Source organism: Jatropha curcas, chromosome 2, assembly GCF_041381405.1.
Source record: "Jatropha curcas cultivar XTBG-Jc1 chromosome 2, XTBG_Jcur_1.0, whole genome shotgun sequence".
Taxonomy (NCBI): domain Eukaryota; kingdom Viridiplantae; phylum Streptophyta; class Magnoliopsida; order Malpighiales; family Euphorbiaceae; genus Jatropha; species Jatropha curcas.
In genome coordinates, this window is record NC_143152.1 from 23954988 (window position 1) to 24027076 (window position 72089).

General features: G+C 32.0%; 4 protein-coding genes and 1 pseudogene across 5 annotated transcripts; 2 read left to right on the plus strand and 3 right to left on the minus strand.

Moving 5' to 3' along the window:
* Positions 1-1344: 1344 nt before the first annotated feature.
* On the minus strand, positions 1345-2950 carry LOC110009743 (uncharacterized; annotated as a pseudogene). The gene is made up of 3 exons (XR_016319389.1): positions 2634-2950; positions 2376-2551; positions 1345-1503 (listed from the first exon to the last, which is right to left on the minus strand). The product of XR_016319389.1 is annotated as an uncharacterized LOC110009743 (transcript).
* A 10215-nt stretch (positions 2951-13165) lies between these two features.
* On the minus strand, positions 13166-17029 carry LOC105636234 (nudix hydrolase 2). The gene is made up of 10 exons (XM_037636955.2): positions 16720-17029; positions 16501-16577; positions 15369-15550; positions 15216-15281; positions 14972-15109; positions 14798-14875; positions 14681-14731; positions 14573-14607; positions 13667-13775; positions 13166-13556 (listed from the first exon to the last, which is right to left on the minus strand). Exons 3-10 carry the CDS (start codon positions 15525-15527, stop codon positions 13365-13367), a joined length of 828 nt encoding a protein of 275 aa, XP_037492883.1. The 5' UTR covers positions 15528-15550; positions 16501-16577; positions 16720-17029; the 3' UTR covers positions 13166-13364.
* Positions 17030-23299: 6270 nt separating this feature from the next.
* Positions 23300-25495, minus strand: LOC149498444 (uncharacterized). The gene is made up of 2 exons (XM_089717325.1): positions 25150-25495; positions 23300-23745 (listed from the first exon to the last, which is right to left on the minus strand). Exons 1-2 carry the CDS (start codon positions 25154-25156, stop codon positions 23300-23302), a joined length of 453 nt encoding a protein of 150 aa, XP_089573451.1. The 5' UTR covers positions 25157-25495.
* A 12560-nt stretch (positions 25496-38055) lies between these two features.
* Positions 38056-42252, plus strand: LOC105636361 (subtilisin-like protease SBT5.3). The gene is made up of 9 exons (XM_037636952.2): positions 38056-38184; positions 38272-38369; positions 38458-38622; positions 38748-39373; positions 39470-39567; positions 39667-39921; positions 40039-40150; positions 40262-40475; positions 41629-42252. The coding sequence occupies exons 1-9, from the start codon at positions 38177-38179 to the stop codon at positions 42195-42197; spliced, it is 2145 nt and encodes a 714-aa protein (XP_037492880.1). The 5' UTR covers positions 38056-38176; the 3' UTR covers positions 42198-42252.
* Positions 42253-61253: 19001 nt separating this feature from the next.
* On the plus strand, positions 61254-61869 carry LOC105636235 (uncharacterized). Its single transcript, XM_012219457.4, has one exon. The coding sequence runs from the start codon at positions 61409-61411 to the stop codon at positions 61826-61828; it is 420 nt and encodes a 139-aa protein (XP_012074847.1). The 5' UTR covers positions 61254-61408; the 3' UTR covers positions 61829-61869.
* The last annotated feature ends 10220 nt before the right edge of the window (positions 61870-72089 follow it).

Here is a 72089-nt window from a genome sequence, read left to right on the forward strand (position 1 = left end):
CCTAGTGATATGATAGTATGCTGATATAGGCTTAGAAAGCCCTATGTATATGCCTTATTTGAATAATCATTTTGACATTGGATATGACTCCCGTTTGCTCTACCTGTATGCGGATAGCCCCACATTAAAGCAGGATACACTCTAATATTATGTTATGAAATGGACCGGGCTTAATTTCATTTCCACCCACATCCAAACAATATGGGATAACAATGAATGATGTATTACGATAATAGAATTGTCATGATAATGAAATATACATTACGATGATGTTGTTGATTTATTTTTGTTTTAAAAACTGAAATATTTTTGTTCAATTTAGTTGAGTTGGATACAATAATTGTTCAATAAAATTTGATTTATTCAGTTAAAATGGTTGGGTCAAAAACTGAATGCATAATTATAATTTATTAGACCTAATTTAAGTGTAATTTGGTGTTTAATTTATTAGATGCAGAATAAATTGTAAGTTTGGTGACTGTTGAAGTCAAATTTGGCAGCTCAAGCTAGGTTGGAAGAAGCTTAATTACTTACCATTCATAGCCAAGCAGAAGCACACTGACTCCACTAAATGACAAACTTTAGAATGCATTTGTTCTTTTCAAAAGCTCATGTCTATTTTAGCTCCAAGAATTCAGAAACATAATGAGTGCCCACAAAAATCCAAGATTGGGAAATTATTTGAACATACCATTTTATTAAAGAAAGCTCTAACAACTTTTGGATTAATAATTTAATGATGGAATATATTTAATTTTATTAAAAAATTTTTTTAATTCATTAGAAACTTTTATATGCCGAAATAATACTGCGAGCTACACAACAAGGGGTAGTCTTTTCCTTATTTACCAAACTAGTAAAAACAACTATGGTTGAAAAGACTCGGAACTCAAGACCTCTTACTCCTCACATAAGTGAAAAGACCAAACAAACTACTACCTGATTGATTATTTTATTAAAAAAATTTACTCATTAAAAATCTTTGGCCAAATATATAAAATTTATCTCTTTATTTTATGTAGAATATATTGCTGACTTTAAAATTTAAAAACATCTATTATAGTTCTAAAATTATGAATTTTAAAGAGGTTTTGATTTTTATATGCTAAACTGCTAAAGTGTTGACTTAATGTATGGTTAATACAATTTTTTAGAGTAAGTGTAATTTCACTCGGGCCATAGAACGTAAAGGTTTTTTTGTTTTTCATTCGATGATCAAATTTGTGTTTTTGAGTTAAGGTCGCTTACTATCTCAATAAACACTTTATTAGTCATAAAATTGAGAATACTACTTAATTTTATTAAAAATTTTAAATATCAATTCACATATTTGGGCAAAAGAAATTAAAAGATAGAAAATATCTCTTGAGTCATAAATAAAGAACAAATGTCATGGGAAGATTAGTGCAGGATAACATATCTTTGTCACTGGCTTGTAGAGATTTACATTGAATATAAAAAAAGCAGGCCCACATCAAGCGTCCTGCATTATGAGGTTTCTTCCTAACCACAAAACAAGTCTCTTAGAAATTCTGCAACACTGTACAAATGTTGTATTTTTTCTCTTTTTTCACATTGAAATTGAAATTTATACCCACTTCATTAATCCATGGGAATAATTATATTCTGTCCTTATTTTTCCCATCTAACTTAAGATTTGAATTCAAATCTTCTTCATAAAAATCTCCAACTCTTAAATCATGGTTGTTGAGTTGTCCATTTGGGAAGCTGTACAAAAATTATTAAGTACCAAAAAAGCTTGATTTTCTAAAGATGCACATTTTCTTTTTTTTCTTTTCAATAATAAGAGAGCAAAACTCAAAGAAAACCATAAACAAAAATGATTATAAGCGACATCATGCACTTCGGAAAACATGTAGTTCACCCCTCAATTATTTAATCTATGGTTTTCATGGATCAATCATCACTAAAAAAATGCAATATTTGGGTCAATGCTAATTAGCAATGCAATAATGAATTTCAAATCTAAAGCCCTTTTTCTATGAAACCATTTGACATATATATGTGGTTATTATGTATATCTAAAAATCTACAAAAAATCTTTCTAATTTTATTTTTTAAATAATTAAATATAATTTATTATCCATATAAAATTAAACTTAAAAATAAATATCTATTAAAATCTTGAATATAAAATTTTTTTTTCTAACTAAACTTAACTTAGCATTGATATTTTATGGCCGACCCAAATAGTGTGGAAGTAAGATTTTAGTTGTTTTAAATTCCAAAAATATTAAAAAAAAAAAAAAAAAGAATTGTTGCAGAAATTGCACTCTATTCCCAATTACAGAAAGAATATAAGTATAAAAGCATTGAAGCATATAAATGTATATATGAAAGAAAAAAGAACTTACAAACGAAAATGGCGTTCGTGAACTTTCCCAAATAGATAAGAATTGCATGAATGGTGTTTCCATTTATCTGATAGAGAGAGGCCTGCATGACTCCCCTCATGCCAAGTAAGAAATCTGCCAATTTCTTTGACAAGCTTCTTATATGGCATTCAGGGAGCCAGGCAGATATATATGCACTATTTCAGATGCATAAAACGCCTGAACCTGCAAAGTTGATCAAAATATTTTCATTTTACTAATCAAAGATCATATGTTTGAGCTGCAGGAATTGCGAAAGAACTTACAGTAGAATTACAAGTAAGGGAAATGTTTCTCTTCTTTTCTCTGTCTTTCACTGGAAGGAAAGAAGGAAGGAAGGAAAGGATATAGCAGTAGAGGTATGGATTTGAAGATAAGTGGTTATAAAGGAAAAAGAGGAGAGATAAAACAGAAGAAAGTCCATGAAAGAGAGAGAGAGAGAGAGAGAGAGAGAGAAGGCGGCAAGAGAAGGCCTTGTTTCCAATAAGAAATAGTTCCATGGATACAGCCAAAGCTGCCTGGGTTTTACAGGTAACCTTGTTTGGATTTTCTTTCATTGGTAAAGGTGATCCAGCCCACTCTCTTCTCTTACTTCTTTTTCATTCTCTTTAATTTACATTTTTCTTTTTTCAAAAAAATAATAGCTTTCGATTTATGTGTAAATAATTAATAATTCTTGCTCTGTCGACCATAATTCCCAGAACTTTCCAACCAAATTATAAATGAGAAATTTTTCTTATTCACGAATATTTTTTACATGAATTGTTTATAATAAATGAAAAAACTATTTCATTTTTTATTTTTTTCAATATAATAAAAATTATTTGAGTGGATCTTTTGCTGTCTTTAAAATTAACAAATTGCCAATGAATGGTTTGATTAGTCTTCTCAATAGTTTGTTGCATGAAAAGTATCGAGTTTGAATATTCTCAATCACAAAAAATTTTGCCAATTTAATAGTTAAAATGAGTGATATATATCTTTATTGTGCAGCTCTAATATTATTTCGGTCCATTGAGCATCGTAATGAATAAAAAAAAATTAAATTGTGTAATTTAGGAAGGAGAGGTTTAAGTTAAAGAATAATTAATGGAATTCAAATGAGATAGTTGTTTTGATTAGTGGAAGATAAAACGGGTATTGATAGTCTGTAGACGAGGCCAAAACCAGTAGATAAGACAAAGCCAGTTTTGCAGTGTGCGTTATTAGTAGTTGAGAGTTTGGAGATTTTGCTTACACCAAATTCAAATTAATTAAAACCAATTAACCTCATGATTATAATTATTAGTGCCAGCTTCATTTTATGTGTTATTTTCTCTGTCAGTTTTGTCCTTATTTTTCCACTCTTGTTATTATTCCGGTTTTCAAGTGGCTATGTTTAAATTTAATTGTTAGATGCCCAAATTAACGTTTATTCAATAGACTAATGAAGTATGATTAATCTATAAAGTACAGTACACATTTGATAAATTTAAAATAATACTCTTTGTAAAAAATGTCCTTTGTTTCCCTTTTTTTTTTTTTTTTTTAAGTCTCATTAAGTTTACAAAAGTTTTGGTAATGAAAATATGTGAACATGAAATTTCTCATTTTTTTATACCCTTAAAAGAAATGAAAACAAGCCAAGTTCTACTTAGAAACCTAATCACAATTTAAACATATCTTAGTTTAGTTTTGTCTTTTTTTCTCTAGTTTTCTAATCCTAGTTTTAGTTTGGGGCTACCGCTGTTAATCTCCTATTTTTTACTATCTTTTCGCTTCAACTTCTTTTCCTTTAATAAACTCAGATCTGTTTTTCCCATAACAGATCTTTTATTATTATTATTATTGTTGTCTCCATATTTAGGATTTTTTTTTTCTCCCTTCTTTATGAGGGTGTATTACTAAATAAAATTATGATATTTGATTCTTTGTGAGGGTGTATTACTAAATAAAACTATGATATTTGATCTCCATAATTTAAGCAATTGATTGCACGACTTTATTTGGTTGATAAATTTGGAGGGAAGACACAATCGAAAAGGATCAATGTGTTGGAAGGAAAAATAGGAAGCCCTGCTCTTTGTACAAATACAAATATTCAGCCAAATATTAAATATGCCTTGAATTTTCAAAAAAAAGAAAAAAAAGGCTAACTATAAATTTATTATTTGAAGTTTTTAAAATTTTCTATTTTGGTATTTAAATAGAAAACTTTTGCAATGAATTGTTTAAATTAAAAATTTTCAATTAAGTATTTATTGTGACGTATCCGACTGAATTAGCAATTCGGATGACTAGAGCCCACAAACAGTTGTATCTTTGATTAGGGTCCAAATAAGTGAGCCATCAAAGCCTTATGTGCTAAGCACATGCCATGGGATGGGCACTAACATGACTAGATTGCCTGTCTTGTTCATCAACTTAATTCAACAAATTAATAGGAAAGAGATTAAAAAAAAAAAAAACCCAGATCATAGAAAACCCAAAGATAAAAAAAAGCAACCAAATAAATAATTACAATAAGAAAATTTGGGGAAAAACATAAACAAAGCTTAGGTGGAAGAGAACTCATAAAAAGCACAGGTCAAGCATTTAACTCATTGCAATAATCATTGTCTCAACCTACAACTCATCAACAAATCTATAATTCCTTAATCAAGAAAAAGAAATTCACAAACTAATCAAAATAAAAATCAAAGAACAGAAATACAAAAATTTGTGCAAAAATTAATTCAATTAACTTTTGACTTTAAAATTAAGTTCAATTTTCATCCGCTAAAAATGCAGTAATTATACCATCACTTCAAAATTTAGTAAAATAAATATAACTTATAAATTGTAAGTGGAAAAAGATGAAAAAATAAAAAAATTATTGCTCCCATTCAAATTGTTGAACCTATTTTGTGAATTTTAAAATTTTGGGCTTTGTATTTTGGGTTTGAGCTTCGATTCTTAATTAACTGAGATCCAATTAATATTGTTTAGTGTAATTAATTAACTAATTATTTTTATTGATTAATTAATTAAAAAGAAAGAGAAAGAAACGTGGGCCGCTGTTGAACAAAAAAAGCACTCATTTTCAAGTACAGGAAGGCGGGCCACCAAAGGAAGTAATGGGTGTGTCAGTGGACCCTTTTCGTAACCACCTATGAAGCAAAAAGGAGTAAGGGAGCCCAACACAAATACAACTAAAAATTCTCCGACGAATTTAACAAATCAAATCAAACTCTCCAACAAGTCAAGCAATTTAATTTTCTAAGCATTGTTTTTATTTTTTCCCATGCACTGTTTATTTACATTCTTTGTAATTACAAGCTTTCATTTCAATACAAGCAATCAAAATTCTATTTACATTTCAAGCAATCAAACTCTCTTCCTCTGCTCAAATTTACTTTAATCGCACAACTGGTGAAGCACATACCGTGGATCCAACCCTTCAGGCTAGAAGTTAGATCAAGCGCACTTTAATTTTCAGTTGGTGTACTTCACACACCTAGCACGCCCGCAATTCACAACCTAGTTATCAGCCAGCGGATTCGTTGCTCTTTTACGAAAAAAGAACCAACAATCTTTTGTGGCGCACTCAGTGGGACACTTTTGGGCATTCCATCTTTCACCTGAGTTTTGAGAGGACACCATAACTCAAAAAACTCGTTCTACTGTTGAAAAAAAAACTACTACTGAGTCTCTAGATTCAAATGGAGGACCTACGAGAGTAGCCCTTGGAAGCCCTGAAAGAGGAGCATCTCCTCATGAGGAAGGAGAAATCAACTCTCCTGCTCAAAATCCCCCAGAAGTTGCACTTGCCTTTGATGATCTCAATAAACGCTCAGGTAAAATACCTTCTGTTTCTGATGATGTTGTCATTAACTTTAGTTTTTCTGATGTGAAGGTGATGTTGGAAGCACAGAGGAATAATAGTTATATGACGCCCCAATTGCTGCCAACCATGAATATCTTCATGGAGAAGGTCACTAGAAAGAAAACTGATGTTGTGGACTCACCTGTCAATCAATCTCCTACTACAAGTCTTCTGCTAAGGAGGAGAATGAATCTCCATCCAAGTGTACCAAAGAACTTGGGGGGGCAATTGCCTCAAAGTCCCTCGAGGGCACTAATAGTGGTCGTGCTCTTATTGAAGAGAGATATCAACCACCACATCGGAGAGAAGAGCCGGTGCACCACCCATCAAAGACACCACTCCAGACAGGCCCCTTACTGGCAGACCTATAGTGACTCCTACTATTGTTTTTGGGACCACTAGTCCTATGACTCACTCAAGCGTCTATGAAGCTGAGGCTTTTCATACTCCTCGGTTGTTGACAGGCATAAGAGGAAGCCAAGGAACTAGGGGGCTTGGTTTGAATGCAGCTCACTAGAATACATACACCGGTGTCACTACAGTTCCTCAAGCGGCAAGTAACCATGTCCCTCAAATTCCCCAAGTCACAATGGATATTCTGAGGGATGTTGTGCAGAAGCTGTATGGGCTTAGCCTCAAGCAGGTTAGATGCCCAAAGTTCGTGAAGCCTTACTTAGAAACCATTGACATAAATAACCCTTATCCTAGGGTCTATATAATTCCAGACTTCACATTGTTCTTTGGAGAAGATGGACAATTGACCGTGGAGCACACAGTCAGATTCACTATCCAATGTGGTGAACTCACCAATTTGGAGAATTTTGCTAATTATAAGTTGCAATTATTTACTAACTCCTTGACGGGCACAACTTTTACATAGTATTCACCACTTTCGAGGAACTCAGTCAATTCATGGTATGAGATGGAGCGTCTCTTCCATACCCTGTTCTTTACAGTTGAGCTAGAGGTTTGTGTGGCCGAGTTATCCAGAATGACACAAAGAAATGGAGAGACAGTTGACTCATTTATTGTAAGGTTTAAGAAGCTGAGGAACAAGTGTCAGGCGTTCTCACCGGAACACAAGTTTGTCAAGATGGCTCAAAGAGGCTTGGACTTCAAGTTGAGGAAAAAATTCCAAAGGATGGAGTTTAGAGATTTCTATGAGTTGGTGGCTAAGGTAGTAAAATATGAAGAGCTGCTGAAAGAAGAATCAAAGATGAAAAGAAGCTCACTAGGAACTTATTATCAAGAGCTTCATCAGGAAATAATTGTGGCTGACTTGGTGAATTTAGGTTCCTTTGTGTGTCAAACCTTTGGAGCTCTATTAAAGACAGCTCCTTAGAAGAAGAAATCCAGCTCAGAGACTCAACTCACATTTGATGTTTCTAAGACAAAGGAGATATTTGATTTCTTGCTGAAGGAAAAGTTTATATCTCTTCCATCTGGTCATAAGCTGCCGACAAAAGAAGAGATAAAGGGCAAGCAATATTGTAACTACCATGATTCCTAGAACTATAATACTAATAACTGTTGGAGTTTATTGAATGTTCTACAGGATCGCATTAACAGAGGAGTGTTGAGGTTCCTTGACAAAGAGCAGATGTTGATTGATGAGGATCCTTTCCCTCCTGTGGCATATATCAAGATTGTTAAAATAGATATGAGGAGTATCATTGATCAATTGAAGAAGCTGCAGGTTCATTCGAAGTCCTTGAAGACACCTAAAGAGTCACAATAATATTGGCAGCAGAAACTTTCAGAGGGAGCTGGAGCCACAAAACAAGTAGAGTGTTTAATTAGTGAAGATTCAAAGGATCCTAACACATCTTCTGATAGCTCATCAAATGTAAAGATCTCTGGAGTTAGTTCAATGCCATCATTAGCTATCATTCCTTACAAAAGGCCGAGGTGGGAGACTAATATCTCAGAGCTCTATGACTATTAAGTCATGTACTAATAAGGAGATGGCAACAGCTGCAACTACTATCTCCATAATTTATTTGCAGTAACTATTTGACAAGTTAGCTACAGAGGAGTACCTAGAGGTTAATGGTGCTGAAGTGATCTTTGTGGAAGAATAATATTTCTTAAGCTAGACGATGTTCTTACTAAAGTCAAAGTTCTTTTAGAGGAAGTCAACCTCAGTACACCTAGGAATTCAAGAATTTCATATATTAGCAGTCTATTGAAACCTGAGCTGAAACAGAAGATCATACATTTTTATGGTCATAAAGGCTTAGAGGAAACGTTTATTGGCTAGCAAGTAGTATAAGAGAGCTGCGTAAGAGAAATGCCAGTAGTTATTACCTCAAGGAGTACTATCCCATTAGGTGGGAAATGAAGGATCATCGACAATGGCAGTGGGGATGATCCCACGACCCCATTAAGAAAGGTTACTGTAGCAAGCAATACAATAATTATAGGCAAGTGACATAACTAATCCCACGACAATCATGAATAAAGTAAACAGGTCTAGTAGCCGTTTCTTTAATAAATGTGTAAAGGCCGATTTACGGCTTTAAATATATTCATACAAATTCAAAAAAAAAAAAAAGGTCAGTCAAGGTTCATATATTTGACTGGTGCCAAGTCCACTGGTGCTATGTAATAGTAGAGGAGTGTGTCTCTTAACTTTCTATCTAAGCCTGCACTCAAGAAGAAGAAGGTAGATCACTCAAAATAACAGGAGTAAATTCAGGTAATGGATCATTAATCTCAATAATAACATTGGATAAAATTGGAAGAGGAGTTGTTTGTGAAGTATAAGCAGGTGGATCAAACAAAGATAAGCAGATGCGATAGAAAACATACCTGTGGATAAGAGATAGATGGAACATCTGAATCTTAATCAGTGAAAAGAAGAGACTGCCGATGTATGAGCCAGTAAAGTCGCCTCAACTTGGAAAATATATCTAGAAACAACGTTGATAGAGAGGATGAGGAACCAATCGCAAATGTCCCTTGAGAGAACCTATCAGAAAAGAGGGATGCAAAGTTTAACAGAGGAACTTACTTGAGGAGCTGGTGCATTAGCAAGGGCACCGCCCTGGGAGTTAGCAAATGGAACAGTGGACCAGTCACTGAAAAATTAAAGGTACATAATTTATATTCCATCTCAGAGGAACTAGTTCTTTCCCTTTGTTAGAGTAGAAAAATATTTTCACTGGTGCCAAAATCAAGAAAAATAATTACTAATGGAATTGGTATCGAAAATTTGATGCCTCTGGAATAATTTTTTTTATTGGTTCCATAGCTATAATTTTTAAAAAATTCATCGAAGGTTGATGGTTGTCGATTCCACCGAAAATTAATTACTGAATTTTAATTGCATAAGTGGTAAATTCAGGTCGAACCCTAGAGACTGAAATCTTAAATTTTGTGATATTTTGTAAAGAGAAAAAAGGGGGGTTGGCTTTTAAAAATTCACTTAGAGAAATCAAAATAAAACTGACTATTAACTTAAATTGAAACTCAATCTAATAAACATTCAATTCAAGGCAATTTATAATCCAATGTATAAATGATCACAGACAAATTTTGAATGAATTACTCTTTAAATACTTAACTGAAACTTACCAATAAGCATGATAAATTCCCTAACTTCCCTATTACAGTTAATTTGAGCCCAGCACCCTTATTAACTCTAATTATTAAATGAGCATGTATTAAGCAATCCTTTTCAATCTAATAAAAGCAGTAAGGACATGAAGCAGTTAAATTTGAACAATAATTTAAAAAGCATAAATTATTTAATTCAACCCTATTGTTTCTTTAGATTATTATCGAAAAATCGGAACATAATTAGTAAAACCTAATTGCTACTAACACTCAATCTTTCACAACAATTACGGATTATGAAGATGAAATAGCACTTAATCCTACCAAATAATTAACTAATAGGCCTTTTTAGCAAATCACCCAATAGAATTAACACCTTAATTATAAGAAACAACAGATATTCAAAGAACAATTATTTAAATAAAGAACAAGTCTCACAATTATATATATGGAAATTGAATGCCTTGAACTGAACTAAGAAATTAGTCACTCATATTCATGCCTTTCAATCACTAAAACAAAAGAAAACGAAACAAACTCTCAAATTAGATGGTGAACTATGTGGGAAGAAAAACGTGCCTCTGCTGCTTCAGAATCGCAACTATATATAGCCTCTCAAAAGACCCAAAGAATCTCTAGTTACTTGGAAACTTTAAAAAACAGTCAACAAAAATCTTTATTGTTCTGATTTCTCTCCCATTTTGCAGCAACTTCCTTTTCGAATCTGATTCTGACTTCTTCAACAAACTTGCAGATTTCCTTCTCACCTTTCTAACGAACTAAGGCTCGCCCAAAACGGACACTCACAGCAGAAGATACGACCTAAAAACCAGATCAGGTTGAAGCAAATATTTCTGCTCAAAACGTGATCTTTTATGGCGTTTTTGACAATCAAAACGACCTCACTTCATTTAGTTGTCTTCACAGCAACTGTAGGTCCATCTTCTAAGATTCAAATGGGCCTGGGCTAAGCTAATTTTGACTCTTGGAGCTCCAGATATGTCTTAAACAATAAAACCCCTTCATGCATGTTCATTCATGACATTTGTTCTAGATTCATAGCTCTTTTTGATGAATTTCAAGGCTGAATTGAATCTTGCCTCCTCTTAGAAATTTGTAGAGCTCCTTTCTATCTTTCCAACGACTCACAAATCAATCAATTTGAACATCTATACATTCAGTTATGCCTGAAGAAGCAAACAATGGTCAGAATATTAACAATGCTGAAAATTCCTCAATTAAATGATATTATTCAAAAAAATAACTTAGATCATGTCTAATTGATAAAAATTGTTCAACCAACTGATTTAAGTTTGAAAACAACTCAAAATACCAAAAATATTAAGAATAAAAGTGACAATTTATGCACATATCAAAGGTAAAACACAGGAAACAAACCATTAATTCTCATTTCACAGATTCACTGCTATCTAAAAGGACCCACTTTTTATTATATTTATAAAAAAATAATTTATATATTATTTCTATATATATATATATATATATTATTTTTAAAAAAAAGAAAAAAGAGAGCAAACGAAAAAGAAAAAGAAGAAGTAAAAGTGATGTGTGTGTAGGTGTAATGGTGGGCCAAAGATGGCCACCAAATAGTTCGTAAAATTTCCTTTAAAAAAAAAAGAAGAAAAGAAAGAAATTGACGAACGTGCAGTGTGTATATATATAAAAAGACGAAATCATGTGTGACGGCGGGGCCAAAATTGGCCAAGCAAACAATGTTAAAGATTTATTATCAAAAATTTGTTGCAGGAGGAAAAGAACCATGAAGGATGACAGCTCAAAAGAGAAAGTGAATATAGTGTTGGGGTATCTTGTTTATTTGTTGGATTGTATTTTAAATTTTTGAACTTTTAATTAAAAATGGGTTAGTATTTTCAAAATGGGCTAACATATTAAGTATGAACTATCAGGCATAACTTAATATGAGGGGGCAATTATTGAATCCATTTTGTGAATTTTTAAATTAGGCTTTGTATTTTGGGTTTGGGCTTCGATTTTTAATTAACTGAGATTCAATTAATATTGTTTTAATATAATTAATTAATTAATTATTTTTTATTAATTAATTATTTTTAAAAAAGGGAAAGAAACGTGAGCTATAATTGAACAAAAAGAGCCCTCCTTAAGCGGTTTTCACGTACAGGAAGGTGAGTTACCAAATAAACTAATGGAAACGTGTGTTAGTGGATTTATTTGGTAACCACTTGTGAAGCTTATAAAAGGAGCCAAAGGACAACAAAAATACAACCAAAAATTCCCCGATGATTTCAATAAATCAAATCAAACTCTCCAATGAGTCAAGCAATTTAATTTTCTCAGTATTGTCTTTATTTTTCCTAAGCACCGTTTATTTACATTCTTTGTAATTTCAAGCTTTCATTTCAATACAAGCAATCAAAATTCTATTTACATTTCAAACAATCAAACTCTTTTTATAATTTCCTCTGCTCAAATTTATTTTAATCACATAACTGGTAAAGCGTATACCGTGGATCCAACCCCATAGCCTAGAAGTCAGATCAAGCGCACTTTAATTTTCAGTTGGTGTACTTCACACACCTAGTACGCCCGCAATTGACAATCCAAGCTGTCAGTCAGTGGATTCGTTGCTCTTTTCCCAAAAAAGAACCAATACAAATGTTTTTAATTTAAATTCATTAAACTTTACAATATATATTTTAAAACTTTTTGTTTATTTTTTCGGTCTTTTTATTAAATTATTATTATTATTATTTATGCATGTTAAAAAACTAAAAAAAAAGTCAAAGAAAATTAAAAAAAGTTCCTAATTCAGGTTTCAACTTAGAATCAAACAATAACTGGATAGTTTTGGAATCATCTTTAAAACCGTCTAAGAGCAGTTTGGTTCCAATTTCACCATTCTTTGTAATCAAAGGGGCCATTTTAAAATTGAAACCGACGATTATAGAACTGTGGTCATGCATTCCCTTATGTTTGGAAATAATGAAGGGAAAAAAAAATTATTTTTCTCTATTTGGAAATGATAAAATTTTAGAGTAAAAAAATGTTATTTTTGGAAGACTATTATACCCTTACTTAAATAATGAAGTACTTAGAAAATGTTAAATTTTATTAATTAATTTAGATTATTTGGATAATTTAATAAATGTAAGTGAAATTTCTACTTTATTCCATTATTTTCTCTCTAGATTGGAGAAATTCAAAATATGTGGACTAGGTGAAAAATAGGCGAAAGGTTACTTATTTCAATATTTTCTTTCTCTTTCAAATAAAGGAAAAATACTTTTCTTTAGATATTTTTCATAGTTATTTCCTTCCTTCGGAAAAAAAAAAAAAAAAAAAAAAAAAAACACTCTTAGAACCAGCAAAGAGACTTTTATTTGACCGAACTTATACAATAGAATAATGAATCAAATAATGCACTAATAACAATATTTATTTTTCTTTCTAAGGAATGAATCTAAATACCAACATTAATTCATTGTTTTACGAAAACTCAAAAATTGCAAAACTACGATCTTTTCCATGGCAAATTTGCACGATCGAGCTGACAAAGTGACAAATAGACCTTACTGCCATTTCAGGTCTCGATTGTTGAAGTAGAAGTAACTCTTTTCATTTGAAAGATTTGATGCAATAGACACTGGAGAAAACCCAGAATAGCTCTTATCTATCTTTGTCAAGCATATATCAAAGCTGCACTTCCAAAGTTCATTTTTCTGGACAAATGGTTGTGAGAAATATTCATCCAATGGCATCCACTGCACCAAAAAGCAAGTAACAATTTATGGTAAAAATGTAGTATTAGAAATTTAAGTCCAATCAAACACAATTGTTTTGGAAAATATGCTTTTGATGAAAGCTTACGTACCTGGGCTGCCTCTATCTCTAATTCCTGCTTCTGAATGTCGAAGGAGACGGGTTGCAGTAGACATAAAAAGGAAATATCTGACTTTCCAAATAATGCTTTATGGCTTTGCCTACAATTCATATGAAAGGTTAGGTAACTGTAATTTCCAGAAATAAGAATTTCTCCCGTAATATTAAAAAATCTAGGTAGGTAAAAGAAAATACTTGCCTAGACAGGGTCCATTGACTCTCCGTATGAATCAAATCAATGAAAATAAGAGGTTTTTGAAAATTATTCATGTTTTATCCTTTTTTTTTCCGGCGGAAATACCCTCATTTTTGTTTATTGATTTGGTTCACGGATAGGCTATTGACCAAGTCTAGGCGTCTGTTCTAGGAGTTAATAGGTAATAAGAAGATTCTAAAGTTTTTGTACGGACAATGTGACAAAGAACTTGAATGGACATTTTAGAAGAATGTTTTTGACAATTATGGTATATGAACATAATGGACCTATAGTTCTATTACTTTCATTGATTTGAGCTATGGATGGGTTCATAAATAGAGTCTAGGCAAGTTTAATCTATGAAGATAAGGTCATATCATCACCCCCATTTAGCATGGACACGTACTAGCAAAAGTAAGGGCAATGGCTAGGAGCGGATCTGCAATGGAGCAATGGGGGGCACTTGCCTCCACTAGTGCTTTACAATTTAGTTTATGGTTTTTTACATTTTAGTGTATATAATTATATTAATTTATATTTACTCATTACATTTTTACTTTTTACACACGTGAATTATTACTTTCATACCTTGTCCTCACTAATTAGATTTTGTGGATCCACCACTCGCAATGGTAAATCAGAATAAGGACTAAGTTGAGTACAAAAGAAGATGACTATAAAATAGTCTAGTAGAAAGCATACCTGAATGCTAATATTTCTACAAATTCGGTATCAATCTGTTGGCAAAAAAAGAAAAAAAAATTAAATTTCCAGCTTAAGTTGAGTTGCAAGTTATATACAGTAACTTACATTCGTCTCTTCCTTAACTTCTCTTATTGCAGCTTCACAGATGTCTTCTCCCTGGAAATGAGGTAACCCTATAAATTGTTTGATGTTCCAAGATGCAAAATAAAAAGAATAACGTACCTCATCAACAACTCCAGTGGGAAACTTCCAGACACCCATCTTTTGAAATATTCCGTTCTTTTCTTGGACCACTAGTACCTTTAAATAGAAATTTTAAATGCGTATATAATTTACAGAAAGAACTCGAGCTACTAAGAAATCAACTTCAAAGCAGAAAGTTAGAATGATTTATACCTCTCTGTTTTGATTCATGACAAATGCACCTATACCCACACGGTGACTGGCATTTGCCGGAATAGTATGAGTGCTTTCTTGGATCCAGGACACGAGCATCAAGTATTTTGGCTCTGCATGATGATACCAGAATCCTTCCTGTGAATAAAATTACACAATCAAATATTAGCAGAAAAGAAAAGGCAAATCTTGAACAATCTACAGAAGTTAATTAATGATTTACATTGCTAATTCTGGAAATCACCTTAACAACTACTTCTATGAGATTGGCCATTTCAATGGGAACTTTGATCCAGATGCCTCTCTTACCCTGCATATGTTTTTCCAAATCCAATCATTATAGATAGATAATAACAGCAGACCAATCTAAAATGATATTTGTATATTGGAATGAAACCTGCTTTCTCCATTGAGCAATTGAAGCTTTAAGCATTAAGGCAAGGACTTCCTTGCTCATAGGCTCACTCAATTCCACAATAACACCTTCATGTTCATCATTGATTGCAGCAAGTAGCTTGATTTCTTGCACTCCATTTTCAGCTAGGACTTTCTCCATGTTGAGTAATGAACTTATGGAGGCTGAAAATGACCCGGAATTGAGAGAAACGATGTACGAGTAAGTGTCAGTTACGATGGGAAATAAAATCTCACATTTAATAATAACGAAATAACATATTGAGATTAACATAAATCAATTGACATTTGTCAATCAAATGTAGTCTGATTGGAAAATCTCAAGTTCTTATTATAGTGAGTTGGATTATTTGGGCCATCCAGCCTCCCAATTAATAAAAAAAAAATCAATTAACATTTTGCAAAATTAGTTCTAATAATACAACACTTATAAACACTTATAAGCTTGTGTTGGTCTATATAAAATCATTTAAAGTTGAAGTATTAATAGCTTCAATAGAGATTTTTCTTTATGTAAACCATCGGTGTGCGGATCCCATTACTAGAGATTGCTTAATTCGACTGGAGACTTAATCGCATTTAATTTTGATAACTTCATTTTTAACTATCAACTAATTTTTACTATTATAAGTTTTATCTTCTAAAAAAGGGAAAAAAAAAAACCATCCTACTTTGATATTAGAAAACAAAAAACAAAACAGAAAATTTAGACAAAATTTGTTATAATAACTAAAATTTCTGCATTCCAAAACAATGCGACATGCTATACTAGTCAAGTCAAAGAAAACCTTTTAAAATTTTGAAAAATGTCACGTTCATTGATGCACTTACAAATAAAGACAAAACATAAATATCAAAATAAAACGATGACCATTTACACGTACCTCCCACAGAGCGAACCAATAACTTTTTAAATAGAGTGATTTATCATTAAAAATTATCCAATATTATCCTCTTATCAAATAATCAAAGTAGTAAATTATTTTTTTTTAGACCTTGAAAAATTATAAGTATTTTAAAAAAATTTAAGTGCACAATGTCCTATTGCACCCGATTAAGACCTGTCATTTTAGCATCACTGTAAAATTAGAGATGTAAACGAACAAAACGCTTACTCTTTATTATCCTTGCTCTTTCCAATGCCCTCTTAGACCTGAACTGGTCCGTCCCTAAATATAGCCACGGCCTGTAACTAAAATTAGCAAGAAAATTTTATAAAAAGAGCAGATAACTATTTAATTACCATTCAAGAAAGGAAAATTTACAATACCAGAGTGCATAAAAGCATGTGAAAAAGCAAAGAATGATTAAAAAGAACATGGAAATATTTGTACCAGTTGAAGGTTGAAGAGTTGGTCTTTGAATCAAAGGCAAGAGAACTAGGAGACTTGGGCTATAACTGCAACTCGAGAGAGAGATTATGGTTCTTAATTTAAGCATTAAACACCTGAGACAAATCCAAACATATTTATAGCCAGCGCTTGAAGAATTGAATTGTTTCAAAAAAGGGAAATATTACCGTAATTAAGTAAAGAATGGTTCATTTTTTATTAGCATATATCGTAGGTTTTGGGGTCGAGACTTTGAATTTTTCTTTTTTTTTTTTTTTTTCCTTTTTCCCTTTTTCTAATGGTTATTCAAATCAACATTCCGCGTATTTTGCATGGAGATTTCGAGTAGCAAAACTAAATTGACGCGCACGCAGAATCCAATAACACATGTTAATTTATTATTTATTGAAAATGTTAAACACTAATAGCAGTCTCTCTTTCTCTTGGTGCTTTTGTAAATTGTATTTTTCAAGTAATCGGTGAGCATCTTCTTCAGTAGATAATATAAGGTGTATTCTTGATTATTTTTTGGTGCAGATTTTAAATCTTCGAAGTAGGAGCAAAAATATTTTATAATTGGAGCTCGATAATGTGACATGTTCCATTATTAATGTTTGCTGTTTTAAACTCATTTATAAATGTCAAGTATAGCCGTTGCTGAAGGGCAAAATTATAAACAGTTTCTTTATTATTTAACTAGGTGGTTTCTCGCGCTCTGCGTAGCTATATAGTAGCTTTATTTTTAAAATATAAAATGTGTATTGAATAAATTGCTAAAAATTTAAAGTGCATACAATGTATAGATAGTACAATTCAAATGTATCATGTGAAATTGAAAATATTTATTCTAACTAATGAGTAAGTTATTCATGAAATAAACTTGAAATAAAAAGGAATGCTAGTATAGTATTTAGACATCACCGATTGAAATAGAGAAAGTATTTTACTGTATAAACATAAAATACTGATGAAAAAATTAATTAGAACTTATATCCTCTCGGAGTAATTAATCGAAGCATTGAAATGCATATATAAAAAAATTTGAAAAAAATTATGAATGATAAGTAAGAAATTTAAGTACATAAATTTAGAAGAACAAAATTAGATAAGCAGTATAGAAGCTATTACTTTATTTATTGCAATTCATATCTTATAAATATTTTTTGATTTTACATTTTTTGTCCATCTTTATATTTATTTATTCTATAAAATAATATTTTAGGTCAATTTATGCACAAATCATCAATTAGGAGGGAAGACATTTTCTATTTTTAAGTTTAATGATAAAAGACATATTTAATTTTGTCATGACCCGTCATCGTGGCTAGACCGACACTAGGGCATAGGTTATATATATATATCTGACAAGTCCATCTCAAGAATAATCAATTATATATTATATTGAAGCCCAAATCGTAATCAACTTCATCATTCAATATTTTATACTATTTTGGGCCTGATCCATGATCATTTCATCAACATTCATAAAAATATTTATGGAACTTACCGATCAATATTCAACACAAGATCTTATTCACAACTTCTAAATCACTACATCAGAGTTCACACAATTCGAATAGTTTATCACATGCTATATTCCTATTCTAATTACGGATATATACAAATATACTAAAAATAATAGAAATGTATTTGAGGGCCTATTGTTCAATTAATCTTTATACTATCTAGCTTTGTGGAGAAAAGAAGATAGGGCTTTTGGCACATGTAGAAGCAATAATCTGGATTCCTGAAAAATATTAGATGAAGAGGGAATGAGTGCTTCAGCTCGATGAATAATATTAAATAATACATACCCATACAATCACATAATATGCTCCTAGGGATTCTAAAAGTGAACATTCATTTAAACACACATATGGCACATCAACAGCACCCACGAACAATATCATCTCGACATAATTAAACAAATGGAGATTGGTCTGTAGAGTCACCAAAACCCCCAGCGAGTCGCCCTCACACATAACCTGTTCTCTCATAAGGTATGCACTAGGGAGCCGATCCCAATACGTAGCCGACCGGTCTAATCCTCACTTAACCAACCCTCTCATTGTTTTTTCATTCTCTTTTTTCTTTTACATTACCATCAGGAGGCCACCATGTGGTTTTCCATATAATTTATATCATCAGATGCACATGGGGACACCAATCTCCCCATACATGGTCGATGGTATCATAGACGTGTTAGAATTAATCTCAAATAATTCCACAATAACCTAGATCGTGCAAATCACTAGATTCAACAAAATAGATTGAATAAGAAAAGGTTGCGTACCTGACATCGTTGTTCGTCGATCTTGATGTGTAGAATTAGGTTTGTAGCCTTCCAGAGAAATGAAGAATCGATTTTGCGGAAGCAGTACGAAAGGAACGTAAAACTGAATCGTATTCAACTCCTCTGGGGACCACGACCTTTATATACCTGTAGGGTTAGTACAATTCCTATTTCGGTCCTTTAACGAAATAGGAATTATATAATGGTCTCTACACTTAATATCTATAATTAGTTGATACCTCAATAGTCAATTATTCACAATCAAGACCACATTTGAAATTGACTTTACAATTGGACTGCTGTACATATTTAATTTTACATATTAAGCCCACAATAGAAAATTAAATCCAACAATCTCCCACTTGGGCGAACATATGTTAAATAAAATACATACACCAAAATGAGCTCAACAAACGCAGTCATACAAGGTATCCAAAAACAATCTCGTCCATTAGTTATATTAATAAAGAGCTGAAGAAACATTCGTCATAGATCTCATGACTAAGTTCATCATCAACTACATTACCAATACCCCTAAATGACATAGATTCATTATAGAAGTGTAGCATGAAAACTACATGTAATGTGATCATAATGTCTGTTTCCAACTGGTCACCAACAAAAGTGAGATCAAGCAAAACAATAATAATAATACAGAGTGTAACCATCAACCAAAATGAGTACTCAACAAAATTTCATAATAAAACATATCCAAAACAAAATAGAGCATTCAAAAACATAATGTATACATAAAGAGCAAACTCCCACTAAAACTAGACAGTCTCAAACAAAACGATACCCATATGAGCGGTGTGCTCATGGAAAACTTTCGGTATCACTGCCTTTGTAAGCGGATCCGCAATCATAGAGTTTGTTCCAATATGCTCTAAGGATATCTGTCCACTCTGTACCCTCTCCTTCACAGCCAAGAACTTAATCTCAATGTGTTTTGATCGAGAAGAGCTCCTGTTGTTGTTGGAGAATAAAACGGCTGACCTGCTGTCACAATACAACTTCAGTGGTCTTTCTATTCCACCTACTACACGCAGCCCAGTGACAAGGTTTCTCAGCCAAATAGCTTGATTGGATGCCTCATAAGATGCTACAAATTCAGCTTCCATGGTGGAGGTTGCCACTAGAGTTTGTTTCACACTCTTCCAAGAAATAGCACCGCCAGCCAATAGAAAAACGTAGCCAGATGTGGATTTTCTACTATCTTGGCATCCAGCGAAATCAGAATCAGTATACCCAATGATCTCAAGCTGATCTGATCTCCTATATGTGAGCATATGTCCCTTAGTCCTCTGAAGATATCTCATGACTCTTTTGGCTGCTTTCCAATGATCCATTCCTGGATTGCTGAGATATCTACCTAACATGCCAACTATAAAAGAAATGTCTGGACGAGTACAAACTTGAACATACATAAGACTTCCTACAGCTGACGCATAAGGAACCTTTTGCATTTCCTGAATTTCAAGTTCACTCTTTGGACATTGTTGATTACTAAATTTATCACCTTTTGCAATAGGGGTATCCAATGGTCTAGAATTCTGCATACTAAATCTCTTGAGCACTTTATCAATATAGCTCTTTTGTGATAATCCAAGAATACCTCGAGAACGGTCTCGATGTATCTGAATCCCTAAAACAATAGAAGCTTCACCTAAATCTTTCATCTCAAAATGCTTTGAAAGAAAAACTTTGGTTTCATGTAGCAAGACTTTACAATTAGTAGCAAGAAGTATGTCATCCACATATAAGACCAAAAAGATAAACCTACTCCCACTGAACTTATGGTACACACAATTTTCAACAGTATTTGCCTCAAAGCCAAACGAGACAATTACTTGGTTGAATTTAAAGTACCATTGACGAGAAGCTTGCTTGAGTCCATAAATGGATTTCTTTAATTTGCATACCAGATGTTTTGGATCTCCAATTATAAAACTTTCTGGTTGCACCATATATATTGTTTCATCAATGTCGCCATTGAGAAACGCAGTCTTAACATCCATTTGATGAAGCTCAAGATCAAGATTTGCAACTAAGGCCATGATTGTCCTAAAAGAATCCTTCGAAGAAACTGGAGAGAAGGTTTCTTTATAGTCAATCCCTTCCTTTTGAGTAAAGCCTTTTGCTACAAGACGTGCTTTATATCTCTCCACATTACCTTGAGAATCCCTTTTGGTTTTAAATATCCATTTGCAACCAATGGGTTTCTTTCCTTCAGGTAATTGAACAAGATCCCAAACTTGATTGTCTTGCATAGACTTATACTCTTCGTTCATTGCCTCAATCCACTTATGAGAGTCAGAACTCTGCATGGCATGATAGAAACTAACTGGATCATCATCTATCATGTCTACAGTATCCTCATGTTCCTGAAGAAACACTATATAATCATCTGGAATAGCACTTCTTCTCTCCCTAGTAGATCTCCTCAAAGGCATTTGAACAGACTCTAATTCTTGAGGTTGTTGAATTTGTTCTTGAGGAAGAATAGCATTGTCTTGAATTGGATCTTGAATAGGGACAGGAGCAACTGGAGTCTGTACGCTATCAGAAACAACAAAAGGAATGAGAACCGAATCATCCTTACTTGGTTCCTCTTCAAAGACAATGTTTCTTTCTTTATTTCTCCCTCCAAAATCAACATCCTCAAAAAATGTTGCAATTCTCGTTTCAAAAAAAGTTCTGGAAGTAGGATTATAAAACTTGTAACCCCTAGACCGCTCAGAATATCCAACAAAGTAGCTGCTGATAGTTTTGGAGTCCAGTTTTGTTTCATTCGGCTTGTAAGGCCTTGCTTCAGCTGGACATCCCCAAACATGAAGATGCTTTAGACTAGGCTTACGTCCAGTCCAAAGTTCATAAGGTGTTTTAGCAACTGCTTTAGATGGAATCCTATTGAGAAGATAAGCTGCTGTCTTTAACGCTTCACCCCACAGAGACTCTGGTAAAGTAGAATGACTAATCATACTCCTTACCATATCCATAAGAGTCCTATTACGTCTCTCAGATACACCATTCATGCTGGGAGTACCAGGCATTGTATATTGAGGGACAATTCCACATTCCTGTAGGAAAAGCGCAAAAGGTCCTGGACGTTGTTCGCCTGAACCGTCATATTTACCATAATATTCACCACCACGGTCAGATCGAACAGATTTAATCTTCTTTCCTAGTTGATTTTCAACTTCGGCTTTATAAGATTTAAACACGTCCAAAGACTCAGATTTTTCATGAATGAGATATAAGTAACCATAACGAGAATAGTCATCAATGAATGATATAAAATATCTTTGGCCATTTCTAGTTGCAATATGGAATGGACCGCAAATATCTGTATGAATCAGTTCTAAAACATTGGATGACCGAATGGCACCTAGTCTCTTTTGTTTAGTCTGTTTTCCTTTAATACACTCAATACAAGAATCCAAACCTGTGTAATCAAGTGTATCTAAGATACCATCAGAAACAAGACGCTCAATTCTCGATTTGGATACATGACCCAAACGTCTATGCCAAAGTACAGCTGAGTTATCAATATTCAACTTTCTTTTGGTACCTCTTGTAGTAACATGCAGGGATTCATGATAACTAGTATCAATGTCTAACATATATAGATTATCACATTCATTCAAGCAACCAGTACCCAAAACTTTTGAATTCATAGATAAAGTGAATATACTGTCTCCAAAAGAACAATGAAAACCAGATTTGTCCAAAAAGGAAACAGAAATCAAATTCCTTCTAAAAGAGGGAATAACAAAAGTATCTATAAGATCCAAAAAATAGCCAGTACTTAAACATAATCTAAAATGTCCAATTGCCTCTACTTCAACCAGATCGCCATTTCCTACATAGACGTATCTTTCACCGTCAGTTGGCTTTCTGTAGTTGAGGCAGCCCCCTCTTTGCAAGCCAAATAGCAAATTTAGGACAGTCCTTTCTCAAGTGATCCGTCTTTCCACAAAAGAAGCATTTTGGCACATAAGGCTTCTTTTGTACTGGATCTACAGCAGTAGCAGCAGCAGGTTTCTCAATAGCCTTTTCAACAGTCTTTGCAGAAGGCCTCTTTCTTTTCTTGTTCTTGCCCTTCCCAGCTGAAGAAACAAAATGAGCACTCTCTCTTTTGTTAGAATTCATCTTTTCCTCCTCATCAACACAATGAGAAATGAGCTCGTTAAGAGTCCATTTATTCGGCTGACAATTATAGGAAGTCCTAATTTGTCCATACTGAGAAGGAAGAGAATTCATAACCAAATGGACTAAAAGGTCATCTGGTCAAGCCATACCCAGCGCCTTCAGTCTCTTTGTAATATGAGACATGCTAAGAATATGCTCCCGAACACCACCATTGCCAGCAAACTTCATGGAGGTTAATTTTCCTAAAAGTGTTCCCACTTCGGCTTTGTCATTCTTGACATAAGCCCTCTCTAGCTCGGCAAGATAGTTTTGAGCATTGTTCTTTTCAGCTGAGACAGAGTCTCGAACATGTTCTGGGACTCCTTTCTGCATGATCATCAGACCTAAGCGATTAGAACGCTCCCACTTCTCATACTGAACCCTTTGAACATCAGTGCTCGTATCAGTAAGAGAAGCAGGTTCGTCCATCCTGAATGCAAGATCCAAATCCATACAGCCCAGAAAGATCATAATGTCTGATTTCCAAGACTCAAAATTTGATCCCTCAAGTTTAGGGACACAATCAGGATTAAATGACATGTTAGCTGACATCGGAGAAAATAAACAAATAGATAAGTATAAGCTCACAATCCACAAATGAAACAATTCACATAAGTAGAGATCAAAAAATGGAAATAAGATACAGACACAACATTAATATTCTCATCTTTGGATGTAAAACATTAACTTGTAATTAGTATCTCAATGCAGCAATCAAATATTGATAACATAGTCCTGACAAATAATAAATCTTCCTTTGGGCCGATATATCATTGTCATGAAAATAATCCAACAATTATCATATATTTATTGCCAAACATGTATTCAAAACTCAGCCAGATAGCAACCTTCCTTTGGGCCGATTAACTATCCGCAACGAATTCTAATACACCTGTCTAATATTCTAAAATAAATCAATTCAAGCAATAGAGGTCACTTTGGTGACTTATTGATCAAATCAATTTATTTTAACAAATATCAAACACAATAGGGACTTAATCACTCCAAAATTTAATCTCAAGTCGACAAATTAAATCATTTAATTGTAATTAAAACAAAACAATTGCAATTAAATGAATTGATTGTCTAAATATTTAATAATCTAAAATTATTTAGTCCAAAAAAAATTATAATCTAGTCTTTAAGTCACTAAATTTGAGATTAAATTATAAAATAGGACTAAATATATTTGAATAAATAAAGTTCAGGGTCTAATCGAAAGAAAACAGAAAATTAAAGCCTAATCTGGAGTTACAGAAAATTAGGGCCTAATCTGAAATTACAGAAAATTTAGGGCCTAATCTGAAATTACAGAAAATTTAGGGACCTAATCTGAAGTTACAGAAAATTTAGGGACTTAATCTGAAGTTACAGAAAATTAAAGGACCTAATCTGAAGTTATAGAAAATTAAGGGACTAATACGAAAAAAATATAAAATTAGGGATCTAATATGAAATTTTCCAGGGACCTAACTGTTATTTTCCATCCCTAACCTAAAAAACAAAACGATAAGGGACGGAAAATAACAGGTTCCAGCCCCTTTCCGCCGCCAACAATGGAGGTTTTTTTTTTTTTTTTTTTTTTTTTTTTTTTTTTTTTTTTAACAAGATCCAGCCAGCAAGGAAAAAAAAAAAAAAATACCAAACGAACAATTAATCGTTAATGGCGTTAGTTCAAAACCTCTTACCTGTTCTTGGGAATCCGAAGAACAGTGAAAACAAAAATATATATATACATTTTTTTTTTATTAAACAAAACCCTCAATCTATAAACAGTAGGGTAAACAAATAAATAAAAAAAAATACGAAAAACCAATCTAAAATCTAGCAATTATGCACAAGGCTCTGATACCACTTGTTAGAATTAATCTCAAATAATTCCACAATAACCTAGATCGTGCAAATCACTAGATTCAACAAAATAGATTGAATAAGAAAAGGTTGCGTACCTGACATCGTTGTTCGTCGATCTTGATGTGTAGAATTAGGTTTGCAGCCTTCCAGAGAATTGAAGAATCGATTTTGCGGAAGCAGTACGAAAGGAACGTAAAACTGAATCGTATTCAACTCCTCTGGGGACCACGACCTTTATATACCTGTAGGGTTAGTACAATTCCTATTTCGGTCCTTTAACGAAATAGGAATTATATAATGGTCTCTACACTTAATATCTATAATTAGTTGATACCTCAATAGTCAATTATTCACAATCAAGACCACATTTGAAATTGACTTTACAATTGGACTGCTGTACATATTTAATTTTACATATTAAGCCCACAATAGAAAATTAAATCCAACAAATCCAAAATAACCCACTTCATCCCAATTCCACAACACAAGTAATCAAACAATACAAATCAATGCAAGTTCACCAAAAAGAAACTTGTATGTAAGGATATAAATATATTTGATCTGGAAATAGTTACCTAAAAATTAGATAAACATAACTTTATTTAATAAATAATTTATGCATCATAAAGATGGTAAGCACTATTTAATTATTACTCACAGTAGGAAAGAAGAAGATTTAGCTTGAATTTTGACTTGGAAGAATAGCAGATGAACCCACGTGATCTAAAGAATTTAAGAATGTAAAAGAAGGAACTGAATCAGACAAATGACTAATTTAATAAAGAATTATATCTAATAAATTACCTACATATCTAGCTGTTATAACTAGTCTAAATTCCACCGACATTTCGGCAACACCTCTCCTAAAAATAGGACTATCCACCTGTTTAAATATCACAATTTTTTTATATATACATATCAATTATTACACAGCCCATCCATCGGGCAATCAAGCAACTTAATTTTGCCTTCCTCCATCCAAAATAACAACATCAACCTTCCACCATCAATTTACAACCTAAAGTAACTTTCAAACTTGTTACCACATTATTATCATTCATTTTTTGCTTAAGGTATAAATAACATACTTAAACATTCATTAAAATTTTAGCCTATTCACTAAGAGCCAATGATTAAATTAAATTATACTTTAATAAATACATCCTCTAAGTAACCAATTCACAACTTAAACATATACCAACACTAGCTCACATAAGAATATTAATATATATGTATCCTTTTCTATGTTAACATATTTAAAAGAACACAAAGTATCCAAAATAACTATTGCCCATAAGAAAAATATGTCTTCCTTTTAATTAAGCTCATATCGCATCAAGAACTTGGTTTGTGACTTCATTTGGTTTATAGCATAACAAAAGCTCAAGCAACTAGCAATAGTAGTTGCTGCCATATTCATACTATTCCTATTTCTAAACTAAAATCTTCTTGTTCATACTAAGTTCATGCATTAGATTAGCTAGCAATTCAAATTAAATTGAAGAATCACATTTTCCTTTAAAAAAAATTCTTGAATAGTACGAGCTAGGGTCTGTATTTCTACAATAGTTTAACCCGTGATGTGAACGCCAAACAAAAATCAATTCCTCATTAATATGTATACTTGGCGGTCCTCTGTGCTTCGCATGGTTGTATAATAATTATATTTTTCATTTCAGATGTAAGATATATACGTTGAGTAAATTATAGAAATTCATTTTTTAGGAAAAAAGTGAAACGACCCAGAAAATCATTTTCAAAAATTTTTCATTTAAAAATATAATCATAAAACCTAACCAATGAAATCAACAGAAAAATATTTTTATTATTACTAAATCGGACCTATAAACTAGATTCAATTTTCTGAAAACCAAGTGAAAAATTCGAAAACCAAGCAAATCGAGCCAAATCATTGAATCAGACCAAACCGATTCGAATCGAATCGGAATGATCTAGAAACCGACTTACCTCTTTCTTTTCCTCTCTTCTTCTTCTTCTTCCTCCTCCAATGCTCAGCAGCCCCTTCTCCCCTCACGCTCCACATTTTCCAACCACCGCACGACGACGGTGAGTGGTGACTGCCTCCTAAAGCCTCAACGACCACGATTCTGGCCTCCCTTCACATGGAAAGAGTCCCCAACGGCGCGAAATGGTACTGTCACCCTCGACAGCTCCCAACCTTCAATTTTCATTGATTAAGCTTGATTCAAGCAGCTGATGGCCTCAAGGTGAGCTTTGATCGATTCCTCTGTCTTGTGTGAACAATTTCCATCCAAGAAACGACGATTTTGGTGGAAGGAATTGAAAACACCATGGACGGCGGTGGGGAGAGGACTATGGTGGTCGATCCGGCTAAACAAGTCACTACCTCCTGATAACGACACTATATCCGGCTTCCACAAACGATTCCGAACATTTTGGTGTGCGAATTGCAAAATTCTGGGCAAAAATCGACTTCCCGCCACCGTGGATGGCGGCAGTCCGGCGAGCCTCTGGCAAGGCACCAAGGGACAGAATTTTCCTCTCTTCGCAAGGATCGTGGAATCGTCAAAATTTCAATTGGTACGCTCTAAGGCCTCGTTCCTAAGTTTTGGTATAAATTCCCAATTTAAATGTATTAGATAAGTTAGTTGATTTCGAATAAATAGCTAATTGAAGGGTTGCAAAATATTAGATTGAAGTTGTGAATTAATTGAAGAATTTTTAGGAGAATGTGAACCTAGGATACAATTATTAGAAGTTGTAATTATATTAGATGATGAGTATGTAATTAAAATCACTATTTGCTTAATTAAATACAATTGATTTTGAAACTTTAGAATTTTAAGTCCTTTAGAATAATCGTTGGTAATTGAAATGTGAAACATAAATTGGAAACAATTAATTAGATAATTGGATAACCATTAGCCTAAAACTAGTTGGTTATGCATAAGAAAAGTAAAATGAATGCTTAGTCGGTTAAGGGTGATTAGGTGCGTAATTCTAATAAGCTTATGATTTAATAAATAATCTTATATGGTTAGTGAATATGTATTAGTTGTTATTAGAAACTGAAACACGTGTATTATATCTATATGATTATGTAGATCCAAAATGATATATTATAGCAATTGTACTGATTAGTATTATCTTTGGGACATGATTGGAGGAAGATTGGATTTTTGAGTTAATTGAGTGCCCGACGGATGGGCTGTATAATTTGAGTAAATGATTAGATGAATGATTATAGTTATGGCGGATGGGATGAGTTGATGAGAATTGCCCAATGGATGGGCTTTGAAAATTTGCTATTGAATTATGGTTTGATCAAATTCTAGGGGAGATTCTGCCGAAATTTCAATAGAACCTAGGTTAGTCTTAATCAATAATTAAATTAATTGGTTTATTAGATTAATTCTTTAACTTAATACATAATAAATAAAGTTTTCTAATTATTTTGTTGTTGTTGTTATTATTATTATTATTATTATTATTATTATTATTATTATTATTTATTTAGTTATTTAATTATTTATTTATTTTCGATGGATCAATTATTATAATATGTTGTTGATTACTATTTCTCTATTTAATTATAATTAACTATGAATGTCTACTTGTGTATTTGCATCATGTTAATTAATTGTTTGCTATGCTTGCATTTAATTGCAATACTTGATTAATTGTGTTGTGATAATGCTATGTCTTGTATGTGTGGAGTTGGGATGAAGTGGGTCACCATGGGTTTGTGAGGGCGGTGTCTGAGACCGTTAGCCGTGTAGGAGATCGGCGCCCCGTGTGCACCTGATGATATAATATGGATAATATGGATAAACCACAGGGTGGCCTCCTATTAGTTTGGAAAAGAAAAGAGAGAATGGAAAAACAATGAGAGGGATAGTCAAGTGAGGATTAGATCGATCGGCCATGTATGGGGGATCGGCTCCCTGGTGCACACGTTATGAGAGGGTGGGCCATGTGTGAGGATGGCTCATTGGGGGTTTCAGTGATGCCACTGATTAATTTCTACATGATGTGATTATGTAAAGATGTTAATATTTGCGAGTGTTGTTGTTGTGCCAATTGTGTGACTGCCCGCGTGATCATATAACTAATTAGATTACTAGATTTAATTATTTACACATTCGTGTGAATGCATGTGTTGTGCGATAATTATTATTCATTAATAAACTCATATCTCTTTTGTTTAATCTTTCAGGAAGTAGCTTTTCATAAATCCCAGTTAAAGCTTTGCTTCTTTCACTATTAGAAAAGAATTCTCTAATTTTTGTATTAATTCATTAAATAGATAAACGTACGAAAACTTATTTGTATTTATCTAATAGTGAACTCAGCAGTTGTAAAATTTATATACATTTAGTCGTATATTAACATAGATGAAATAATTTTGTGAGCCAATATTAGAAATGTGATGTATTGTAAATTGGGGTCGAACTGTGGAATGTTGAAAATGATAAATTTGGGCCGATGTATAATAAAATCTTGAGGTTTATTTTTCCTAGAATGTGGCTGAATGTTTGAAATTTATATTGTGATAGTAGATTTTAGTGTTTCAGGCTTACTATGGGCCTCGGGAGCCTTAAGCTTATCTAGGCCCTAGTACTGGTCTGGCCTAGGGAAACGGGTCATGACAAAAAGTGACTGGAATTATTATTAGATATAAAGTCTTGTAGGTATTTAAAATAATATAAATCCTTAATTTTTATTTTTTAGAGATTTATTTAATTGGAAGTATATAATAAAACAAACTATTAAAACATAATAGTTAATTCACCATTGTATAAAATATATTTAAATCCTGTGAAATTGCACACACTTAAATCCCTACAAAAATAAAATATAAAATGAAAAAACAAAACCAAGTAAATGACTTAAACAAAGCAATGAAATACCACAATGTTCTTCTTTCAATCGGCAATAAACTGAAGAAATTAAAGTAAAGAATTAAGTTAAACTTTTAACAACGGAAAGAAATTTAAAATTAAAAAAAAAAAGAATAGTGAACAAAAAGAGAATATTGAATTTTCTATTTATATATGATGATATATAAATATTCGAATTCTCAGTCAGCAAAAAAAATAAATAAATAAAAAGCTAAAACCACTAATTTCACATCAATCTAATTCTTTAATTTTTAAATCAAAATACAAAAAATCACATAGGTAGCCTTTTTCATGATAAATTTGACATAGGCATACAAACAATAAATTGAATTTAAAGATCTCAAATATTATCCACTTGAAAATATTCAACTTATCATAAGAAGAAAAGCTAAATTTTTATCTTTATAATTTACTAAAAAACTACAAATCATAATCAAACAAATGAAAATAGAAAAAAAAAAAAAGAAGACTACTCATCATCTTTAATGAATTATTTCGGAGACAAAAAATAATTTAAAGAAATAGGAAAATTTATTGGTGGAAAGATAATATTTATTTTGAAATCAGAATTGTGTTTTATGAATTATGATGGTGGTGAATTAGGTTAGTTATTTTGAAGGATATAATAAGTTAATTGAAGGTATTGATTTTAAGAGGTTGACCTAAAATAATATATAAGGATGTGTAAAGATCAGAGTGAAGATTCATTTTAATTTATAAGCTATGAGTTGAATATAAGTTGCTATTTATGGCGGTTGGATATTTAAAATGATTGATTGCCCGACGGATGGGCTATGTGTGCAGTAATTGATAAGTATATTAGATTGTTAATATTGAAGTGAGTGAAAAGTCCTATTTTAAGGGAATTACTGCCACAATTTCGATAGAAGCTAGTTTTACTATGATAGTTAGATATTTAAGTAAATATATATTCAATTTATTCTTTAATTTCTTATTTAAGAAAATTCATTTGTTTGATGTTATATTCCTTTATGTTTATGTTTTATCTAGATTGACTGAGTTCGTCTACCACTCTTGCCAATCAAAATCCAAATTAAAGCTTTTTTTTTCTACCACTGTGAGTAATAATAAATGGTGCATATCATTATCTGCATACATGCATCATTCACCCTATACTATCTAAATATAATCAATACTCAGCTCTTATCTTTATATATTAATATAATATTGTTGAAATATAATTATTATTATCGTTATCTACCTTATAAGTATAATATTATAACTATACAAATGTTATATAATCCTATGCCCATGATTACACGAATGTGCTGCATATTAATTATCGATATGATTTATTATATTGAATGAACTATTTGGTTTATTTGTGATGTGATAATGATGTGTGAAGTGGATCATTATAGGATTGTGAGGACGGTTTGGGACCATTGGCCATGTGTAGGAAATCGGTGCCCCCGTGTGCATCTGATAAAATATGATAGGGATAATATGGTGAAACCACAGGGTGGCCTCCTGTTGGTAATGAAAAGAAAAGAGGGAATGAAAAAAATAATGAGAGGACTGGTCAAATGAGGATTAAACCGGTTGGACATATATAGGGATCGGCTCCCTGGTGCACACATAAGAGAGGACATGCCATGTGTGAGGACAATTTGTCAGGGTGTAACGCCACTCATCAATCTCCATTTGATGTGATTACTTAAAGGTGATATCACTAAAGGTGCTGATGTCGTGACATATGCTTGATCAGTTGTGTGTTCATTATACAAATTTGGAAAGCATTTTGTGTGACTGTTTGGGTTATGAATTATTTGACAGTGATTTTTGCAAGTGTACGAAATCGCAACAAGTAATATAGAATGAGAAGAGTATCATTTCCACAGGGATTGTATACTAAGTACCAAAATTTTGTTATCCTACTGTTATTTAAATGGCGATTTAGGAAAATTATTTTAAAAACTAAATTCGACAAATAAAGATAATAAAAAGAAATCAAGCAAGCAATTTTTAATTAAAAGAAATCAAGGATTAAAAATTACTAGGGATTTTGACTTCACTTAATTCTATTTAATTTATCTTATTAGTTCGTTAATCAATTTTAATTGTTCAAGTAGGGGAAACAATCCTAAAATCACTAACAATCTCTCCCGATATATTGTTAGCTATTTTAACCCGGTTTAATTACCTATCTTCCAATAGTGCAATCGAACATGAATTAAATTATTAAGTTTTATGGTTTGTTTATGAATTCATAACTTAAGGTTATTAACTTATGAAAACCCCATGAGTCAAATCATATAGCTTCCGCATCAAGTTATTATTTTCATGTAATTTATTACCTTTTTCATATCAAAAACCTTTCTCCCGATAGTGATTAATGAAATAAATCAATCCAAGGAGAAACTCTACCTGGAAGCATTAAGCTCAATAATAAAATATACTTTGAACAAAGAAAAATAAATCTAATATTATAAATTGGAAAATAAATTATGCCACATCAAATCTCTAGTATGAGAGTTTAATTTGACATAGTATTTAAATAAAACTCAATTAAACTTGATAATAATTCCATACTCAATGTGAATAATGAAGAGTAGAAACAAGATTAAGAGTTTAGAGATAAAAACTAGTCAAATAACGTGGACAGCTTCCTTGAATCTTGACACAAGACTTGATCACTTGAAGTCTTAAAGAGAGAAAAATAATAGAACAAAAGATTATAGAACCAGAGATGGAATATACAATGAATGGATTCGACAGGGGAGAAACTCTCTCTTTATATAGACTTTCTGGATTATCTTCGTGTTCTTTTAGGAAAGTGAATCTCTATTAAGCAAGAAATCTTTCGGAGATAAGAAACTGTTTAGACTTTGTATTTCTTACCACTTAAGACTCTCCCAGCATCTTATAGGATTTAAACTTGATTGGTACGTCAGAAAAGCATCTCATGCGGGCTCGTGCAAGTGGCATAGGCTAGAGTTGTTGTTTGCGGCCCAATATGAAGTTAGGCATTCAACAAGGGTGTGCTATATGGCACGGCTTGGGCGTGCTAGCCTCTGCTTAGGAACACTCTTTTCTGTATTTTGGCTGGTTTTCTATAAAAATTCAACAAAATACCCCAAGATAAAGTGAAATGTGATTCAAGGAAGCTTTAAATAAAAACATAAATAGAACTAAATGAAAACTAATTAATTAAAAATACTAAAAATCCTAATAAAAATTATATTAAAAATACTATAAAAAGAACACCTATCATTATTTATTATTATTATTCACTGAGTTTGTGAAACTCACCCCTTTAAATTTTTTCTAGGAGGTAGACATTTTGATAATTCTAGATAAGTTCTGCATCCTTCTTCACAGAGGCTCAATAGTAATTTTTAGCTTTTGATAATGTTAATATATACAGTATTTTATGTATGAACAATCTGTGTCCACTGATTGGGCTCCACAGTTAGGATGTTTTGCTTTACATCTTATTATGTTTAATAGTGTGTTGGTCAGTAAACCTATGGATTATATTTTATCTGCCTCTTTAAAAGTTATAAATAGACCTGTTTGCCCATATTATGAATGATGTAAATTATACAATATATATATATATATATACGGGCCTAAGCTATGAACTATATGAGGTATTGAAACTGGGCCAAAGATATAATTTGATAGATTAAATACATAACGTCAAAATATGGATTTATTGTTCCTAAAGTCAGTTTTTAAAAGAAACGGGTTTTCACAAATTAGGCTTACTATAGACCTCGGGAGCCTTAAGCTTACCTATGCCGTAGTGCCGATCCGGCCCATGGTTTTGGGTCTTGACATCATCTTATCTTATTGTTTATATACTATATAAAACTATTCTCGAACGTTGATAGATTACTTATTATGACAAGAAAAATAAAATTTGTACCTAATAATTTACTCAAAAATTAAAAATTATTACCAAACAAACCAAAAATAATGTGTATTTTTGAAACACATGGTTTTTTAACATTTTTCAAATTATTAAATTTTTAAACATACTATATTTGATTTGAAGTTTAGACTATGTAAAAATAAAAATTTTTATATTTGTAAATTATGAAAATTTAAATATTTAGACATTGTATTTGTTTTTCTATCACATATTTGATTTCTACTAAAAAAAAACAAATAGCATATTTGTTTTGAATTTAAAAACTAATAAAATCTTTAATTCACAAAAAAAGATAAATCATAATACTCAAATATTAGGAGTCTCACTTTCTTAAGAAAGTGTCACATCAGCATATATAAAAAAAATGTTTCTCATATATATAATGATAATGATATAATGATTTGAAAAGAATTGATTATTGCTTGAAAGATTATTAATATCTGTTACTGCAAGATAATCTCTGAATATAAGATTTTAATTGTCCTACTTATATGTTGCGAGAATGTCATAATATACTCCTTGCGAATATCTAAATTTTTCTTATGAAATTATTAATTAAAAGTCAATAAAATAACCAACATACATATATATATATATATATATATATATATATATATATATATATATATATATATATATTGAATTTAAACAATATACATAATTATTTATATAATATATTTTTATTAATTAGTGATAGAAGTAAAATATGAATACTCAAGAATTGTTATGAGATATAATGTGTCCTCTGTTGGGATGTGATACAAATATTTATAGTATTTTTCCTATTGTAACTGAAGATGTAAATCTCGAACAAGAATTCTGGTAATAAATGTTGAGTGAGAATCTTGGACATTAACTATATGATTAAATCACTCTTAATTAATATCTCTTTGATCGACCATTACCTCTATTTAAACAGATTTGAGTAACGCTCGGACCATTCTATTAATTGCTTGGCACATTCTATCTGTTGCTCGACACATTTGACTGGTTGGACTATTCTGTTACTCATCCATTTTGTTGATTGCTCATATCAATCTATTGCTCATCCCATTATATTGATTGGCCAGCCCATTTTATCAATTGCTCCTAACAAAAGTCCCTCCAAAATATACGGAATCATTTATATTCGGTTGAAATCTTTAACTTGCTTTCAGCCCATTTTTTGTTCTCCCATTTTCTCGGTCTCCCATTTTTTTGTTCTCCTCAATTGACACTTCTTAATTTATTATAGTCGAACACTTGCAACTCTTCCTCGTGTGCCATAATTGGTCTTTTTTTTTTTTTTGAACGTTTATACACCTTTTCAGTTTCAGTTGATTCAAACATCACCTTCAATTGTTGTGACTTTTAGAGCTTGCATGAATAGAAGTGGTTAATTCTATCAATAACTTGTAGCCTGATTTCTAGGCATGATCAAATCAAGATAGACAAGACTTAGGTCCAAATTAGGTTGGGCAAGAGAATGACCTCAACAACCATTTTTTATGTTCCCCCAAGTTTAAGGGGGTCATATATATATATATATATATTTCATCTAATGAAATTTCATATTTCTTTTTCTCAAGACCTTTGATTTTGAGTTCTCTAACTCATTTCTATCTCGAGCTTTCTTAGACTCACAATGTGTTGTTATGCACATTGTTTGTAGAGCAATTTGTTATTTTGCTCTGTATTTCTTTGATTTTTCTTAAGTGGATAATGGAGAATAGGAGAATCATATAATAAATTTATTTCTTCAGAAGATAGTGTAATTTGGATGAGAAAATTAATATACCTTGGATGAAAAATTGTAATTAGTGACTTCTTTATTCATTTTTCCTCAGCATTTCTTGCTCAAGAATTTGGTCTATGCTTGCTGGATTTTTCAAGCTTCATTTAGTTGAGCATAGTTGTTTGCTTGGGATATTAATTCTGCAAAAGAATGTGGAGGATCAAGATTAATGGATCAAACAGTTTTAACATACTTACAATTTTTTGACATGGCGCTAATGGTCACTTCTGCATTTAGGTCCTCAATTTGCATAGCCAATTTCTAAAATTTATTAAGGCACTCCTTGAGTGATTCTCCTTCATCCCTTTTTAAATCAATCAAGTTTGATGAGATCTTTTTGCTGGGGATACATATGACAAACCGAGCTTTGAAGGTAGAAGCTAGTTGAGCAAATGATGCAATTGATCATGTGTTGAGCATTTGGTACCACTCTTGTGTTGGTTCCTTCAAAGTTGCTGGGAATACTCGGCAAAGCAAAGCATCTGTAGTTGTCTAGATGTGCATTATTGTCTTGAAGTTATCTATGTAAGTTATGGGATCTGTTGTGCCGTCGTATATTTAAAAATGTTGGGCATTTTGAACTTTTAAGAAAAAAATACTTTAAGCATTTCTTGCGATAATGGGAATCATTCCTGAGCCCATAATCACTGCTATCTCCTGCCACTTTATATTCTTTAAGGATTTCTATGATTTTAGCTCGGAAGTTTTCTTTCTTAGCCCCTTTGAATTTTGTTCGGGAGTTTTCTTTGCTCGTCCCTCTGATTTTGTTCGAGAGTTTTCTTTGCTCACCCCTTTTGGAACATTTGTAGTGTTCCTGTTGTATGTTGTTTTTGTTCTCTAAGAGATTTCAGTTTTCCTCAGGGAGGTTTGCTTGTTCCTCCTCTTCCCCTTGAACCACTTGTTTCCCATTTCTAAGGGAATAATTGTGTTGCTTGGAAGATTGAGAACACATAAATCATTTTAGGACTAATGCAAAGTTATTATACACTTATGCTAACTTTTTTTGCGATCTGCGGGTTTATCATGGGTAGAGAATTAAGAGCCTTTTTTTTTTTTTGGAGTAATTGCTAGGAGAAAATTGCTAAAAACTGAATACGAAAACTAAGGTGTGTTCCATGCTCGCCGGACCAATTTGATAGAAGTAAAATATGAATACTCAAGAATTGTTATGAGATGTAATGTGTCGTCTACTGGGATGTAATACAAATATTTATAGTCTTCTTCCTATTGTAACTGAAGATGTAAATGCCTAGCAAGAATTCTAGTAATAAATATTGAGCGAGAATCTTGGGCATTAATTATATGATTAAATTACTCTTAATATCTCTTTGACTGACCATTACCTCTATTTAAACGGATTAGAGTAAGGCTCGGTCTATCTATTAATTGCTCGGACCATTCTGTTGCTTGGCACTTTCTATCTGTTGCTCGGCATCTTTGACTATGCGGTCTATTCTTTTGCTCATCGCATTCTATTGATTGCTCATACCAATCTATTGCTCATCCTATTCTGCTGATTGTTCAGCCATTTTATCAATTGCTCCTAACAATTAGTATACATTATTTATACATATACCAAATCATTAAGATTAATTAAATTAATTTTTATATAGTTTCCATTTATTGCATCAAGGAACACCATAATACACAAAAATTGAATTTAATCTTTCTAGAAAATATAATATAAGATGCATAGATAGTCACATAAAAACAATTCATCCCAAGAAAAGTATCCAATCTCAAAGTACTTATTTATATATATATATATATATAGTAAAAGGCTCTACAATAATTGAAAGGTTCAATGTGACCGATCAGATCTTTGTATTCACATATATATATATATATATATATACCTTTCAATGTGACCGATCAGATCTTTGTATTCACATATATATATATATATGAATACAAAGATCTGATCGGTCACATTGAACCTTTCAATTATTGTAGAGCCTTTTACCAGTCTACGGTTTGAATTTTTCCCTTTTACTGGTTAAGTAATGCGATCACGTCATGATTTATTAAATTGGTGTATATTAAATCAAAATTAAATCTATTTATAATCATATCTTGGTGTCACAAGCTATCATACATTGACGTCTGAATATCGTTTTAAAGTTATTGCCTCTAGATCTGTTCTGTGCATATCACTTTGACTTTTCCATGAATAATTACTGTGTTAAACCGAATCATATATATATATATATATATATATATATGTATGTTACATTCATTTGTAGGTTGTCGTTTTTGTGGAGAAACAAAAAATAATGAAGATTTTTCATTCTTTTACTTCTCTTTTGTTTCTCTTCTCCCTTTTCTCTTCTTTGCAGACTCCCACAAAAGCAGTCAAGAAGGCAAGAATTACTTCATTCGATGATCCTAAGTTCTTTTTCTTAGGTTCATTTGCTTATAATGTACCTTTTTACTGCTAAATTTTTGTGTATTCTGGTGTCCAGTCTTACGTTGTGTACTTAGGGAGGCATACTCATGAATCTGAACCTTCTTCTACATTGGATGCTAATAAAATCACCGATTCCTACTATGAATTACTGGGTTCTTGCATGAAAAGGTGATTGTGTGATTGCCAATATACTGTTATCAATTTCATTTTCTATTGTATCATCACTTAATGCATTGCTACTGATGAAATATGTAGTAAGGAGAAGGCAAGAACAGCAATATTTTATTCCTACACGAGTTATATCAATGGCTTTGCTGCTACACTGGAAGATGAAGAAGTTGATGAAATCTCAAGTATGAAAAAAGAATGACATATCAATACATATATTGTACTGTTGTCTATTCAAATTTCTTATAGTAATTGTGAATCTTGTTACTTCAGAACGCCCAGAAGTCCTATCAGTTTTTCCTAATGAAGCGAATGAATTACATACGACAAGGTCATGGGAGTTTCTTGGACTGGAGAGAAATGGACAAATTCCAGCTGATTCCCTCTGGCTAAAAGCAAGATTTGGTGAAGATATAATTATTGCAAACCTTGACACAGGTAAATACACTTGTATTGCAGTACATTACTTTAGTTTAGTGATGCTAGAACTTATAGCTGTATTAATTAATCAGCTGAAAAGTTTGTGTTCTCTCTCTCTTTTTTAATGCTTATATTGCATACAGGTGTCTGGCCAGAATCAGAAAGCTTCAATGATGAAGGGATGGGACCTATTCCATCAAAGTGGAAAGGACATTGCAAAACAAACGATGGAGTTAAATGCAACAAAAAGCTTATTGGTGCAAGATATTTCAACAAGGGCTTTGAAGCTGCGATAGGCAGTCCTCTTAATTCATCCTTCAACACCGCACGAGATCTTGATGGCCATGGCACACATACTTTATCTACAGCTGGTGGGCGGTTCGTTTCAGGTGCAAACATTTTCGGATCAGCCAATGGGACAATAAAAGGAGGATTGCCTAATGCTCGAGTTGCTTCATACAAAGTTTGTTGGCCATCTTGCTTTGATGCTGATATATTGGCTGCTTTCGACGCAGCAATACAGGATGGAGTTGATATATTAACTGTTTCGCTTGGAAGTCGACCTCGCAATTATTTTGGTCATGGAATTTCAATTGGGTCTTTTCACGCTGTTAGAAATGGGATTCTTGTAGTTTGTTCTGCTGGAAATTCTGGACCACAACCTGCAAGTGCTTCAAATGTTGCTCCTTGGATTCTAACTGTTGCTGCTAGCTCCATTGACCGTAATTTTCCATCTAATGTCATTCTTGGAAATAACAGGCTATTCAAGGTTTGGTTCAGAATGTCATTGAAAACAGGAATCCCATTGCCAAACCAGTATTAGATATGAACTTAAATAACAGAATTTCTTTTTATCTTTAAGCAGGGCCTCAGTTTCAATACTAATAGCTTACCAGCTCGAAATTATCACCCCCTGGTCTACTCTGTTGATGCTAAAAATGCCAATGTCTCTACTAGTGATGCGTAAGCTGATAACTCTTGTATTTTGCAAGATGGATCAGGATTTGAAGTCCCGAATCCTGTATTGATTAGGCTAATTCTTATCTGTTTTATACTTGACAGACAATTTTGCTCTCCTGGATCGCTTGATCCAACGAAGATAAAAGGGAAAATTGTGTACTGTCTTCGCAATCTGGACCCGGAAGTGGAGCCAGATGTGGAAAAAGGCTGGGTGGTTGCTCAGGCTGGTGGTGTTGGAATGATCCTTGCCAGTCAATTTGATTTTCAAACGATTATTCCAAGGCCACACTTTCTTCCTACTTCAATTGTGTCTGCAACTGATGGCCTTTCCATTTTAGCTTATATATATAATTCAGGGTAAGCTCTTTCAGTTAATTAGTCCAATCAATAGGTCCCATTTGGAAAAGAAAAAGAAAAGTCAACTAGAGGAATTGAACTCTATTACCCTTACCCACTAATTCTTGTCTTGTGCAGGTTCCCAGTAGCATATATAAGTGGTGAAACAGAAGTTGGAGAAGTGGCTGCTCCTATTATGGCTTCATTTTCGTCTCCCGGCCCTAATGCAATAACTCCAGAGATTCTTAAGGTAGAATTACATTTACACCCGCTGTATGTGACCATCCATATGCCAAACCAATAAATATTAAATAATAAATAGCAATATCTGATTTTTGGATCAAAAAAAAAAAAAATTCAGCCTGATATTACTGCACCTGGAGTTCATATAATAGCTGCCTATTCAAAAGCATCAGGACCTTCTTCTTTGGAAGTGGACCAACGTCATGTTCCATTTAATATTATATCTGGAACTTCAATGGCTTGCCCTCATGTTGCTGGAATTGCTGGTCTGCTTAAAACTTTGCATCCTGATTGGAGTCCTGCTGCTATTAAGTCTGCTATCATGACCACAGGTAAATACTTCCCCTTATAATTGTTTCACGTGAATAGGATATCATTTGAAACAACTACAACTAGTTTATGAATTAATCTTTACTCAATTAATGTGTTTATATTTTAAACAAAAATTTAATTTATTCAATTCATACTTATTTGACTTGATTTAAATCAAACCGACCGAATGTTTACCCCTAAATATAATTAGATCAAACTGGAATATAATTGAATACTACATGGCTATGCTAAATTATAAGTTTGAACACTAAAATTGATTAGTCAATTGATTTCTTTTAGTACGAAGTTAGAAATGCCCTTATGCATATGACCAAAATTTGATTCCAAATTAGAAACAAATCATGGTTAGGTTAAAATTGAAATAAGACCGATATTCAATTTCATATTAAAATCAAAACCGTGTGCCTACAATTTTGTTTTAATTCTTTATTTTTTTTAACAGAAAACGTCAATAATTTGAATTTAAAACTAATAATTCTAGTTTGAAACTATAAAAAAAAAAAAAAAAGAAAGAAATTGTGAAATCAAAGATATTAAAGAACTCTCAATTTATTTCTTATTTTTCTATAATTTTTAAATAGATCTTAAGACTTTTATTAAACTATTTCAATATTTTTCAAGTTTATTGATACTCATTTATTATTATTATTATTAATTCATTGATGAAACACTAAAAAAATTGAAAAATTGGAAAATAAGGATTTGAAAAAAAATATATAATTGATTTTAGTTTTCAATCTGAACCATTATTTTAAAGACCGCGTTAATTAAAAACCACCTAAAAACAATTTGATTTCCAATTAACTATTTTTTTTTAATTGAAATCAGCACTTTCAAAATCAAATAGATGTCGCTTTTTATTAAATAATAATTTCAGCATGCAAAGGATGACTAGTGCTTTTTCTTTTCTCAATCTATTGAGAAAGGTTAAAGCTTCTAATACTAGAATTCTAGAATTAGACTATAAAAGAAATATTTCTCATTGTCTTTTTATCTTTGAGTTGATCAAGTCAGTCCTCCTTAGGAAAACAATTCAGCACATATAAAAAAAAATTTTTTAAAAATTCTAAATTGAGTAAGACTTAACTTTAGCTATATCCAAATCAGTCAATTATACTAACTACAATTTTTGCTTGATATTTTGACTTTTAGCAAGAACTAGAAGCAACATCAAACAGCCAATTTTGACCAATCTGTTTGACAAAGCAAACCCATTCAACTACGGTTCAGGACATATCTGGCCCAACCGGGCAACAGACCCAGGTTTGGTCTATGACCTAACCCCAAAAGACTACCTGAATTTTCTATGCTCTATCGGCTATAATGCCACCCAAATCTCTGCTTTTGCTGGCGCACCCTACAGTTGTCCATCAAAAAACACTACTACTAATTTCTTGCTGGACTTTAACTATCCATCCATCACTGTCCCTAATCTCTCCAAGAAAGTAATATTGACTAGAACCCTAAAGAATGTCGGAACTCCAGGGGTATATAGGGTTCGGATCGATGCGCCGGAGGGAATATCAGTTAAGGTTGAACCAAAGAAATTGGGATTTAGCAAAATGAATGAAGAGAAAAGGTTTAAATTAACATTAGAGGCTAAGAAAAATGGAAGCCAAGATTATGTATTTGGAGGGCTTGTGTGGTCAGATGGGATCCACAATGTAAGGAGTCCTATAGTGGTTAGGAAGGAAGAAAAAGGCAAGGATAGTTTAAATTAATTTGTTTTATACATTGCTTTGAGATGAAGAAATTATATGTTCATTTTAATTTTAATTTTTTCTAACAAGAGAATATTAACTATATATATATATATATATATATAGCACATGGCAAGAGTGTGTATTTGTTGATTGCATCTTCATTATTTTATTCTCCATTAATGCAAAAACAGAGAAAATTAAATTGCTTGTTTTTTACAAGCTGACAACTAGATCTGGTTACGTGGAGATTTGATTGCAAATTATATGTTCAAAGTTATTATACTCTCTGCATATTCTAATAACAAATCCATATATTTTCCGACAATAAATTCAAATTTAAATTTTTCTCCTTTTTGATACTCAAAAGAAAATTATCATCCTCTCCTTAATTATATACCTCTGCAAAACTCTGTGATGTCTAAGTTCACGTTGAATTACTATTAAAAAAAAAAAAGATTAAATCATGTAAGATTTAATTTCAAGTTGGAATACTATATAAATTTATTACTTAATCCTTATAATTTAATATTGAAATTCACAAATTAAATTAGAACCTGCTATTTGTTAAAAAAAAAAAAAAATCAATCAAATAGTAGTTGTGTAAATATTTGAGAGTTTTTTTTTTTTTTTTTTTCCGTAAGGATGTTAAAATTTGAGTTAAAATGCGATGACAATTTTCTCTTTAACAAAACTTCAAACGTTTTTTCTTATATATCTCCACCAAACTAAACGACGAAGTCTTTCTTTACCTAATAAACATTACCAACCCTTATTCATAAATAAAAACTTATTAAAAATAACAACACATTTTACATTTTCAAAATTAAATTATTAATTACATAAAATGTTGGAGTAAATTTTGGTTTCTTTCCCCAAAAAGTAAAATTGTATTTTCTTAACAAAAAAAGTAAATTTTGTTTTTGAAAATTAAGAAATAAAAATACAAAAAAAATACAAATTGTATTTATAAAGAAGCAAATGGATATAATATCTAGTGTGGAATTTCCTATTACAAAGAAAATTATCCTCTAATTCTTCTCCTTATTGTTGTGTATGCGATTCAAGGGTCGAAACGACATGATCTTGAATGCGATTCAACAGTCGAAAAGACTTAATGTTAAATTTATATAGAACCAATATCGAAAAATTCAAGACTCGAAGAGACTTGATTTTGAATTGAAATTGAAAGAATTTCAATTTTTTGGACTTGGGGAAGACTTTTTGTAGTCTTGGGTTCGATAGAGCTTTAAGGTTTTTTTTCTATCTTTCTCTATGTGTGTTTGTGCCTTATGTGAAGAGAGACATCCTATTTATAGAAATTTGAGGTAATCTCATTGCCAAGTATGTAATTTGATCGGTCCACTTGGCCAACTCTTATTGGCTGCTGGAATGTCGCTTATCTTATGTAGACGACTGACTTATCCACTAAGTATTTAATTTAATTGGTCCACTTGGCCAATTTTTATTAGAGTTTACTACATTTTTTATCTATACAGTAAATAATATTTATCCAATAATTTTATTTTAATAACCATTTAAATATTTTGATTGGTTATTAAAATAAATTATTTAATTTAACTAACTAACAATTTAATTGGCTAATTAAACAATAATTAATAATTAAATTAACTTAAATAATATTTAGGTGTCTATAGTTACATGATAAGTGTTATTTTTATAATATTTTTTATATAGTTTTTGTTAGGATTTTTAGTAGTTTTAATCACTTTAGTTAGTTTTTATTCGGTTTTAGTTATATTTTTATTCAAAGCTTCCTTGAAACATAATTCACTCGATCTTGAAGAAATTTGTAAGATTTTGATGCAGAAAAGAGCAAATTAAGCAAAACTCTCAAAAGCTGCCACACCCTGGCCGTGCAACTTAGCACGCCCGTGCAGGATTCAAAGAAAAAATCAGCTTGGAGACTCAAAGTCTAGCACGCCCTGGTTGTGCTATATGGCACGCTCGTGCCATAGAATGATATGATCCAAAGGCGTGTTCATCTAAGCACAGCCCATGCTGCATCCATCCTGGTAACTCAGAGCCTAGCACGCCCCAGCCATGCGGACCAGCATGCCCATGCCACAAATTCATCTCAAAGTGTGCTTATCTGAGCATGGCCCGTGTTGCGATCACCTTAGAACTCAGGCTCCAGCACGCCCAGCCCATGCTAAATTAAACCCCTTTTTAGTAATGCAGCTATGTGAAGATACTAACCTTATGTTGAATTGGGAAAAATGTCATTTTATGGTTAGTGAAGGTATTGTTTTAGGGCATAAATCTCGAAAAAAAGGGATCGAAGTGGACAAAGCCAAGATAGAGGTAATTGAAAAGCTACCACCTTCAAATTCAGTGAAAGGAGTAAGGAGTTTTCTTGGTCATGCAGGGTTCTACAAGAGATTTATTAAGGATTTCTCCAAAATCACAAAACCTCTTTGTAATTTATTAGCTAAGGATGTTTCTTTTGATTTTAGCCAAAAGTGTTTGAATGCTTTTAACAGATTGAAGAAAGAATTGATTTCAGCTCCTATCATTGCTAGACCAAATTGGAGCCTACATTTTGAACTCATGTGCGATGCTAGTGATCATGATATAGGACCTGTTCTTGGGCAAAGAAAAGAAAAGAAGTTGCATATCATTTATTATGCTAGTCGTACATTGAAATGATGCACAATTGAATTATGCCACCACTGAAAAGGAACTTCTTGCGATTGTTTTTGCTTTTGATAAATTTAGAACATATTTAACTGGAGCTAAAATAATAGTCTGCACTGATCACTGAGTTATTAAATATTTGTTAGAAAAGAAAGATGCAAAGCCTAGACTAATTCATTGGGTTCTTCTCTTGCAAGAATTTGATTTGGAGATTCGTGATAAAAAGGGAACCGAGAACCTCACAGCTGACAGTTATCAAGGCTTGATTTGGCCGAAGAAGGGCATGCAGAGTTGCAAATTAATAAAGACTTCCCCCATAAACATCTTCTTCTTCTAGCAAATATACAAGCTCCATGGTATGTCGATATAGTTAACTACCTTGCTTGCAAGATTACTCCTCCCAATCTTTCTTATCAACAAAAGAAAAATTCTTTAATGATCTTAAATATTACGATTGGGAGGAGCCGTTCTTGATCAAGTATTGTAGTGATCAACTCTTCAGACGGTGTATGCCGGAAGAAGAGATGGAAAGTGTTCTTCGTTTCTGTCATTCAATGGAATGTGGAGGATATTTTGGAGCAAGCAAGATGGCAGCACGTATTTTAGAAAGCGGTTTTTGTTGGCCTAATTTATTTAAAGATGCTTTTAACTTTGTTCGTATTGGTGATCATTGTCAAAGGTTAGGAAATATTTTCAAGAGACATGAGATGCCATTAAATAATATTCTTGAAGTGGAGATCTTGAATTTTTGCTAAGAATATAATTAGCATAAGAAACACTCGATTCATTCTCATGATAATAATTTTTTATACTTTTTGAAGCTGTGAATAATTATCCTCAACCATATTAAGTTAGCTTTTTTAGTTTATTTTAGCTTTTGTTTTTCTTTTGTTTTTACTTTTGTTGCTTGAGGACAAGCAATGATTTAAGTTTGGGAAATTTTGATAAGTGTTATTTTTATAATAGTTCAATTACTTTAGTTAGTTTTTATTCGGTTTTAGTTATATTTTTGTTCAAAACTTCCTTGAAATATAATTCAATTGTACGATTTTAATGCAGAAAAGAGCAAATTAAGCAAAACTCTCAAAAGCTGGCACGCTTGGTCGTGCAACTCAGCACGCCCGTGCAGGATTCAAAGAAAAAAATCAGCTTGGAGACTCAGAGTCTACCATGCCCTGGCCGTGCTATATGGTACGGCCATACCACAGAATGATATGATCCAAAGGCGTGCTCATCTAAGCGCGGCCCGTGTTGCATCCATCTTGGTAACTCAGAGCCTAGCACGGCCCAACCGTGCGGACCAGCACGCCCGTGCCATAAATGCTTATCTGAGCATGGCCCGTGTTGCGATCATCTTAGAACTCAGGCTCCAGCACACCCAGCCCATGCTCAATGACACGCTCGTGCTGAAAATCAAGTTCTGCTTGAGCCGAAAGCGTCAGCCCAGTCTCCTCTACTTGCCTGGGCCCTCATGAGATACTTTCCTAATGTGCCAATCAGTTTAAATCCTATTGAGACGCATGGGAGAGTCCTAATTGAGAAGAAATTAAAAGCCTACATAGTTTTCTATTTCCAAGAGATTTCCTACTCAATAAAGACTCTATTTCGTAAACGAAATCAGAGTTTTTTTTCCCAGGATGTCTATAAAAAGAGAGAATGTATCTCTGGTTGGAGGATCTATCTTTTATTCTATTATTTTTCTCTCTCGAAGACTTTAAGTGATCAAGATTTGTGTCAAGATTCAAGGAAGCCGTTCATGTTATTTGTTGACTAGTTTTTATCTCTAATCTCTTAATCTTGTTTTTACTTTTCATTATTCACATGATTATGGAATTATTTTCAAGTTTAATTGAGTTTTATTTAATTACTATGTCGAACTAAATTCTCATACTAGAGATTTGATGTAGCTTTCTTTTTCAATTTATAATATTAGATTTGCTTTTTTTTGTTCGAAGTATAATTCATTATCGAACTTAATGCTTGCAGACAAAGTTTTTCCCCTGGATTGATTTATTTCATTAATCAATATCGGGAGAAGGGTTTTTGATATGAAAAATGTAATAAATTACATGAGAATAATAACTTGATGCGGAAGCTATATGGTTTCACTCATGGGGGATTTTCATAAGTTAATGATTTTGGGTTATGAATTCACAAAAACAAACCATAATACTTAATGATTTAATTCATGTTTGATTGTACTATTGGAAGATAGGTAATTAGATTGGGTTAAAATAGCTAACAATACATCGGGAGAACTTGTTAGTCATTTTAGGGTTGTTTCTCCTACTTAAATAATTAAAAATTGATTATCAAACTAATAAAACAAATTGGATAGAATTAAGTGAAGTCAAAATCCCTAGTAGTTTTTAATCATTGATTTCTTATTATCAAAAATTGTCTTGCTTAATTTCTTTTTATTCTATTTTATTTCTTTTAATTTAATTCCTTAAAATAATTCTCTTTATTATCGTTTAAATAATAATAGATTAACATAATTTCGATACTTGGTATACCATCCTCGTGGGATGATATTCCACTCATTCTTTATTACTTGTCGCGATTTCGTACACTTGCGAAAAATCACTGTCAGCACACTTTGAATGTAACAAATGTATTGTTACACTATGACTATAACAAAAGCAATAAATTTAACTTTTTAATATTGACCAACAGCTTTATCAGATAAATATGTTCTCTTCTTGTTAAATGTTACAGTTATAGTGTAACAATGTTAGACATAGATGTGGCCACATAGGCCGAGACGGAGGCTAACATAGACTTTTAAGAACTAATGCCAACATAAATAGATATTGTCAAATATACAATGTAATAATTTATAAAATTTAAAGTTAAAAGTCACTAGGAATTAGGCTTACAGATTCAAGAACAATATAAATTGACATTGTTACATTGTAAGTATAATAATTTACAAAAGTAAAGTTAAAGGGCACAGGGAACCTCAGAGAGAAATATATTTATAATATTGTAACACAATGAATATAACAATATGTGAAAACAACAATTTTAGAATGGTGTAGGGAATCTCACACTTTACAATTGTTACTGATAGCCAACAGGATTATTCAGTCAAAAAACTCCACCTTAAAAAAAGGGATCACGGATACTCATATCATATAGGAGATAATGTTTCCAGCTATCTCTCTCAATAACCAACTTTACCTTATCCATGTACATAAGACAAACATCTTCCACATGAAAGGGTTAATGACCAACACTACATTGAAAACCAAAATTACTATATCTCTATTGTATTATTTTGAGATCATTAATTACATTATCAGTAGAACCATATAATGTGTTGAATAATATGAACTAATCTAAGATGTTAAGTATAGATATATGTAGATATATCTTACTGAGGATAATGAAACATAAAAAAGAAAAAACATAGAATGTCAACTAGGAGGTATTGTTATAAAATATATAGAAATATAGGCAACTTGGGTTTCAAGCATTCATAGGAGAGAGTAATACATACACTTCCCCACAATCATATCCAACGTCTTTCTTCCTAATAATAATATCATCTCTTACACAATTTGATACATCATAGTGTAATAATACATTTTTTACATTCAAAGTTTAACAAAACACCATATCCGTAAATATTTTTTAGGACACTATTATCGTAACTAGTGTTAGAACCTGTACAATGCGTGGAGCAATATCAAAAAATGAAATAATATTTTATAGTATCATTCAAAAATAGTAAAATTATATAATAAAATGATAAATTGTATCTCATTGAGATATGATGAGAAGTTGCAATACTAATATATGTCTTCTTAAGTATCTTGCGAAGCCTTTAATAAGGTATGTAATAGCAAAAGTCATACATAGTATGACCTACATTAAAAAATACATACACACTGTTGATGTATTTTTCAATAGTAATAATAATTTCAAGAATTTAACTAATTAAATTGAAATAAGAAATTAAGTATTTTTTTATTTTATATTTATAATTTATTATAAATGATTATTTATTACTTGAAATATTAATGTATTACTTATTTAGTGTAGTGTGTCCTAAGTATGTGGATGTCATATCTTTTTAAAAATTATCATATCATGTATGTTCCCATATCTCATGTACCGTGTCCATATAACCTAATTCTTGGTATTTAAGACTACTCCATACACTAAACTAATCAACCATGGTTTCTTTTTATTACCAATAAAAAATGAAGTGTTTTTTTTAATTTATTTTTATGTCATTGAAATAAGAAATTAAGTATTTTTTAATTTTATGTTTATAATTTATTATAAGTGATTGTTTATTTATTTGGAATATTAATGTATTATTTATTTACTATAGTGTATCTTAAGCGTGTATATGTCCTACTTTTTAAAAATTATCGTATCTTGTATGTTCATGTATCTCATGTCCCGTATCTGTGCAACATAACTTCTGGTATATGAGACTACTCAATACACCAAGCTAATCAACCAAGATTTTTTTTTTTTATTACCAATAAAAATGAAGTGTTCTTTTTTAAATTTGTTTTTGTGTCATTGAAATAAAAAATTTAGTATTTTTTATTTTATATTTATGATTTATTATAAATGATTGTTTATTTATTTGAAATATTAATGTATTACTTATTTAGTGTACTGTGTCCTAAGCGAGTAGATTGTAACGTCCCATTTTTCTATTGAATCGGGTCGTTGCTTAGAGTCGAGTCGGGCTGATCCAAAACCCGGTTCGATCCATTAGATTCTAGAGTGGGCTAGAATGGGATGTAATTGAAATAAGGAAAAGAAGTGGACTTACTTGAAGGAAACAAAAAGATCAAAGTATAAGGATTAGGATTTGATTTCACTAAAGTATACCATTTTGACACTTGAGGTACCATTTGGTAATTTTCATATAAAAATCAATGACATTCTAGAGACTACCCGTGGATTCCATTTCATTTTCATTTCTTCATCCTTATCTTCATCTTCTTCCTCTATTTTTCTCTTAAACTTTCCTTTCTCCATCACGTTTAATGGTGGTGAAGATTTTCATGGGAGTTAAACATTAATTCAACTTCTATGCTATCCAAGTAAGTAAACCTTCTTGAATTTCATACTTGAATCATTTGGTGATATTTTTAGATGATTTATGAGAATTCTTGTGTATAGGAGAAGAAAGTTCAAAAGTAGCAAAAAAGAGAAGCTAAAACAGAGTCCCAGCTTTTTGAAAACAAGGTTTGATATCTTTTGTTATTTCCCATGTTCTTTGCATGAAAAATTGTGTGGAGTGTTGCTCATGAGATCATATGTTGCTTATTGTGGAGTGAGAGGATTGAAAATGATGTGAAAACAGGGGATGGAATGAGTTTATGAACCAGAGTTTGCTGGAAATTTTACCAGCAACTTCATCTTGATTTTGACCCCAGTAAATGATGGAACTAGGAATTGTCATAGAAGAGTTATTTGTTCCTCTATGTGTTATCTTTACGTGGGCTTTTGAATCACTCAATTTGAAGTTGTATATTGAGAGTTATGGCCAAAAGAACACAGACTGCACAATCTGGAAACACGTCGCGCGCCCGCGCGGTCTGGAAAGCAAGTCGCGCTCGCGACTTTCACATGCGCGGTCGCGACTTTGGCCAAAAAACTCTCTGACTCTCAAATGGCACATCTCGCGCTCGCGAACTCCACAAGCGCGCTCGCGACTTCATCTCGCGCTCGCGACTTGTGCTGCGCGGTCGCGACTTGAGCCAGAAACCTCTCTGACTCTCGATTTCACTTCTCGCGCTCGCGAGGTTTGAAGACGCGCTCGCGACTTCTCCCTGGGAAGCATCTCGCGCTCGCGACTTCTCCCTGCGCGCTCGCGACTTGTGTTTTTCATGCATTTTGGACTTCATTTTCTATACAATTACATTCCTTTGCTCAACATGCATGCATCCAATCATTGTAAAACAAAAATACAACATAAGAACATGGATTAAAACAACATGTAAGTATTTATATGATGTGAACTCAAATCAATATGATGAACTATGAAGTTGTAAAACCATTTATGTGCTATTGTGTTACATTGTTGATATGCTAATATGAAGCTCCATTGAGGTTAGGTAGAAACCATGTAGATAAGGCTATGTCGCGACATAGAATAGCAGATCTGCGCCCCATACAGTTTGGAACTCCGGCTACAGGCCGTTGAGTGGATATGATTAAACCGTGCGGTGCAAATCCGGTTAGGGGCACCAAAACGGACAATATTGGCATAGGCAAATCCGGTTCGGGGCCTATAGCATACAGTTTCATTCAGTTTCATACAGTTTATCTTATCACTTCGGTTTCACTATAACCTTATGGAGCCATACAGATATCTTGACATAACATTGCATGAATCATACAGTATACTATACAGCAAGAAAGATCATCAAGGTAAAATGAAAATATCATGATATGTGTGCTTACATTCCATATGTAAGTACATGTTTATTACTACATATGTATGTGCTTATATGTTTCTATGTTTCTTTATTCATTGTGATATTCACTGAGTTTAATCAAAGTTGCAGAATTCATACAACATAAAGAACATCAGGTAAGATCATGAAAGTATAATGCTTTTATGCAAATTTGGGTTTTCAGTTAGTTGTCATCACACTTTGTTAAGCATGTGAATTATGAGCACCACTGAGTTTTATACTCAGCGCGTCGATTTTCATCACGCGCAGGTTGAAGATCGTGGTTGCTACTTGAAGACTTGAGGAGTACTATCAAAGCAGAAGTGCTTAATTTGGTTATAGTAGATTGAGAGATGTAGAATTAAGAATTATGGCATGTATTAAGATTTATGGCATGTATAATTCTTTTATTGTTAGAGCTTATGTGATTGTAAAAATAAGTGAAACATGTAATTTTTTTGGTGTAAGTAGTTGGAGATAAGAATAATATTTATGAAATGATTGAAGATGAAATAGTTTACTATAGTTGGTATGATTAGGTCATGAAAACTTGATATAGATTCTGAATGAAATTAATTGCTAGATATTAAATGCTTTTGAGGATTTATACAATTATGTAAAGATATATATAAAGGGTTATTGTGTTATGATGATTCTTGGAGATGTTGGAAGTTTAGAGTGTAATTGGGAGTGTTTATATTCATATTTTGCATACAGTATGATATCAGCATGACAGGATATAAGTTCAACCAGATTGTAGCGTCTCGGCTCGGTTCATTCGGGTTAACGGGTGGACCGGGAAGGGGTGTTACAATTTTTGGTATCAGAGCCTAGGTTTAGGCGGTTCTCGGACTATATGTGTATCTATGTAGGAAGTTATCTATTTTGCAGTGAGAGTATGAGTAATTAAAGGTAAAGACATGCCATATTGGTTTGATTGGAAACAACCAGCCATTGGAAAATGGTGTCGTGGTAAATATATTGAGGTTACTATTGATGATTACTGGTTATATCCTTATAGACCATTATTCATGGAGGATATGCTTAGAGAATAGTGGATAGGGAAGTCGATGTAATGGTTATTGGAGATGAAATATTATTGAGGTATTAAGGATTTGTGTACTTTCGTGAGTTGATATGAGTTCTCACTGTTATAAGTATTATGAGATGTATTTTGAAACTGATTTTTTTATCCATGATTGTGATAGCATGAATGACTTGTAAAAATGTTTGTTCATGAAGAAGCACAGTTTATGTTGCTTCTGAACAAATGATTTTGCTATGAAAATTCTTCTTCTCAGAAAAAAAAAAATAAATATATATATATATATTTTCAAGTGTGGTTTTTTTTAAAGTTTTGATAAATGAAAGATTGTTTTATACATGACAATGAAGTCACTTGTATAAATTCATGAGCTATGAAAGTATAATGGTTTGTGACGTGAACATGGAAGTAACATATATGTATATATTTAAGTATGTCAGATGAAGTGTACACTTGTATGGTGGTGTATGCATAACGATATGTTACGTTATGCATGATTAAGATTATACAGGTTAAGTTGACGTTAAATGATGTGAGTGTGAAATGCTTGCATAAAATGCATGAATGTGTGTACATGTGCCTATGGAAGGAGTATGTTGAGGATGAGTTGCTAGTCTTATCTAATAAGAAAACAAACTGATTCGGATTTAAGGACATTAGAATCTATTTACGAAGAGTATTGATGTTTACATGATTATGGTTAATGGAATCTATTATGACTATTGAGATAAGCATTTTGCTGGATAGAATACACATATACATATATTCATTGGTGTAGTGACATAAATGATCTTACTGCTGAATGATTTGATGTGATTTGCTCGAAGAAGGGGTGATGAGTATTTTTCATAGGAACTACTGTCAGTATTTCAAGTCATTTAGGAGAAGTGATTTATATTTATGAGAACGACTTACGATTTGGTGGAATCAAGTATATTGTGGTGTTCATCAGCTAGTTTGCAAATGTATGACTATCAGGCGTCATATAACGTACTATGGTTATAAGAAAAGTATGGTGATTTCTAGGATGAAATCAATTATGTAACTCTTGATGAGCCTAGTAGTGAAACTATATGAATTGTAGCACCTTGAGGGTTAATATGGTATAAGTGTGAATTATATTGAACAAGATTTAAATTTTGAGGTTTAAAATATTTGTTGACTGCTAGATGTTATGTAAGTTATACATAAGGATTTGTGTTTATTGAGAGAGTCTATGATCCGAGGAAAAAGTTAAACGACTCCTAAACACCAAATGAAGATAATGATGTTATTGAAATATTGGACCATGATGATTAAGTGAAATGATGAATGACATTGGACATGGAGAGATAGTTGGCCAACCATTGAATTGATGTTATACCAAGAAATTAGGTAAGTAAGAATGGAGCTAGTCATGTGAGTGAATTAAGATTAAGAAAAGTATCAATTAAAGAGGTGAAGGAATATAAATTAGGATGATTTAAATGAGATGATAATCATTCAGAGTTTTTGTGACAAGTTAGGAATCATGGTTATTAAGATTTGATGGAAATAGAAGTAAAGATGCATCAGAGTATATACAAGATCCGACTTCTATCCGTTGAGAGTTCATGAATATGTACAAATTGTGGTTCGTGTTGATCTCACTATGTGCGTATGAGAATGAATTCTGAGCCAAAATGATCAAGATTTTATAAGTGATCATTCTTCAGACAGAAATGATTGGTTAATCATTTATAGAAGTATTTATAAGTCATGGATGATTTATAGATTTATGTGAGTTATCTATGATTCAAAAAAAAAAAAAAAAAGAGTGGAATTGCTATCACTTAGTGAATTCTATTTGGATGGAACTACCAAATCATTATGGATAAATGGTCAAGTTGAGATAATCTATATGGCACATTGTATGATTTGCATAGCTTTGTGATTGTGTATAATTACTTTCATGTATTGCCATTTGGAACTTTGGTTTCATTTTGTTTCTTTTTAAGTGGAACTTGCAAGTATGCATATATGATTATATGTATATATGCATGACAGTGGATGAGAAGAAGTACCATGATAAAAGTAAGTACCATGACGACATGAAGTTATTCATACAGTTATGAACATAAATTATCTGATATCAGGATATGTTTCTATAATCTCATCATGCTTATGAGAATGTACTTCATGCAAATCTTTGCATAGGCTATGACAATGACATGCCTTGATATGTATATGAGATGATGATATGATATGTCTATGCTATGCTGATATGTTTAGACTGGGCAGTATATCGGTCTTTGGATTGAGTGTTGATATAGACTGAATATATTAGCTAGTATGGATGTTAATTTGAGAGAATCATGTGGAGAACATAAGGCTAGTGAGTGCTAACCGATGAATGAAGAATCAAATTGAGTTGGAAACTATTAGGAGAGTTGTAAGTGTTTAATGTAAGTGAATTTCGAGGACGAAATTCTTTAAGGGGGGTAGAACTGTAACGTCCCATTTTTCTATTGAATCGGGTCGTTGCTTAGAGTCGAGTCGGGCTGATCCAAAACCCGGTTCGATCCATTAGATTCTAGAGTGGGCTAGAATGGGATGTAATTGAAATAAGGAAAAGAAGTGGACTTACTTGAAGGAAACAAAAAGATCAAAGTATAAGGATTAGGATTTGATTTCACTAAAGTATACCATTTTGACACTTGAGGTACCATTTGGTAATTTTCATATAAAAATCAATGACATTCTAGAGACTACCCGTGGATTCCATTTCATTTTCATTTCTTCATCCTTATCTTCATCTTCTTCCTCTATTTTCCTCTTAAACTTTCCTTTCTCCATCACGTTTAATGGTGGTGAAGATTTTCATGGGAGTTAAACATTAATTCAACTTCTATGCTATCCAAGTAAGTAAACCTTCTTGAATTTCATACTTGAATCATTTGGTGATATTTTTAGATGATTTATGAGAATTCTTATGTATAGGAGAAGAAAGTTCAAAAGTAGCAGAAAAGAGAAGCTAAAACAGAGTCCCAGCTTTTTGAAAACAAGGTTTGATATCTTTTGTTATTTCCCATGTTCTTTGCATGAAAAATTGTGTGGAGTGTTGCTCATGAGATCATATGTTGCTTATTGTGGAGTGAGAGGATTGAAAATGATGTGAAAACAGGGGATGGAATGAGTTTATGAACCAGAGTTTGCTGGAAATTTTACCAGCAACTTCATCTTGATTTTGACCCCAGTAAATGATGGAACTAGGAATTGTCATAGAAGAGTTATTTGTTCCTCTATGTGTTATCTTTACGTGGGCTTTTGAATCACTCAATTTGAAGTTGTATATTGAGAGTTATGGCCAAAAGAACACAGACTGCACAATCTGGAAACACGTCGCGCGCCCGCGCGGTCTGGAAAGCAAGTCGCGCTCGCGACTTTCACATGCGCGGTCGCGACTTTGGCCAAAAAACTCTCTGACTCTCAAATGGCACATCTCGCGCTCGCGAACTCCACAAGCGCGCTCGCGACTTCATCTCGCGCTCGCGACTTGTGCTGCGCGGTCGCAACTTGAGCCAGAAACCTCTCTGACTCTCGATTTCACTTCTCGCGCTCGCGAGGTTTGAAGACGCGCTCGCGACTTCTCCCTGGGAAGCATCTCGCGCTCGCGACTTCTCCCTGCGCGCTCGCGACTTGTGTTTTTCATGCATTTTGGACTTCATTTTCTATACAATTACATTCCTTTGCTCAACATGCATGCATCCAATCATTGTAAAACAAAAATACAACATAAGAACATGGATTAAAACAACATGTAAGTATTTATATGATGTGAACTCAAATCAATATGATGAACTATGAAGTTGTAAAACCATTTATGTGCTATTGTGTTACATTGTTGATATGCTAATATGAAGCTCCATTGAGGTTAGGTAGAAACCATGTAGATAAGGCTATGTCGCGACATAGAATAGCAGATCTGCGCCCCATACAGTTTGGAACTCCGGCTACAGGCCGTTGAGTGGATATGATTAAACCGTGCGGTGCAAATCCGGTTAGGGGCACCAAAACGGACAATATTGGCATAGGCAAATCCGGTTCGGGGCCTATAGCATACAGTTTCATTCAGTTTCATACAGTTTATCTTATCACTTCGGTTTCACTATAACCTTATGGAGCCATACAGATATCTTGACATAACATTGCATGAATCATACAGTATACTATACAGCAAGAAAGATCATCAAGGTAAAATGAAAATATCATGATATGTGTGCTTACATTCCATATGTAAGTACATGTTTATTACTACATATGTATGTGCTTATATGTTTCTATGTTTCTTTATTCATTGTGATATTCACTGAGTTTAATCAAAGTTGCAGAATTCATACAACATAAAGAACATCAGGTAAGATCATGAAAGTATAATGCTTTTATGCAAATTTGGGTTTTCAGTTAGTTGTCATCACACTTTGTTAAGCATGTGAATTATGAGCACCACTGAGTTTTATACTCAGCGCGTCGATTTTCATCACGCGCAGGTTGAAGATCGTGGTTGCTACTTGAAGACTTGAGGAGTACTATCAAAGCAGAAGTGCTTAATTTGGTCATAGTAGATTGAGAGATGTAGAATTAAGAATTATGGCATGTATTAAGATTTATGGCATGTATAATTCTTTTATTGTTAGAGCTTATGTGATTGTAAAAATAAGTGAAACATGTAATTTTTTTGGTGTAAGTAGTTGGAGATAAGAATAATATTTATGAAATGATTGAAGATGAAATAGTTTACTATAGTTGGTATGATTAGGTCATGAAAACTTGATATAGATTCTGAATGAAATTAATTGCTAGATATTAAATGCTTTTGAGGATTTATACAATTATGTAAAGATATATATAAAGGGTTATTGTGTTATGATGATTCTTGGAGATGTTGGAAGTTTAGAGTGTAATTGGGAGTGTTTATATTCATATTTTGCATACAGTATGATATCAGCATGACAGGATATAAGTTCAACCAGATTGTAGCGTCTCGGCTCGGTTCATTCGGGTTAACGGGTGGACCGGGAAGGGGTGTTACATAGATGTCCTACATTTTTTAAAAATTATCGTATCTCTTATATTCATGTATCTCGTGTCCCGTATAAAAAGATAAAATGTTAAAATATAAAAAGTGGTAAATAAAAAAAATAAAAATTTGTAAGTATATATTACTGTTGGTCCCTACAGTAGAAAATATAAAGATCTAGTTTGATTGATTTTGTAGACAACATTTGTGATAATTAATTATTGGTCAAAATTCAATTGTTAGTCCGTACTGTTCCTATTTTTAGTGTTTTAACTTTTAATAATTAATTAAACTTATTGGTCTCTACTATTCCTCTTCACACATGGCAATTTTAGACGTTTTTACTTGGTTCTATATAATGCAAACCGTTCTATTTTCATATATTATATCAACTACTTTTTTTTTTTTTAAATACTATTTTGGTAAAGAAAAACCCGTTAAATGACAACAAGAGAGGACTATTTAATTGATTTTGAAAAAAGAGGTTCTAATTTGTAAATTTTGCCAAACAAAGGAGAAATATTGCACGCTGAGCACATTGCTTCCTTGGTGTTTGAACCTCATTTTGGCATTTTGTCCTTTTTTTGTTTTTTTTTTTTCCTGGATCGAAAACTAGAAAACTAGCTCATAATCTAATAGATTTCCCAAATTAGTTCATTTAGGGTTATTTTATTTACATATCTATTTTTATATGTTTTTTTCAGTAATCCAATTCTTATATGATATTAAATTTTACCTATCTCATATATTTAAGATTGGATCATCAATATTAAAACAAAAAAATTAGCATAGAAATAACTCTTGTCCTATTATAAAATTAAATTATTAATAGTAGACTAAAAATCCATTATCTTACTATAAAACTGGAAACATCTTTAAACTATCTAATTAAATTTTGAATTCCTAATTAAAATTTAATTAGTAAAAGAAATTAAATTACACATAAAGAAAATAATTATATGATTTTTTAAATCCATTCATATATTTGTTAATGTAAGATATACTATACGACCTTAGATAATTCCTTAAACAATTATAATATAATTAAAATTTATATCAATTTATTCAACATTTTATAATATAATTATAATTTATTCCATATATCATTTTACAATAGAATCATATTTATAAAATTAAATATTCTACTCTTATTTATAAAAATAATTTTATTCAATACTTTCACCTTTCTTATAAGTTAAAAAATATATTTATTAAATTTATCATGCATGAAATCCATTGAAGTTACTCCAATATTATTAGCACAGAAATTAATAATATTATTATTATTATTTCAAAATATTTGCCTATTTATTTTATTAGTACAATTAAAATAGTACAGTTATACCATATGTTTGGAATTGTTTGCTAAAACTATTATTATAGTGAAGTTTAATTATTATAATATTTTTATTTTAATAAAGTTTATTAATTTTAATTTATTGCAGTTAAAGACAAAATTATTTTTAATAAAAATTATTTTTTATGTTTTTTAATTAAATACCAGTTAGACTCTGGTTTGACCCTTTAATTCTTAACCTTCTATCTTCACCTAGTTGATGTTAGGCTGAATATGAAAATCTTTGTTTCTAATGAAATGCACATGCAAATGCAATATGGCATGTAAAAACACCTAAAAGAATGGATTACTATATAATCTTCCAATTACAGTCAAATAAAAGAATCCCTAATTTTTAAAATTAAATTATTTGGTCTTTTTATTTTATCTATATTACATTCCTGAATCATTTTTCACTAATGATAAATTTGACAAAAAAAAAAAAAAGATAAATAGTGTAATAAAAATATATTTAAAGGACTATATAATTGAATTTTAGAAATAAAGGTCCTGATAATTATATTTGATGTATAACTGCTAGATCGAATGGTAATTTACTCTAAAAATAAAGTTATTATTATTGGAATCTGAGGAAAAATTCTCCACCTCCATTTGAAAAAAAAAAAAAAAAAAAAAAAAAAAAAAAAAAAGAAAAAAAGGTTCCTCCAACTCTTTTTATTTTTTATAAAATGAGTGGTGGAAGCAAACTCACTGTCGTTGGGTTACCTTAACCTTTTCTTTTTGTCAATTTATGCTTTTCCCTTACAGTAAATAAACGACACAAGATTAATGCTCAAACATATTCACTACAAATTATTTGTATTAGTAGTTTAATATTGTTATTTTCCAATAATTGCTATTAAAATTATCTCTAATGAAATGTACATACTAACTATAACACATTTAAAATTGTCTAAAAGAATTAATTACTGTTTAATCTCTCATTTTATATATATATGTCAGGGACTGCACCTTAGGCGAAATCCCACATCGGCTAAGCACAAGGTGGAAGTACTGTACATAAGGAGTAGCAGGCCTTGAGTTCCCGAGACGCGTTTTGGGCTAGGAGGTGGTTCCCTGGCCCAGGAACAAAACCGTGCGGGCCTGGGGCCCAAAGCGGACAATATCTCGGTAGAGCCTGGGATGTTACAAACTTGGTATCAGAGCCAAGCCTTGTCCCTATGGCTGGTGGTGGGGCAAACCTCAGCGAGGACGCTGAGTCCCTAAGGGGGGGTGTATGTCAGGGACTGCACCTTAGGCGAAATCCCACATCGGCTAAGCACAAGGTGGAAGTACTGTACATAAGGAGTAGCAGGCCTTGAGTTCCCGAGACGCGTTTTGGGCTAGGAGGTGGTTCCCTGGCCCAGGAACAAAACCGTGCGGGCCTGGGGCCCAAAGCGGACAATATCTCGGTAGAGCCTGGGATGTTACAATATATATATATATATATATATATATATGTTAGACTATGTACTGATGTATATTTTGGCTATGTAAATTGAGTTAGTGGTATATTTGGAATTACATAATACTACACATGTATATAAGCTTATTCTAAAGGAATACACGGATTTGGCTATGTAAATTGAGTTAGTGGTATATTTGGAATTACATAATACTACACATGTATATAAGCTTATTCTAAAGGAATACACGGCGGCGGGATTTCCTATATAATATATATATATATATATAATATTGTTATTTTCCAATAATTGCTAGTAAAATTATCTCTAATGAAATGTACATACTAACTATATCACATTTAAAATTGTCTAAAATAGTTAATTACTGTTTAATCTCTCATTTTATATATATATATATATATATATATATATATATATATAATATTGTTATTTTCCAATAATTGAGAGTAAAATTATCTCTAATGAAATGTACATACTAACTATATCGCATTTAAAATTGTTTAAAAGAATTAATTACTGTTTAATCTCTCATATATATATATATATATAAAGAATTAGGATCTTTTATGTGTAAAGTCTAATTAAACAATCTTTGTTTATTTTATTTATATTACACTATTTAATCATTCCGACTAATGATGAATTTAATGGAAAAATATAAAAACTATAATTAAATTCTCAAGTAAAGATTCTCACTAGTATATTTTACTAGTAAAAACGAAGTTCATCTAATTATTTTATTCTTTATAAATGTTGTGTTGGATAACCGTTTTTTAAGTGCTGATTAAAAATTTAAATGTTATTTTTTATAATAATTAATAACATATTATTTGAACTAGTTTTTATTGATTAAAGTAATAATTTATAAAAAGTTAATTTCTATAACGTTTAACTTATAGAATTTTATGAAAAAAATACTCAAATAGTTATTAGCTACTACTTAAATAACTAAACGCTATTAAAACAGTTAATTTTACCGAAATCGCAAAAATGGAAAGTGGTAAGCAAATTCACTCTTGGGTTACATAAACTTTTTTCTTTTAGTCAATTTTATGCTTCACCTAACAGTAACTAAACAACACAAAAGACTATGCTAGCTCAAACACACTCGCTACTAATTATGCTAAATCATAACACATGATAAAATTCTACATCCCTAATTAATTAGCCGCTCCCTCTCTCTCTCTTTCTCTCCCCACTTACCTTTCCTTCCAATCAAAGCCTTGTAGCAGTATATAACCCAAAACCCATTACTCATCTTTAACTTCTCTCTCTCTCTCTCTCCCTCCAGAGAAAAATGGCTTCAGTCTGCATATCAAACTGTGTCAACGATACACGAGACCCCCGCGTGCCCGTACGCGCCACCTATGTGAACCTCTACAAGTGGCCGGAATCCGATGCAGAGTTCATAAAGACCGTCCGCCGTGTAGGCCAAGGTTTGCATGGCCAGCCTAGGGTGGTGGACAGTATCTCCTGCAGGCAGATGTATCTTAGGAGCTATACATTTTCAAGAAAAGAAACTGTGCCTGAGAAGACAAAGAAATGCTTTGGTAGAGTGAAAGAGAAAGTGACTAATCATGGAAAGAAGAGAAAGGAAAAGGGAAAGAAAAGAAAGTGTTTGGTATTTAGGAAAGTGAAAGAATTTTCTTGTGGTGCCTTGTTTAGGATCTTCCATAAGTTGTTATCTTGTGGTGCTAGTGTAGATGTGGCTAATTGATCATCAACATGGTTTTTCATTAGTTTCTTGAATTCTCATCATTTTCTTCTTGTTTATTTAAACATATATGTGTTAATGTATGTTTTTGTGTTTTTTTTCTTTAAAAAAATATATAAATATGGGCATGTGATGAATTAATTCTGTGAGGGAGGGTAATTAGAGGAAGAAACATATATATATATGGCAGAGAGTTGTATATTTGCATATTTTGGATCGACCAATTTTTTAGTTATTAACTTCATCTTCTTGCAAGTGATATTAAAAATAGTTAGAACTATTCGATTTTTTACATACATATATTTTTTTTCTCTTTTCCCTTTTTTTTCTCTCTAATTGTTCTATAATCTAAAACATGATTAATTACACACCAAGGTATAGCCTAGTATTAAGTGTATATATGATCTGATAATAGATTCAGTTTCGAATTTTTTTTTTCCAATACTCAAAAAAAAACATGATAATTAAATTAATAAATTATTTCATTTAATCACCCAAATGACGAAAAAATATTATTTAATATCACAAAGTGTGATTATATTAATAAAAAAAAATCACCTTTTACATAACAAATATGTTCAAGTTGAATTAATATTAAGTTTGGTATATAATCATTATATATGAAATATTTTAATAATCAAAGTGTATTAAGAGCCTAATACATTTTTTAAAAAATGAATAGATATTGCAATATTTATCATTTTTAGACAGGTAGTTTTTTTTTTTTTTTTTTTTTTTTTTTTTTTTGGTTTATAATCAAACAAGGAGATACACAATCATTCTTCTTTTTCCTCATTCACATTTGGTGAGTGAGCACTGAGTGTTAAAAGGTTACACAGTTAAAAGGAATCCAGTTGGTGGTTGAGCTAATTTTTCCTGCTCTTAAATCTTTTTTGACCAAAGGAATGATAATTCATGGTCTATTATTAGATTGATCAAGAAAATGTCATGACATAAACAGCTGTCATCTTTTTATAAGCCAACATATAATTATTATTTGGTGTGCCAAACAATAATTTTTGTACTATATAGTATTGTACATCAAATAGTCTATAATCTGGACTGCTAATATATTTGAAATCCTTCTATAAATTTAAAGCCCCACATCCATTGTAATTCCATATAAATAAAAAATTAAAAAATAAAAAATTTAACCAAGAGTCTCAAGTTCGATCTCTAGATATAAATTTTCTTTAAACACTCGAAATGGAGTATTTACGCATTTAAATTTAAATTCATTTAAATGATGATCGATACAGACAAACTTAATAGAAATATCATAGTTTCATACTAGATTGTTCTATAACACAGACAAACAATGATGCAATTGTGAAACTAGTTGACATTGGTAGCTATATATTGGTGAATGACATGTGAATTAACATAGGGTTCCACTTCATGTATTTTTCCTTAACAAAAAAGAGAAATATAAAATTATTGAAATGTGAAGAAACTACAAAAAGCCTAATGTCGCGCTATCAAATATACTGTTGAGTCTGCTGTGACCTGACATCTTTTTTTCCTATGCAAAGTAATGCTACCAAATACCACTAATTCAGTAAAATTTATATTAGAAATGCCTTATATTCCATTATATCCTTCGTTATCGTCCACCAAATATATATTCAGTTTTTCTTTTTAAAATATATAACATTCCGAAACATGCGGTAAAATAAACCTCCTTTTGAGATATTATATTAATGATAATTTTGATAGTCAAAAAACTCAAGTTCAAAGTCTTTCGCTCGCATATTCTCATAGAAAGTGAGAAGAACAATTAAAATATACCTGAGTGATTTAAGATTTTGACTTTAGTCTTATTATTAAATTAACGTTATATTAATTTATAAATAGTAGCTGAAGCAGTAAGGTAAATTGAAGTTCAATGGATCTATGGAAGAAAAGCATTTATAAAGAGAGAAAACCAGGAATCACATGTATTGGGTATGGAATGCTCATTAAAACATTTATTGGAAAAAAATATTATTTGAAATTGAAGAGAATGGAGTAGAGTGTTTGTATGGGAATGGGACAGGGACGGAGTAGAGAGTAGTCCACAGGAATGGGAAAGAATGAGATAAGGAACAATCATAGGGAGCACCGAACGCATTGGCATTGCTGAAACTTCAGTTCTACGGACCTAATCATCAATGTGCTTCCCAAATATTGTTTTCTATGGACCTAATCATCACCGCTTCACATTTTCACATAGACCTTTGATAATGACTACCAACTTCATTTTCCACTAAACATCTCTTAATTACCACTAATTATCTTTTTTAATTTTCTTTTTCATAAAAGTTAAATAAGTAGAAATAATATTGTGAATAAAAAATGTAAAACACTCCTCTTTGAATAACTTTTACTAAAATTTTTATAATTACTGTATCGAATTTGAAACTCTTCTCTCTTTTTTCTTTTATATATTTAGCTTTACAAAAAGTGAAATTAGTACTCGTATACTCTTTCTGTCCTAAAATATAAATCATTTAAAATTTTTATATGGATATTATAAAAGCAATTAGTTCTCCTAAATTATTATAAAAACGAATAATATTTTGACTAAACTCTTTTATTTCAAAACCAACAATAACTCATAGAGTCAGTTATTGAATCTAATGTATAAATTATTACTCCTTAAAATATTTAAAATAACTTATATTTTGAAACAAAATAATCATCCAAAAAATGATTTATATGTGGGACGGATGGAGTAATTTTTACTATCAAATGAGAAATTAATCATTTCAGTCATAAGGCGATTATATTAAAAATTCTCTCTAAATTGCTGATTCTACGATTAAATCCGGCCGTTATCAAGTTTTTTTTAACAACTCTAACTAAATTAATAAGAATTCCAGTAATTAAAATGGATGGAATTTGAGATTTTTCATTATTGATGTCCTTAAAGTTGAAACACCATTGAAGATGAATGTATTAATTAATCCAAGTAAAAGTTGATTTGTGGTAAGAAAGCAATTTGGGGTATCATCATCACTGGCGTGACTTTTTTCTCATGATGAAGCCTTTCCTAAGGGGTTAATTTTACTAATTTGTCATAAATTTCAGCGAGGCACTAAAATGCACTATCTATCATTCAAAATTAAATCATTGATTGTTTCTTTTAATTTGAAATTCGGGAAGGTAAAAATTATATAAAGAGATAGTAAATAGAGAAATATGCGTTAAAATCTTTTTTTTTTTTTTTTTTATGAAAGTCACTTTAAATTTATCACAAATAGTTGAACTACATGTCTAAATTAACTTTATTTATAAGGTCAAAGTTCAAGATTTAAAGACCTTTCTATTGAGAGCTTTTTACATAAATACTACTCCGAGCATAGAGACACGTGTGAAGAAAAAATCACTTCAAACTTTTTAAATGATCCTCCTCTTATTTAATAGAGAACTAAAATATGTTCATCAAGTAAAAAACTATATAGGAAGTTTTTTTTTAAAAAAATAAGAATCATTATCTATAATATATATACAAGTGAGAATGAGTGGTGGAATATTCGGATTGCAAAAAAATGCTCGTACTAAATTTATGTATTGATTAAAGATTTTAATTTAATTGGATAAAAAAATAAATATAATCTAATTTTGATTGGTCATATTAATTTCTTATTTAAATTTAAATTCTATTAGATGAAATAAAAACTTGTATTATATATTATGTAAGGTATATATAAAATATGAAAATACTATTCAGTTTCATCTTTTTTCTTATAAATGCAACCGACAGTTTTGAAATCGAAATCATATAGTATAATATTAAATTAGGTATATAATATATATCTTAATATGATAATACTATTTTATGGATATTAAATAACGTATATATTAAATATGGTAAGAATATAATATATGTTTAATTATTATTTTTAATAAATTTTTAATTTTATGGGTTAATTTATAATCGGAACTGACCAAAACCATATTATATATAATATTAAATAAGATATGTAACGTATAGCTTAAATATGGTAATATAATATAATATAATATGATAATACTATAAGGTTATGTATTATATAGTAATATAGTATGATAAATACTATTTAATGGATACTAAATAAAGTATATATTAAATATTGCAATATTAAATATTTAATAAGGTACATATTAAATACGGTAAGAATATCATATGTTTAATTATTATTTTTAATAAATCTTTAATTTGATTGGTTATAATTATTTCCTACAAATAACTTATTCTAAAAAAATAAATGTAATTTATTATTATTTATTAAGAAATATATGATAAGATTTATTGTTTGTATAAAATAGAAAATAAAGCTCACTATATATATAATATAAAATTGATATAACTCGTTTTATTAGCAAATGATATTAATATATTGAAAAAAAATTTTCTCAAAAAATCAACCATAAATTAGTTTTATGTTCGTCTACCAAAAAGTAAAAAAAAAAAAAAGAAAAATACCAAAAATAATAAATGATGCTCTAAAATAATGATTAATATATTAGTTATTATATGCTAATACTGGTTTCTTATATTTTAATAATATAAACAGTCTATGGTATAAGAAAAAGTTAAGTCGATTAAATTTAAATTGTTATTAGAAAATTTAAATTGATTGATAAGTAATTTTACTTTCATTGAAATTTAATTATCAAATTAAAATAATATTTTATTATTTAATATGTTATTTCCTTAACAATTTATTCTATTTTTAATTTTTTTCTTTTATTGTTTCATAAAATATTTCTTTTCTATTTTATGAATACTCTTAGATTTTTAATAATATAAATTAATAATAATATTATAATTTAATGACAAAAAGTTAATAAAAATTATATATAAAATCAAATTGCAAGTAAAAATCAAAGAAACAAAAAATGTGCAATGCATATTTGAGAAATCTAGTTTAATAAAAAAAAAAAAACTTGAGATATAACCCATTATTTTTTCACCAATTACGTCTGATTTATCTGTTTTCTTATTTTAAAACACAAAAATAGTAGGTAATAATTAGGGATAGAAGTAGGGCGGGATACATTTATTTAAGATACATTGTTTACTTATAATAATGGATAGATAGAATACGTGCAAGTATCCATTACTGAACTCGTTTAGTATAGTGGGTAAAAGATAGCAAGTATTCAAAGATCTATACTCGTTCTCTACTCATATCCATTAAAGTTAGTAATTTCACTATACATACATGTTATATACTTATTTATAAATGTCTATATCCTCTTTAAACGGATAGAAGCGGAGCGAATAACTTAAAATACTCATACGGCTTCCGTCCCAAGCAACGAATGCGTAACTCAAATTCGAGTCCCTCTATTCATGATTGTGGTATAAATTTCCTTTTTGCATATATGATAAAAGTTTTCACCATATAGTTGAGGCCCAATGTTTAAATACACCCTCTACTTAAATTCTATAATGCTTCAATAATTTTTATTTTTATCTACTTTTAATTTATTAAATTAAACTATTAAGCTTTTAAATTTATAAAATCATTTTATTAAATACTCCAACATGTAAAATTAGACCGATTAAATATATATTGAATAATTAAAAATATAAAAATTATTGTTTCAAAAGTTATTCAAACCAACATTTACATATAAAAATTAACTGTTATTGTTAGCGCGAAGATGTGTGCAATGCTATTAAAATCCCTATTTTTTAAAATAATAAAATAGATTTCTGCAAAGTATAGAGTGCCACAAAAAATTGTTTACAAAAAGTGAATAACTAAACTTATGCATTTTGTGATTTTTAACTCTTTATGAATAAAAATGATACACAATTTTAATTTGGATAGTCATATTGGTAATAACTAAGAAAAAAAAAACGTCTCCCTTACTCACCCCACAGTCACGGCTCTTATTGCTACCTACAAGAAGGTGAATAGAACATGATAGCTTTTGTTCATTGTGTGGCCACCAAGAACGTGCTTTAGTTTTAGCTTCTCTTTTTGATTTGATGGTTGGAAACGAAATAGTTGTTCCTTTGTCTCAAGGGAAAAAAGAGCAGAATTCGAACCTTACTGACATTTTGAATTAGGAGTCAGCATTTTTTTGGTTTAACAAAAACCGAACCAAACTAGTACAAACTAATCAAATCAAAATTTTATGTAAGAAAAATCAAATTGAAATCTATATAATCAAACCAGTTTTGATAGATTCATAAAATCTAAGAGGGTTATTGAGAGAACAATAGGATTTTGTTACTTGTTTTGGGTTTTGATTCCGTTTTTTGAAGGTTAAGGTTGTATATATAAAATCTTTTCTTTATTGTCTATTTGGAGAAATTTATTCATTTGTAATGTATATAAATTACAGTTTATCCTTGATAAATATTTATAATATATTAAATTTGATTATCTTTTTATTTTGATTTATTTTTGGATTAAACCAATTTGATTTTTATGTTTTTTTTTTTTTTTGAAAATCAAACCACAGTTAAAATAATTTTTTGATTTTTCAATTAAAACCGAAACTGGACTAAATTTTTTAAAACGAAATCAAATCGAATAAGTTAGTTCAATCTAATTCGGTCAATTTTACTTCAGTCCTACTATTGATTGGTGACAGACACCTGCTAGACTAAGATCCTTCGAACTTATGAATAACAGAAAATGGATATGAGCTTTATATTAGGAGATAATGTCTGAATATTGCTCCCCCAACTTGACACCAATAACTTATATATAATGATAAATCTATCCCCTAAAAAGGATTAATATCAATTTAAACTATCAAATACAATAAAAGTATTATAACCTTTTGGAGATCATCATGTTTTTGAGACTATCAAATTGATGCAGTGAGCATAAACCGAGCAAAACCGCAATATCTTTAGAGCATTCGCTCACCTCTCTCACTATGTCAAGCATTATAGCATTCCCACAACACAATGGAAAAAATAACCACTGCAAGAGCTGGAGAAGTCGATAGAGCCTACAACTCGGTTGAAAAGTTAATGTCCACACCCCTAGACGTGTCGGCATTAGACCCACAAGTAGCTATTATGCTCACTCAGGCTCATAACAACTTTGCAGTTGTCCTAGAGAGAATAATGGATAAGCACGTGACGCAAATTTCCCCGGAGGGTGGACGCCGCGTCAACATGACAACCGATGAAGGTGATATGGCAAATACACCAGTAGGAGAAGAGATGGCAGATGAAGAATCCTCTTGGCATATAGACACCTAGAACAAAACGTAAACCCATGTGCAGTCCACTTCCCTGTTTGGAAACGTAAGTTATAATGATGAGGAGGAATTCCGAGCGAAGACGTTACAAATCTTGAAAAACTTCCGATAGACAAGTGATAACACTGACTTTGAGTTGAGGAATGATTCACCATTAACCCCAAAAGTCATGCCAGTACACTTCCCACACAAGTTCAAGATGCCTGCTTTTGAAACGTACGACGGAACCATTGACCCCCAGAGCCATTTGGCAAATTTTTGCACTATGATGTATAACTAACTGACGGTGGATGTGTTGTTGTGTCGAGCCTTCCCCATAACACTGAAAGTGTAGGCTCGTCCACAACAACACCTGAGTCAGTAAGAGTAGTGGACTCAAGTGCATTTGACATTCCTAGACCCCTCTCAAGTCCAGAGGATGCAACCCCAATAGGATTCTGTGCATCTCCACCCAATACACCAGCATCCACAGCCGCCTCGTCATCTTTCAAGTCTTGATATGCATCGATTTCGCTAACAAAGCCTCAATCCTTATCGGGAAATCTAGATCGAAGCTTAGCCACTGTAAGGTCTAATTGATGCAGTAACATATCATTGACCAAGCGAGTGGCCATAACTGCAGTATCCTTTGCTTGAGTGAGGTCAGTTTGAACCCCTACATAACAGTTATGCTCTAGCGCTTGGGTCTGAACGGAGTTCTCTACCTTTCCAACTTCGCATGTTCTTTCACGCCCGACATCAACCACTAAATGAATTTTCTGCTTCGGATCAAGCCAATTCTATCCCATACTGGATTGGCAAGATCCACACAGTTTTGTCCCGTAGGTGAAATGGGAAACTTCCCAGGTGGTCATCCATCCTAAGATTTCCGTTAAGCAAGCATACTTAACCCTGGAGTTCTTCCAACTCTCCAAGCCATTCCACCAAAAGGCGTCTTTGATGATTATTTTCCCCCTTTTCGATATATGATTCTATTCATTCATGTGTCCCACATTTCACCATCCATAGCTAGCTTGCCATCCTAGAAGCTAGCCAGGAGCTTTGCTCTACCTGTCCTCTTAGGATTGCTTTGCCGGGTCGAGATGTCACATGTTCGACCTTTAGGTCCTCGATCAAGGTGGCAACTAGTTCCGGTAACTCCCTCACACTGCAGCGGTTATCATTGTGGGTCACTCACCAACTAAAGTAGATAGGAAAATAAAAAAATAAATAAGAAGATAAATAAGCAAAGAGAGAGAGGAGAGAAAAATGCAAAGTAGAAGAAATGTAAGAGGAAATACCACAGAAACATGCTGTCAATTTGATCAAGGAACAACTCGTCCTCCATGCTTTCTAAACGAGCCAAGTCGTTAGGAAGAGCACACTGGGCAGCAATAGCCAATGCAACTTGGTCGCTGCTGGCCGACGCATCCTTCCCATACTTCCTCCTCATAGAGGTCCACAGCTTAAGCCCCTTCTCAGACACCGAAGAATAGGGCTCATTATCTCCACCTCGCTGCCTTTTGTTCTTCTTCCTTGGCTCAGTAGTCTTCTGGTTGGCAGGACGAGCAGTTGGAGTAATAAAAGCCGATACACTTAGTGGATCAGGGGAAGATAGCTAGACCACGAAAGTGCGTACAGGAGACATTATTATCGTCACCTTAGAATGCCTTAAACTGGGTCGTTACCACCCCGAGCCTCCCTTAGGACTTTGCCTAGATCGAGTGGCAATCAATTGATCCCAACCTGTCGCCAGACGTGCTTTCATCTCATTTGAAAGCCTTGAAGCCATCTCTACAAAAGGAAAATAAGTTAAATAAAAAAAGTCAGTAATAGAACAAGAAACAACCTAGAAGACCTAACTCACCCTGTATCTCTCGCAACTTTCCTCCTCCTTGAAGCTTGGGGTCTCACCCCCACAGCGATGTTGGAATCTAGCAAGGAAAGAAAAGGAGGAGGATTCAGGGTGTGCCGCTTCATCGCTTTAACTTGCCTAACCTCTGCGATAGTTAGGTCCCAAGGACGTCTAAGGCGGGGAGACCCCCAACCCCATTGAGAAGGCACCCCAAAATCCTTGGGTGGTTAATAAGGAAATTTTCTTTCCATTTCCCTTTAATCGATGAGCTCTTCAAGGGGAATATGTTGTATGCTTTTCGAACTGAAAGGTGCGGATGATCCTCTGCCCCTCTCCAAACAAAGTTGAATATGGCATGCAGATGATGCACATTAATCTCAAAATTTTATTGGCGAGCTAGAGTATCCGTACCAAGTAGCATTCAAATGTTGTTCGAAGCGATTTGGCCAACGGTCACCCCCACTCATTACAAAAGGAAAAGAGGATCCTCTGAAGGAGAAACCTCACACCCGCTTAGTAGTCCTCCATGTAGACAAGTAAGCTCTGTTGGTCTAACCCAGTATTGGCTCTCATCCCTGCCGGAGGGACCCTCGTCTTATATTCCAAATGAATGAAGAAGCATGTGCAGATACCCTCAAGATCGCGTTCGGTTAATATAGAGCTTAAATCCCTGACCCTCACATTTTGTTGCCTAGAGCGAGTAGGCCTATTCTCCCTTGGTTTTGGCGATTGTTCAGGTGTAGTCTTGTCCCGCAGCTGGGGAATAGGAGGCATAGACCCAGGTTGAGAAGCCGGACCTGAGCCAGTCCTATGGGCGAAAGAAGACATATCCTGCAATGTCCTCCAAATCAGTTGCACCTCATCTTTCGAACTCGATTCAAATTTCACCACTCCTAGAATGAGGTTATCCTCCTCCAAACCAACTTGCTCGTCCTCAAGACCTAGGAGATTGAAGGTTTATAAGCTGGGGCCTTAGCCTTATTTCAACAGTTAGAACTCATTTCTAAGAAATTTTAAATGCAAAAAGCTAAAAGCAACGAGGTAAGAACTCAAATAGAAAGGTAATAGAAGTTACCTAAAGAACAAAGAAGCAGTTGTTAAGTTTGGAAGAGAATTATTATTAGGAAGCAATCACAAAAAATCCCAAAAAGTAAGGACACAAGACTTTATATAACAAAGAAATTCCCACGACTATTGCAGGAATGGGCCCACGTCTAAACTCGCAGCCCGTAT

What these genes read in the sequence shown, in the direction of transcription:
- LOC105636234 (XM_037636955.2), bottom strand. Translation starts at nt 15,527, where the DNA reads ATGGAGAAAGTCCTAGCTGAAAATGGAGTGCAAGAAATCAAGCTACTT. An exon ending in TCATAGAAGTAGTTGTTAAG is followed by an intron (nt 15,110 to 15,215) that starts GTGATTTCCAGA and finishes TTTTATTCACAG; the next exon opens with GAAGGATTCTGGTATCATCA. An exon ending in TCATGAATCAAAACAGAGAG is followed by an intron (nt 14,876 to 14,971) that starts GTATAAATCATT and finishes TTCTATTTAAAG; the next exon opens with GTACTAGTGGTCCAAGAAAA.
- LOC105636235 (XM_012219457.4), top strand. Translation starts at nt 61,409, where the DNA reads ATGGCTTCAGTCTGCATATCAAACTGTGTCAACGATACACGAGACCCC.
- LOC105636361 (XM_037636952.2), top strand. An exon ending in TATTGCAAACCTTGACACAG is followed by an intron (nt 38,623 to 38,747) that starts GTAAATACACTT and finishes TATTGCATACAG; the next exon opens with GTGTCTGGCCAGAATCAGAA. An exon ending in GTCTGCTATCATGACCACAG is followed by an intron (nt 40,476 to 41,628) that starts GTAAATACTTCC and finishes TTTGACTTTTAG; the next exon opens with CAAGAACTAGAAGCAACATC.